Genomic DNA, 72089 nt, shown 5'->3' with positions numbered 1-72089 from the left:
AAGGAAAGGAGTCGATTCAATCGAGGTTTTATTTCGTTATTCGAGTTACGGGTCGACTCGAATAACTCCCCAAGTCGACTCCTATGAAATGGAGTTGACTCCCTCTTGATGGAAGGTCGACTCCTAGCTTGGCTGCGTACGCAGGTGCTCTATGGAATACTTTGAGAGGGTTATGGGGTCGACTCCACATATCATTGAGGTCGACTCAATCGGTGCCGAGGTCGACCCGACAATTTGTGAGGTCGACCCTTTGGTTTCTCTGGTTTCGGGATAGCGTCTAAACTGTATTTCCAGATAAGTTAACTGTGTTCCCCGACAGCGTAACTGTATTCCCAGTTACACTACTTAACTGTGTTCCCCGACTACTTAACTGTGTTCTCAGACAGCAAGTTAACTGTGTTTCCAGACAGCGTAACTGTGTTTCCAGACAGCTATTAACTGTATTCCCAGATAACTTAACTGTGTTCCCAGACTCCTTAACTGTGTTCTCCGACAAGTTAACTGTATTTCCAAACAGCTATTAACTGTGTTCCCAGACTCCTTAACTGTGTTCCCCGACTACTTAACTGTGTTTTTAGACAGCAAGTTAACTGTGTTTCCAGACAAGTTAACTGTGTTTCCAGACAGCGTAACTGTATTCCCAGACTCCTTAACTGTGTTCCCCGACTACTTAACTGTATTCCCAAACAGCAAGTTAACTGTGTTCACAGACTACTTAACTATGTTCCCAGACAGCGTAACTGTGTTCCCAGACAGCTATTAACTATGTTCCCAGACAACTTAACTGTATTTCCCGACGAGTTAACTGTGTTCCCAGACACCTACTTAACTGTGTTCATAGACTACTTAACTATGTTCCCAAACAAGTTAACTGTGTTCCCAGACAAGTTAACTGTGTTCACAGACTACTTAACGGTGTTCCCAAATAAGTTAACTGTGTTTCCAGACAAGTTAATTGTGTTCCCATGGTGAGTTGGGTCGAACTGCCACATTTTGATTCGACCCCATTTAAAGATGAGTCGACCCCTAAAGTGGCAAAGAGCAAAGACAGAGGGTAGCCAAAATCTGCGAAGCCTAAGTGTCATGCTCACGGTGTTTTGAGTCGACCTCTGTGCAGTGGGAGTCGACTCCGGTGAAAGACGAGTCGACTCCTTAGGTGGCATAGAGCAAAGAGAGAGAGCAGCCAAAATAAGTGAAGCCTAAGTATCGACCTCACCGAGTTTTGAGTCGACCTCTGTACAGTGCGAGTTGACCTTGGTGAAATACGAGTCGACCTCTTACGTGGCGCAAAGCGAAGACAGAGAGCACCCGAAATCAGCGAAGCCTAAGTATCGACCTCAGAAACTTTGAGTCAACCTCTGTACAGTGAGAGTCGACCCCGGTGAAAGGCGAGTCGACCCCTTATGTGGCGCAAAGTAAAGACAGAGAGCTACCGAAATCAGCGAAGCCTAAGTGTCGACCTCACGGAGTTCTGAGTCGACCTCTGGGCAGTTCAAGTCGACCCCGGTGAAAGGCGAGTCGCCCCGTTAAGTGGGACAGAACAAAGACAGAGAGAAGCTCTTACCTCAGCCAAGCTTAAGTGTCGACCTCTTTTCCTACCGAGTCGACATCTGGACAGCTCGAGTCAACTCCATTAGTTTCGGAGTCGACTCGTTAAGAGTTTCAGATAATTCCACAGTTAGGTAAAGTCGCAGGGAAGCCAGGAAACGTAATTTTAGGTGTCAATATATATTTTTCCACGCCAAATTCAACTATTGTAATTGTGTGAGCTGCTGTGGAATGCTATGCCAACTGTTGATTAACTGTGTATCATTACATGTTTGTAACAATTTTTTAACTGCATTCCAGTTTGAAGTACAAAAATCAAAATCTAACAAAAAATCAAAATATACAATTCAGTTTGCACTTCATTAACATCAATACAAGAGATTCCCAGTTAATATGCTGTGACTAATATGAAAATACATTGCAGGTATCTCGATACATTCTTCATAATCTCCATATTCTTTAGTTGATGACCTCATTACAAGTCCTTGTATTGTGCCCAACCTTTCCGCATCGTCCACATCTCATTTCACGTATTGACTCCACTTGCGAAGGTCTTCTCTTCTTTTTAGGCCTCCCAGGATGTGTCTTTCTGATAGAGGGTAGAATGTGAATCTCTTCAGAGGCACTTTGGGGCTTCTCCATGTCAGAAATTGGAATGATTGCTTCGGCATATGTTACTCTATACAATTCAGCTTGAAAGCAATTGTCAGTGAATTGGTATAGTGATCTGTCGGCCTTCTCGATGCATGTACAAGCATGCTTACATGGCATGCGGTAGATTCGTCACTCGCCACAAGAGCAGCTGCACATCTGCAGGTCAACTTTGCATGAGTAGTTCGTATCCTTTACGTCATATATCATTATGTTGGACGTAAATACAGCTAATCTCCGACCATCTTCAGCATTTTTATGCAACACTTTCTCAGCATCCGGACAAAGTTGGGATTGAATGTTATGTCCTCGATTACGCCGTTCATGCATCATCTGCATTATTTGGATCCTTATATGGTCAACCATCTGAGGCACAGGAAGATGACGAGCCTCCATGACCCAACTATTAAAAGACTCTGCCACATTCAATGTCATGATGCCCCAGCGTGGACCTGAAAATACAGCATTCGCCCAATGCTCCGGCTTTGCATGTAGGAGAAAGGTGGTAGCACCAGGGGCTTCTAATGTAAGCTTTGCAATTAGCTTTTGGAATACACTAAGCCTTGGTGTATAGGCAGCAACATTTAGTAAATCAATGAGCCTCTTTCTCTCAGCTGCACGATAATGGACAAGGACCTGCATTGATAATTAAAATCAGATATACCACATGCTATATTATTTAGATACTTTATAGTTTAAATTATTCATAATATGACGATGCAAACCTGATTCTTGAAGTTTTCTTTCACATGACGTATACAATATGAGTGGTAAGAATCAGGAAAGTACTTCGGCATGGATTTAATAATTCCCTGATGTCTATCTGTCATAAATGTGAACTGTTGACCCCGATACTTACTACAACTATGAATAGCTTCTTTCAGAAACCGGCAAAACCATTCCTAATTTTCATCACTTTCTGTATCTACAACATCATAAGCTATAGGAAACATATCATCATTTCCATCTTTGGAAGTGGCTCCAAGCAGTACACCTCCATCCTTATGCTTTATAAATATGCCATCCATAAAAATCAGAGGACGACATCCTTTTATGAAACCCATTAGTGAAGCATGAAAATAAATTAATAGACGTCTGAATCGACCTTCAATTGTTTCATACTCTGCAATGTTGTCGGGGTTGATCTGAAGAATGGCATCGCAATACCAGCGAATCCGCTCATAAGATAGCCAGCTATTACCATAAAGATCCATCATAGCCACCTCCTTACCATGCCAAGCTTGATGATACGGCAATTCAACACCATATTGTCGACGAATATCATTTACAATATCACTCGGCTTATATAACGGCATATCTTGAAGTTGATCTTTAACAATTTTCGATATCCAACGTTTTGAAGCCTTTGGATGAGACCGCACTTGCAACCCTCCTCCATATGTGTGGTTATAGTGCATTTTTTTAATTGCAAATTTTTCACCATTCCCAAGGCGAGAAGCATGGATACGCCATTCGCAACCTTCATAAACACAATCTACAGTAACTCGATCACAATTGTTCTTCACGAAGACAAAATTTCTGCAATTTGCAATGCAATAGTTGCGAATGGTGTCATGTAGAGTTTTCACATTCATGAACTCCTGAGCAACGCCCTCTATACTATTTTTCCAATCATCCAATGAATTTTTTTGATTTGCTTCCTCTTCAGTTGCGGCTCTTGTTTCTTCAACAACTTGACCAAAATTACTTGAGCTACCCTTCGAAAATTTTTTCCTTCTCGAACTAATTTCAGCACAATGGGATGAGCTACTGTCCATACAATAGGATAAATATTATTTTAGCAAACTTACTTGTTGCCCAAGGTGACAATCCAAGAGGGGGGGGGGTGAATTGGTTTCTTCTAAATTTTTGGTACTTTTAAAACTTTCTAAATTAAGTGCGATGGATGCTCTCTTAGGTTATTTAAGTGAGTTAATCTAATGCAAGAAGAGAAGATAAAGCAAGAGAAAATGAAAGCACAAACACAATGCAAACACACCAATATATAGTGGTTCGGTGCTCTCCTTAGCACCTACGTCCACTCCCCAAGCGTACCCTTGGGAATTCACTATAATCTTGCGGATTACAGTTGGATTGTTTTTCGGGCTCACAATCCAAAAACCTTGTTGGTTTTACGGGCTCACCAACGAACCTATACACTTGGTTTTCCGGGCTCACCAAGAACCTTGTTGGTTTTGCGGGCTCACCAACGAACCTATACAACTTTGGTTTTCCGGGTTCACCAAAAACCTTTGTTGGTTTTGCGGGCTCACCAACGAACCTATACACTTTGGTTTTCCGGGTTCACCAAAAATCTATATTGGTTTTACGGGCTCACCAACGAACCTATGTTGGTTTTACGGGTTCACCAACAACCTATTACAAGTAGTTTGATAAACAAGAAGAAAGATTCAAACTCCTAAATGAGCAAATGAAACAATATGAACTACAAAGAAGAGTTAGAAAATATTTATCGCTTTGAAGTAGCTTCTCTCTTCTTTGTCAAGGATGCTTCACTCTTCAAGGGAGGATGGAGCTCTTGATGCCTCTTTGAATCTGCTCAACCCCTTTCTTTGATTCTTGAATGAAGCCCTTGGATGAAGCTTGCCTTGCTAGGGTTCTCTCTTGAATGTACTTGATGTATTTTCCCAAAAGCTTGCTTCCTCTGATGAATACTCCCTCTTAAATACTTCTCCAACCTCCAAATAGTCCTTTCTGACCGTTGGATTGAAGAAACTAGCCGTTTATAGCCGTTGGGAGTCCAAAAAGCATTTCTGCACAACTAGCCGTTATGTTCAGCCCGTGTTTGGGTCGGCTCAACCTGTCCTTGGGTCGACCCAACCTTCACTTGGGTCGACTCAACCATTTCTTGGGTCGACCCTCTCAGAAAACACAGAAACTTGAAATTCAGCCTTCTGTTGCCTTGGGTCGACCCAACCTTTCTTTGGGTCGACCCAAGGTCAGCTTCAGAAAATTCAGAGCCTTGAATTTCAGCCTTTCTTCACTTGGGTCGACTCAACCTTTCTTTGGGTCGACTCAAGGTTTACTTTTCTTCTTGGGTCGACCCTCTCAGTAAATCCAGAGAGCATTCTTCCTTTGCATTTTGAGGTTCTTTGGAGGTTGGGTCGACTCTTGCTTACCTTGGGTCGACCCAACTCACTGTTCATTTGTGCTGTTTTTGCAGGAGTGTGCCAGATGATTCCTCGATGTGCCGGGGTCGACCCAATCAACCTATGGGTCGACTCAATCCACACTTTGCTGCATTCTCAAGGTTAGTTTCATCCAAATGAACAAGACCATATATATATTTCCAATTAAGCAAATGTACTGAGAGCAATGAACTTATAAATGAAGTATCAATTTTAACTTATAGCATACTCTAGAGAATTGCTTGTTAATCATCAAAATAACACTATCATCCTCAATCTCCCCCTTTTTGATGATTACAAAATAAAGAGTATAAGCCTATTGATACTTGTCTTTAAAATCAGTTTATAAAAGGGATTGAATTTCAGAATTTCAGCTTTTCATATATATAAGTGAAATCTCCCCCTATATCATTCAAAATTTGCCAATTTGATTTTTTGAATGGCTCCCCCTTTCATTTATAATTCATTAGCAATGAAACTTCAAAAATTTGAGATAAAATAAGAGTTTCAGCTTATGTATCGGGGTGAGAAAGGAGCGTGCCAAATTCTGAATTTATATGTGCCAAATTCTGAATTATGATAGAAATTTTTGATTTGATGATTTTCATTGTTACAAATTGCTCCCCCTTAGATATGTAAGCTTTCTTATATGATTTTCAATTTGTTTGCCCATTTATTTCTCTTTTCTTTTCATAACTTCTTTACTCACTCTTTCTCACAAAAGTAATACTCTTTCTTCTCCCTTTATATACTCTTTCCTTCTCTTCTCTTTTATACACTCTTTCCTTCTCTTCTCTTTTATATACTCTTTCCTTCTCTTCTCCTTTATATACTCTTTCCTTCTCTTCTCCCCCTTTTTGTTATCATCAAAAACATATATATGGGAAAAGATGCAATAAAGAACAAACTTCAGACTTCATTGATCAAAATAGGAACATTTTCATATATTAATGCTCAAAATGATGAAAAGTACAATGTTCCACAATCAAGATTTAAAGATATAAGGGAAAGACAAGATTCATAAGAGAAAAAGCAAGATACATATGAGAAAAGGCAAGATACATACGAGAACTAGATTTCTAGCCTAGGCTCTAAATATAGATGCTAAGATCAGCCTAGGGAGACTCTAATTGAGAGTGGGAAATAGGGTTTTCGGAAGAGGACAAAGGGTAAACAGTGCCCTAGATAGCTCACGGGTCCCCCTTTTAACAGTGGGGTCCCGACGTTGGGTCGACTCAAGAAATTTCTTGGGTCGACTCAACGTTGGGTCGACCCTATTCTGGGTTGGGTTGACCCAAGTGCAGAATTTTTCTTTTCTCTTCCGTTTTGCTTCTAAAATGTTTTTCTTGCTTCCAATCCTTATAAACTCTTTATGGGACAATGATACATGAGTAAGGAATCTATAGATTACAAGTTTGACTCATGTTTCATAGGTTTTTTAGAAATGAGAGGAATGTATCATGAGATTGCTTGCTTCCTTTTATATCTCTTTAATAAGACGGATCACATATGCCTAATTTCCTTCTTAGCGTGCAGAATCTATCTTCACTCAAGGGTTTTGTGAATATGTCGGCTAATTGTTTTTCAGTGCATATATGTTCATATGTTTCCATTTTGCACATGATCCCTAATAAAATGATATCTTATTTCTATGTGTTTGGCTTTAGGAATGAGATATTTAGAATGTAAGCCAGAAGTGATCTCTAAATGTAGATTCCAAAGATAGTTTTGAAATCAAGTGTAGATGGAATCTTTTTCAAGTTATTTCAAGGAGTATCAAGAATAATATTCAAAGAAAGCACGAATGAAAATCCAATATCCTCCTTTTTTTTTAATATATTAAGTATATAGCAACATGAGAGCAATCTAATTAATTTTTAGAGTATAGTATAAGAGCAGATAAAGATCAAAACTTATATACTCAAAAAATATAAGATTATGTTGAATCCTTAATTCTTAATGACTTCAAAGTTCTTTCATGATATAAAAGTATTGGAGCATAGATACCAAGACATGAATTTATGCAATGTAGGATATATAAAATTCAGGGCTTTGAAAGTTCTTTTAAACCTCTCTTAAAGACTTTCTTTTACTCCTTTAAAGATCATAGCATCAAAATCAATTAAAATGAATTGGCTCATGATTGAAACACTAAAGTGCAAGCCAATAAGAGCTCATTAGTAGATTCCAAAGTAAATTTCCAATACTAAGACAAATGGAATCCTTTTCACTTAGTTTTCAAAACAAGTGATTTGCCAATTAAGTACAGATAAAAATCCAACTTTCAAAAGATATTCAATGAAGCACAAAGTTTAATACCACTTTACATTTAGTATTCTTTCTCTTATCTTTAGTTGAATTTCAGATTTTAATGATAAACGTGAATAAAACTGAACCTTTATGATATCAAGAATGTAGAGTGATCTAGAATTATTCAAAATTTATAGCAATCACTCTTTTTAATCTTTTAAGAACAAGTTATGCTTCCTCTTAATCTTTGAGAAAATGTACTGAAATATTAATCAGAAAATGATTCATTTGAAGCTCAAATTCTTTCAAAAGCATTTACATTTTCTTTCTTTTAAGAATCATTTGAGTGAGCTGAAATATTTCTAGACTTGAGATCATTCACTCTTTTAATAATATATATACATATATATTTTGATGAAAGTCTTTAACAATGTAGGAGAGAAAGAAAATATATAGATGATCATTGAAGTATATGTATTTATAGAACTCAATTTCTTAATCAAGGTTTTTCAGCAATGTATATATGAAGCACAATAAATCTTTTCAATATCAAAATAAAATCATATATTAAAAATATTTGTTTGGAATCAAGATCATCAAAAGACACATCATTCAGACCAATATTAGTACACTTTGAAGATAAGAAATGATATGTTTCAGATGCGTATCGGGGCAAGCAATCAAGGCATCAGAATTATTCTATTTTTCTTAAGCTGTAATTTTATCTAGAAATTCATATTGAGTTTAAGCTTTTATATAAAATCAGATTCTGAATTTCATAAAGATTCTCAAGGAGGCTTTCAAAGTTGTAATTTGAGATATGCATCTTCTACATTGTAGCTCATCTTAAATTATTAAGATTGAAGACACATATTTCAAGAACATTAGAGCACATCCAGAATCTTTGTAATTCATATTGAATTTTAGTACAAATTGGAGGATATTATGTACTAATGTTAGGCAAGATAAAAGATATGTCAGAATCAATCCATTTTGCCTAATTTGCAAATTCAAATTAAATTTTTTTTTATTTTTCAAAATATATTCATTAAAACAAAATGATGTTGTTGTTGGTAATAACATGTTTCAATCAAAATTTATAGGCATAAAGCATTACAAGTTATATCTAGGAAAGATCTTTGCTATTTGAATATTGAAAACACATAATTCAAAATATGCAAAACATAACAAGCATGTCATGGATCAAAATCAATTCTTTTCAAATAAAATTTCCTTTATTTAAATACAATTTAGCACTGATTTTATCCTTAAGGTGTGTTTTCAAGTGATTCAAACTTCATTTGATTTTTCACAACCTTCTTATATATTTTTATTTATTTATCATTCATTCCCCAAATTTTTAATTTCTTTCTTTAACCATTCAATGAACATTTTGATTATCTTCATTTATTTTTCGGTTTTACTTTTCTATGCTCTATATTCTATTTGCTCCCTATCCGGTGGAGTTGGAAGGGGCACGAGGTACTACCACTAGCCTCCCTCTTGTGCCGTCCCTAATATGCCCTGCACCGAATAGTTGGGTCAAATAGTGCCGGGTACTACCACTAGCCTCTCCATTGGCACCATCCCTATAATGAGCAATGTAGAAATGTTAAACTATTCTCTTTAGCAACAAGATATTCACTCCAAACTCTTCCTATTTAAATATAATTAATTACGGATTTTATCCCTTCCAAAAGAATGTTCACACAAGTCTCACAAATATGCTGAATATATTATGCTTGTGCTGCTTTTACTTAAGATTGGAGTATTTACTTAGCTTTTACTTCTTCTGAGCAATGTTCATTTTCTTTTTCTTTATCTCTCTCTCTTTTTGTTATTTTCAAGTAGTTACATGAAAGAGCAGAATAAAGAATTAATCTAATATGCTGCATATAAATATATATCATGCAAACAACATTTTCATTATGCCTAATGATTCATAGCTTATCACAAGTTATTTTGAATTAGAGATTTGAGGCATAAACTTGTGTATTTCATGGTTATGCATTATATAGGAAAAAGTAAACTTCAATTTAATCACACCATGAAACAATCATCACTAGCATGAGAATGAAGCATGATATCAAGATGATCAGCAATTAAAGGTTTAATCATGCTACCATATAATTTCAGATTATTGATTTTGCTCAACTAACTCACAAGAGAAGAGTTTAGATTACCAGTGTATTTAGCATTCTTCAAGCCAAATACCTTTTAGATTCTTTACACCCTTGACTGAAGAAAATCTCTCTCCTTTTTTTTGTTTGCAAAGGAATGTTTATTGTATCTTTCATCAAGGTGTCCTTCAAGTTGAAATTTCTTGCTCATAAATCCTGTATCATTAATAAACTCTTTTTCTTTCTTGAAGGAAAGTCATTAGTTTCTTCAAGATACAAAACATTCATACAATATATTTCTTTAGCTAGATGACTCAACATAAGATATGACAATAATTGAATATTAAGTCACTTTACTCAAGAGATTGTCTAAATATAAGCAAGCACAAGTCACTTGAACTAAAGAGATAATTTTATTAAATAATATGGTTCAAGGACACCCATGTGAGGCAATAGGAAGATTTATCAAAGTCAAACCAATTTTTTTTTTATTTTCAGAAGCAATTTAGCTTAGATTCTATTTGCTTAAAATAATTATCAATAAGATATACCAGTTAAGTTTTAATCAAGTTATTTTAAATAGTTATTTCTATCAAAATTCTGGTTATGATTCGGCTTTCAATACAAATAATCTTGTTTTAGAGAGATAGGCAATTTTCTTTTAGATTAATTAAGATTTTATATTTGACTTATGGGAGATGGTTCAAAGGAATTAATATTCATACTTTTAGAATATTTTTATGCTCAGATTAAACATGACGTGTTAACATTAATCAATAGAATTCGAGATAATTTTATGTAAGGATATTAATCATTCAATCAAGGATACAGTGATTATACTAAATGAGACACTTTAAAGATCAGATTTATTAATCTTAGATTTTTTGAATAGTCTTGAGAATTACAAAAAAAATCATTGTTATAAAACTTTTTAGTAGAATTTTCATTATGATCACGACACATTAATCATTTATGATTGAAACATATGATGCATACATGCGACTTATAGAGTAAATCATAATATATTTCAAATAATCACATAAGGAATGAGTGATATTATGATAAATTATACTCATACCTTCACAAATAATGAAATAAGATTTCATAAGTATTATGCTCAATAAAGTTTTAACATGAAGGTATGAAATCAGCATCAAGTGTTTATACTAGAGAGGAAATTTAGATTTTTGTAAACTTGAAGAAGAAGGTTATATATATATCCATTCATTGTTTTCTTATCATGATGCAAGCACTAGAAAGTTTCATGCTAAACTCGTTGAGATAAAATTTAACATATGAGGCATTTAAAAACTTTGATGCAGAGAGTATCGTAATTTCATAAAAAAGATAATTTCAATACACGAAGTAGAATGTTAAACCTTATACTAAATTTAATGAATAAAATGAGACTTATCTTTAATTATGTGTCAATGCACCCATTTGTATGAAAATTTCATTTGTTCCATGGGTAGCTTGGCACACCTACATCTATACCCTCATATTTTTCATTTTGGGTACCCAAGCTTGCTTGGGTCCTTGAGGGTTAGTGCATATGGTTCCTTTTGGAATCCAAATTTGTTTAATCGTAATAACTTTACCATTTGATTTATTCGAATTAGAACCATAAATAAAGTTTTTATGCCCAATCTTTTTATATTTGAAATAAGTTATCTTATTTGATGGTTTGCTTGGCAAATTGATAACCTTTTTCTTTAGGGTTTTATTATTGAGCAAAGGAATCCAGCCAAGTCTTGATTTATCAAAAACAGCATGTTGGCTTTCAAACATCGTTTTTAATTTTTCTGAACTTACAGTGAATTTGTTAATAAAAGATTTTAATTGGTTGATTTCTTCATTTAGGTTTTGATTTTCTTTAATTAAATTCTGATTTTTCTGAATCAATTGTTCTGAATTTAACCTTAAGCTTTCATTTTCAGAATTTAGTTTGTCTTGTATTTCAGCAAAAGAATTTCTTTCTTTTGAAATTTTTAGATTTAGTTTCTTAGAATTTTTATTCTTCATAGCTAGTTTTCTACATTCACAATACAATTCATGAAAAGCATTTAATAATTCATCATAAAAAAATTCTTCTTGAAAATCATTTGATGTAAGAGTAGATTCAGATTGTACCTTATCTTCTTGTGCCATAAAGCACAAGTTAGTTACCCCTTGTACTTCTTTGGAGCTAGTATCATCATTGTTGCTCCTAACTTTTATTTTCTTGCTTGACTCTTCCTTGGTCAAGGCTTTCTTCCTTTTTATCTCTTTCTTACTTTCTTCTTGCTTCCTCTTCTTCTTTGTCTTTATGAAGCTTTTGAATTTTTCGGTGTTTGGGTATGGATCTTTGTTTTCATCACCGAATTCTTCATTTGTTGTTCTTTCTTCCGGATTGGGAGATTCAACATCGTTTTCTGCAGGCTCACTGTTAGTATGTAATTGAAGCATATGTGAGCTAAACAGAATATTGTCATAAATATTTTCTAAAGTATCCCAGATTTCCTTAGCAGATAAACATGCAGAGATTTTATTAAATTCAGTTTCATGGATAGCACAATATAGTATGTTCATAGCATTAGCATTCAATTGTGCTAAGTCTTTTTCATTAATAGTGTGAGAGAGTGAGTGAGGGCCTCTAGTAATGATGTACCATAATTCATAGTTTGAAGCTTGAATGAATATCCTCATTCTAGCTTTCCAATAAGTGTAGTTTGTGCTATTAAATAGAGGTGGTCTATCAATTAATTGTCCCTCTCCTATAGAACATCCCACTTGGATTGTCATGATCTTTAACTCTTGATTGTGAGATCAATGGGTACTATTAGAGAACCTGGCTCTGATACCACTTGTTGCCCAAGGTGACAATCCAAGAGGGGGGGGTGAATTGGTTTCTTCTAAATTTTTGGTACTTTTAAAACTTTCTAAATTAAGTGCGATGGATGCTCTCTTAGGTTATTTAAGTGAGTTAATCTAATGCAAGAAGAGAAGATAAAGCAAGAGAAAATGAAAGCACAAACACAATGCAAACACACCAATATATAGTGGTTCGGTGCTCTCCTTAGCACCTACGTCCACTCCCCAAGCGTACCCTTGGGAATTCACTATAATCTTGCGGATTACAGTTGGATTGTTTTCCGGGCTCACAATCCAAAAACCTTGTTGGTTTTACGGGCTCACCAACGAACCTATACACTTGATTTTCCGGGCTCACCAAGAACCTTGTTGGTTTTGCGGGCTCACCAACGAACCTATACAACTTTGGTTTTCCGGGTTCACCAAAAACCTTTGTTGGTTTTGCGGGCTCACCAACGAACCTATACACTTTGGTTTTCCGGGTTCACCAAAAACCTATATTGGTTTTACGGGCTCACCAACGAACCTATGTTGGTTTTACGGGTTCACCAACAACCTATTACAAGTAGTTTGATAAACAAGAAGAAAGATTCAAACGCCTAAATGAGCAAATGAAACAATATGAACTACAAAGAAGAGTTAGAAAATATTTATCGCTTTGAAGTAGCTTCTCTCTTCTTTGTCAAGGATGCTTCACTCTTCAAGGGAGGATGGAGCTCTTGATGCCTCTTTGAATCTGCTCAACCCCTTTCTTTGATTCTTGAATGAAGCCCTTGGATGAAGCTTGCCTTGCTAGGGTTCTCTCTTGAATGTACTTGATGTATTTTCCTAAAAGCTTGCTTCCTCTGATGAATACTCCCTCTTAAATACTTCTCCAACCTCCAAATAGTCCTTTCTGACCGTTGGATTGAAGAAACTAGCCGTTTATAGCCGTTGGGAGTCCAAAAAGCATTTCTGCACAACTAGCCGTTATGTTCAGCCCGTGTTTGGGTCGGCTCAACCTGTCCTTGGGTCGACCCAACCTTCACTTGGGTCGACTCAACCATTTCTTGGGTCGACCCTCTCAGAAAACACAGAAACTTGAAATTCAGCCTTCTGTTGCCTTGGGTCGACCCAACCTTTCTTTGGGTCGACCCAAGGTCAGCTTCAGAAAATTCAGAGCCTTGAATTTCAGCCTTTCTTCACTTGGGTCGACTCAACCTTTCTTTGGGTCGACTCAAGGTTTACTTGGGTCGACTCAACTTCTTCTTGGGTCGACCCTCTCAGTAAATCCAGAGAGCATTCTTCCTTTGCATTTTGAGGTTCTTTGGAGGTTGGGTCGACTCTTGCTTACCTTGGGTCGACCCAACTCACTGTTCATTTGTGCTGTTTTTGCAGGAGTGTGCCAGATAATTCCTCGATGTGCCGGGGTCGACCCAATCAACCTATGGGTCGACTCAATCCATACTTTGCTGCATTCTCAAGGTTAGTTTCATCCAAATGAACAAGACCATATATATATTTCCAATTAAGCAAATGTACTGAGAGCAATGAACTTATAAATGAAGTATCAATTTTAACTTATAGCATACTCTAGAGAATTGCTTGTTAATCATCAAAATAACACTATCATCCTCATTACTCAAATCCGTTGCACAAACTAAACGTTTAAAAACGGAATACCTCTCAATTACCACAGCAGCACCTTCGATCAAGGTTGGAGAATGAGTAACAACCATCTCGATCACCTTGGCATTTAAGTTGACGTGTATTTGATGCATGTTACGAACATCCTTATCGCTCATGAGCGTAACAAGCATTCTAGACTTGTTTGGAATATAAAACTTAACTTCTATCATTGTAGAAGATAAATGTCTCCATCTTTCAACTATTTTCTTAAAAATTTGATCAAGAATTGTGTCTTTTGAGATGGAAATAATCACAGCTTTGCTACCATAACAACAAATGGCCATAAAAACAGAGCTAGCAGTGTCTTCCGAAGCCATAACAAGGGAAAAAAGAGGAGGCAATGAACAGATAATTCCGAATTGCAAACAAACTTAGGAATATAGTGGAGCAGAGTCTCACTACACAGAGAAAGAGGGACTATCAATGTTCTCTCAAACAGGGAACAGGTAAAAAATAAGAGGGAGTCTCAACGTTTTTAGGTCAACACAAAGGCTCGACATGCTCTCTCCCTATCCGTCTAGCATCCATCCTAATGGGTGCCTGTCTCTTTCCAGACCAAACAATCTCCATTGGCAAAGACAAAATAGAGAAGAACAGAGAAGAACGGAGACAAAATGCGTACCCTATTGCGAGCTATTTTTTCACCTTTTTTTCCGTTTCAAAATCTTCCTCCAAAGCCATTTTCGGTAAACATCTTCCGTGGGATCACCAGGGGCATCTACGCTTAAGGGCTGCAGGTGGGAAGCTTACTTGGGAGCATCTTCGATAGAGAAAAATAGAGTGTCTTCCGGTTAGAAAACAGAACGCAAGATATTTTTTTTCCCGCTTCCGGTAACATGGGGGTACTTACATAACCTGGGGGCACTTTGGGTACTATATTTTAAAGGAAACAGTAACTTAGGGACCGGAAATTAAAAAACCATGAAGCGGTGGACCAGAAGTTTTTTTTTGGGTCAACAGGGACCTCCTGTTACAGTGGGGTCTTTAGAGGGATGGAAAAGTAATTTCCTGTAAAATTTAACCCTTTTTTCCTTGTAAATGATTTGATCTTTTACCTGTGATAACCATGGAGGCTCCCTCTTATGGCACTCTTGTAGTTACACAACTTCGTGTATCTTTTTTTCTCTGAACTTTTCCTGAGTAATATTCCGGGTGGTTAAACCTCCCGCTTCATCCAAAAAAAAAAAAAAAAGTGATGTAAGATCATTCAGTCAGTTTAGAGGGAAATTAATTGACAAATCTTCATCATTATGGAGAGATATCTCTAAAGATTTCGACGCATTCGAGGACCATCCATCCTTCTTGCTTGGCAATGGAGAGAAGCTCTGATTCTAAGAGGATGTTTGGATAGGGACAGTGCCTTTGGCTGAAAGTGAGGAGAAAGGCAACAGTCGAAGAGAATATTTACAAGGAAGAAACCACCACCTTGCAACCTCTCAGGAGCATGCAATCCGGAAAGAATCGGACAATTGATTATATTAGAAATATTACTTTTCCTTATCTTCAATTTTTAGTGATCTTACAGCACAAAATTTCCTAAATGGAAGGACACTTTCCTCCCACTGTTAAATAATTCCTATCAACAACCTTATATCAAAATATTCTAAGAATATTTTATGCTAAAATCTAAATGGCTCCTCAAAAAAATTTCTTGAGCTTTTCAACTAAATTAAGATGAAGCTGATCTAAATAGCTTTGGCTATTTTGGATAGGTCTAAACAGGGTGTTGGAGCAAAATCTGCCGCATTCAAGATTTGATCATAAATCATAACTTCTAAAGACCATAACTTTTTCGTATAATGCCCTATTTTCAGTACGTCAATCACCAAATGAGTCCCTTGCCGAGTAACGAGGATGTGATTATCACTAAGGGATTCATCATGCCCTGATGCTGTGGAGTTTAATGATCCTTGGGGCCCAAACTAGGTTAGTCAAAGTAATTAACGGCCTTTTTGGATCATGCATGTCTCTCAATGGAAGAATTAGACGAGCGTCAAGAAAATATTAGTTCTAAGAGTCAAGATTTTTAACTCTAACATAAATTCCTTATTATTTTGCAATTTCTTTTATCTTTCTGACTAGAAGACAAATTTGTCCCGGCTTTGGTGATGTGCACCTCACTACTATAAATTTAGGCATTGTGTATCTATTTTGTCATCAACTAATGAAAGCAAAAAAAAGTCTGGATAACTTCTTTGAATTTCTATTATTTTCTAGCTGTACAAATTGAATGAATTGCTTCCTTTCCGGTCAGATCGGAAGCAAAAAATCTCTCCATATCTTGGTATTAGTTAGCCACCTGTGTCGTCGTAGAACAAAAGGTGAAAGGAATGAGGTTAAAGACAAGTAGATTTATCAAAGAAGGAAGTTTACTTATTGATCCTTGGGAACTTTGTGATGCACGTATAACCTATCATCAGTCATGCACAAATTAATTTGATGTAAATAACTAGCAAAAGAAGATGGTGTGGATGATGAGCACCATGTTACATTAGCTCTTGCTTCTTTTGTTTCACAGGTGCTATAAGAGGGCATGGCTCAACATTCTTTCGCTACACTTTTATCTTATTTTACCATAAAGCCGGGAAGCACCACGCTCAATGGTTGCACCCGCTCGAGAAACAATTCCATGCTTATTCAGTGGTGAGAAGCTACGCGCGCCCTTTATGATCCTCGAGCCAAATGATCATGGGAGACACAGCAGGAACAAAATTACGATGTACTTTTTTTTAAAGAGAAAAATTAGGTAGTACTAAGTCATCTAGATGATCCTAAAGCTGACGGTGACCTTGTCTGTTGGCAATGGATGTGCCGTGCTGGTCCCCTTTGAGGAGCTAAAAGACAATGATAAGAGGTACAGATCTCTCACCGGACTTATCCATGTTTTAATTCCGATCAGTTTAGAATTATTTTTAGAGCGGGATGGACTTAGATTAATTTAGTAAAATTGAGATTGAAATAGAGCCGATCAATTAAAAGGCTCAAATCAATTCAAAAAATTAGATTCGATTCAGTTTGATTTACCGGATTGATATTCAATAAATTAGGCATATAGGTTGGATTAAGTTTAAATATAAAAAAAAACTGAACCTATAGCATAGCCATGATTTCAGGAACGCCATTATCCCAGGGCTTCTGCACTACTTGATACTCTCGTTCTTTAAACTAAATTAAATTGAAGTACCACACGAGAGCGTCGACAGACTGTCCCTTACGATCCATGGAAAAAATATAGAGATCATGTGAAACACGGTACTGAAAGCTTCCCGCCCACGGGTGGACAAAATGAGGTACTACCAAGCCAATCAGAGGCCCTAGTTGAGAGCGACCTTGTCCGTTGGCAATCAATGGTGCTCCCTCCAATAATGTAAGCAATGGATGTGCTGTTCTGGTCCCCTTTTGGTGGGGAGCTACTGATCATGATAAGAGATGCAGATCCCTTACCCTTTTATATAGGTATGGCAGGAAAGATATCAACCACAAAGGCTAAGATAGATGAAGAATAATATCACAAATTATGGTTTCACTAGCACAGTTACCCTGAGGCTTCCTAATTACTTTGGTATAAGAATGTTGATCACAGGTGAAAACTAGCAGACTAAAAAGAGAACTAGGAACTTGCGAAACGAAATTCTTTGTTCTTTGAATTAGATTGATCGGATGTTGTTATCTGAAACTTAGTTTTGGATCCTTAAAATGTTATGACAAGCTGAGATTCATTCCAGCTGTTTGGTTGGAGGAGTCCCATTTTCGTTCTGATTACAGAATTTTAGAGAGAATGAGAATGTCGTGATATCCTAAAACCCAATTCCAGCTCTTCCTTACTATTTAACTTTCATTTAGATTTCGATTCTGATTCATGTACAAGGATATGGTCGTTACAATCTCATTTCAATCTATTTCGATTTCAATTATGATTTCGATAGCAAACAAAATGTGCCCTTATAGTACATTTCTGAAGCAAACATTGGCCACGACAACAAAAGCAGCTGGACTTATTTCAGGTCGCACCCACTGCATTTCTAAAATTGTATATATAAAAGAAAAACAACAGCTTAATATCTAAAAAATTAAAAACATTCAGATAAATTTAACCCACCAAGATTTTCTTTCTTTCTTTCTTTCTTTTTTGAGAACTGCAGCCTTAACACTTAAGATGCAAGAAGACAAATCAGACACAATCACGGAAACACGTCATATTTTTCTTTGATTATCTTAGGTAACATGACTAATGTTGGCAGATCAAACATCGTCCCGATCCAATGCTTCTTCTAGATAGATATGCAGCAAACATATCAGATTGATAGTAGCTCAACAACCAAAGGTAACATGACTAATGTCGGCAGATCAAACATCGTCCCAATCCAATCTTCTATTAGATTAGGTGTGGATCTAGTATTAGGATCCGAACAAGAAACCATGTTGGATCGGAGTCGCTTATGACCCGATCTGAATCGACCCATTTGCACCCATACTAGTACCGGTACAAAATGTGTTGACATGGGATGCAATCCTGCAACATGTGTCGGTACGTGGTACTGTATTCTCTCGACTGAAAAATAGTACAAGGTCCAATACTGATATTTGAGACCTTGTATACAACTTTACAGGTTAAAACCGTCATTACAATAAGTTAAAACCGTCCTTATAATGTTAGGACGGCACAAAGGTAACAAATCTATGCGATACAAATAAAGTATTCATTAACACAGTGTTTTGATGTTATAGGCTGTCATTGCAGCTACTTATAACCATTATAAGCCGTCAATACACACACATAATAGAATTTGTCTAGCCAAATACCGGTTCACACCTTTCACCGAAACAACAGCTTCACACCTTTTCTATCTGATAAAGTGGACCACAGTTTAACTATTGACAGTCCAAGACCGGAAGTCTTGCATTGCAGTCTCCTTCTCAAAAATAATAACTTTGTTCAATAGAAGAACTTCATTACAACATAGTGAAAAACTTTGACCATTTAAATTCTTGAAAAACTTTAACTAATCAAATTAAAAATCAGATTCAGTGTTTCAACGAGTATTTACTTGAAAAATTAACAAATCAATGGATTCATAACACTCATCGACACTTCATAATCTATGAGAGCGGAAATTTACGCCCTAACCATAAACCAGATAAGAGTTGGTGACAAGGCAATGGGTTACTAAAACTCATCAACACTTCATAATCTATGATCCTATAAATTTATACCCTAAACTTTAGCCAGATAAGGATTGTGCATAAATGATATTTTGAAAATATAAAACATGTAGATGGCCATTATAGCACTAGCGGGACAACAAAACACTTGTTTCCATAAAGGTAAGTTTTTTAGGGGGCTACCTACCATATTGAGGTCGTACAGGCAATAAAAAAAAATTCTACGGAACATTTCCACTCTACTAGTAGTAAATAGGCCAACTCAAGCCGAAAGTGCCGATCAGAAGAAAATGTATTGTTCCCAATTCCAAACCTTTAATCTTTAAAGCACATATGACAAGCCCAAAGCCCCCCTTTTTCCTTTCTTCTTATTTTTAGAGAAAGGAGGAGTGGAGACCCACTCAAAATTTATAAAGGCAAATCCCCTCATCATATTGGCTTTATATATATATATATATATATATATATATATATATATACACACACACACACCGGTGAAGGATGCGTGCAAGATAGCTCCTCTATTGTTTATTTTTTACTCCCATTCTCTTCCTTCGTTACCATCCATCTTCTTCTTATTCACCTACTACTATATTTTCTTCACTTTATAATGATCTTTAAATAAAAGTCTAGATTTCCGCTTCAAAAATCAATCATGCCTAGGTTGTAACTTGATGCCTATTGCCAGTTTGATGGAGCGAAACAATTTTGTATATGCTTGTGATGGGGGGCGAAATGGATCATCCAACCCACAGCTAAAAGGCCACTCAGTCTTAGCCCAATAAACGCCAACACCGACCGGTTGAATCCTCGGTCTGGCCCAGAATCAGCTCGGCGTCAAACTTCGGCAAAAGCTCCATCGGCCTCGAATATTCGCCAACTCGCACGACCAAGTTTGGGGCGTCTCCAATATTCGCCGATCCGTCCCAACCGAGCTCGGGGCGCCCACTCCAATAGTGCGCCCCGACCCTCGATCTCGGGGCGCTCCACCGAGCATACTTCGGGATATAGGAAGCTGAGCTACCCTCAGCGCCCGTCTAGCCAACCTCGCCAAACGCATGATGCGACCTCTCAACGGGCTCGGCCTCGCCAACAACCGCACCCATGTGCACGCCTACGCCCTCTTACGTGGCAGTACATTACAACACCACCGCGCCACGCTTCGATAGCTGGTCCTCGACAGTCAAAGGACGGCACCATGACTACTCCGATCATACTCTGCTGTGACTGTCAACACCATACTGTTCTTGAAAACGGACAGCACCACATGCCACCAACCAGCCTTAACTGCGCGACATTCGGTTCAGAGCCATGCTCCCTCTCATAATGAGGGCGGACAGTACCTCCATCACCTAGGCCTCTTTTTGGCTGGACCAAATTTATCCCACTCTACTTGATCGTCGGAGGGCCCTCACCGGAAATACCCGTGAGGCTTTGTGCAGGTCCGCCGCCGCTATCGCGTAGGAGGTGGCCCCCGTCTTCTTCCTCCCATCACCGGCGGCTCCTCCAACTCCTCCGGCATGGTCACCCTCAGGCCAAATTTGAACCACAACATTTCTGGCGCTAGAGGAAGGGCCTGAGCCATAACCACGAGGATAATGAGCTAGGGAGCTCCAAACGTATTGAGCAGCCAGAAATCAGTGCTCGACTGCTCCCTCCAAAGTCTACCCTCTGCACCGCATATACCGGCAGACCAAATTTCTTAGATCCAGCCAGAACAGTTTTATCTACTCGCCCAGCAAGTCCAAGCCCTAGCCGTAGTTATTCAAGCCCTTCATCCAGCCAGAGCAATTGAAGTCCCCCCCCCCCCCCCCCCCCCCCCCACCACCATCACTGAAAGCCCTAGTTGGAGCAGCCTTGTGGCCTCATCCCACAGCATCCTTCTACTCCCGTAGTCCGTGCTCGCATAGGCCGCCAGGAATACCCAACGAGGTTCATTCTCCCCTGGTAACACCATCACCACCTGCTGGTGGTGGGCCCCTCTAGACCCTCCGGCCTCGACATCCCTGCTGCTTCACTTGGGCCTGCATCCGGCGACCTAGCCCCCTACAGAACCCTCTGGAGTAGGAGGGTCATCTCCCCATGCGACCCCCCATTTGGGCCATTCACCCCCTTCTCGGCTTTTAACAGACCCAGGCCAATCTCCCCCTCCTGCATGGTAGGGACTTCGGTCTCCTTCCTCCCAAGTGTGGGGGAGTCTCGATTCACCGGTGCATCCCCCACGACCGAGGCCACCCTCTCATCCGGGCACCCCACGCGGCCCAGGGCACTCCTTGCCCGCGGCTGTCTCGCGCCACCACCCATGGCAGCAGGTTCCCGCCGCCGGTGAGGGCCACTGCCGGCCGTCGAGTCCCGGTTATCGTCGTCTCATGCCTTGCCAGCCATGGGCGAACGAACATCACCCTCCATCACCACCGGAGAGAGGCTTCGGAAGCGACGCGTCTCTCCCTCCCGAGTCGCGCGCCCCGTGCCCGGCACGCTTGGCACGGGCTTCTGGCAAGGCCCGTGCCCTGCAAGCCCGCCCGAGTCTTTCTTCCTGGGCGGGCATCTGGCCCGTTTCACAGCTGCAGGCCCGCGGATGGGGCCCTCCGAAACTGGGTCGTCTGCTTCTGCATGGGCCCGGTCCGCCTGCGCCTCAACCGGATTCTGGCTCAGCCCACTAGCTCGAGTTGCCCGATCCAGACTTGGAGGCTCGACGGGTCGGAGCGGGCTCCCATCACCTGCTTGACTCGGTTTCTCCATGGGCTCCACGGAACCACCAGCGCCTGGCCACTTCTCCGTAGATCCTTGCCGCGCCACCTTCTTTGGCTTCTGCCAAGCATGGGTTTCAGGCGGTGAGAATGGCGAGGATGGCGCGGATGGCAGAGCTGACCCGTCTCGTGGAGGAGCCGGACTCTGTGCCGAACCGAGCTGGAGATTGGTCACTGTTGCTGGAAATTGGAACCGGAGGTGGCTACTTGGCTGAGAAGGAGAAGCTCCGGTGCGGGCGGTACGTCGGCGGGCTGCATCCTCCGGAGGACCTACAAAAAGCCAGTGGCCGGGGCTTCCGGCGCCGGCCTTCCGATGCTTAAGTCAAAGGGGGGCTTGATTTGGATAAGGAGACGAGTTGTATATCGGAGTCTAAAAGTCAGAATCCAGAAGAAGAATTCCCCTTTAAAGAGGAAGAAGTTCCCCTTTTATAGGAGGGATACAGGGTTACCTGTGATGTGACCGGACGAATTAAATAAGTTACCGTCATGATTGAGTGTGGTCATCTGAATTAATGCGTTGCCGTGGAGGACGGGACTGAAGCCAATGAGTTGTTGTGGGTGACCGGACATAGTTGAGTGAACCGATGAGTTGCCGTGGATGGCCTGAGATTTTGAGTAAGCCGAAGATCTGTGGAGACCACGCGCATTAATTGTTGACAGTCGTAGCAGGGTATGATCCCTGGTTGATGTGTCGTGGCATGGCCGGCAAGCAAAGCATGGTACGGTGAGACTGCTGCAGGGCGTGGCCGCAGCATGTGGACGACGAGCTCGATCTTCTGAGCTCGACCTTCTGAGCTCGGCCTGCATGAGCTCGGTCTTCTGGCTCGGCCTGCATTAGCTCGGCCTGCATGAGCTCGGCCTGCATGAGCTCGGTCTGCATGAGCTCGGCCTGCATGAGCTCGGTCTTCTGAGCTCGACTGCAAGAGCTCGGTCTTCTAGGCTCGGCCTGCATGAGCTCGGTCTGCATGAGCTCGGCCTGCGTGAGCTCGGTTTGCATTAGCTGGGTCTGCATGAGTTCGGTCTGTATGAGCTCGGCCTGTATGAGCTCCGTCTATATGAACTTGGCCTACATGAGCTCGGCCTGCATGAGCTCGGTCTTCTGAGCTCGGTTTTCAGAGCTCGGCCTGCGTGAGCTCGGCTGCATGAGCTCGGCCTGCATGAGCTCGATCTTCTGAGCTCGGCCTGCATGAGCTCGGCCTTCTGGGGTCACGCTTGCTGTCAGATTTGGATGCTTTAATTGTATTTGTGGGATGGTCCATTTTTTCCCCCAACACTACCCTCCGACTTTCGAGTTCGAGCTGCTTTTTGGCTCGGGCGAAGGAAGTAGTCCAATCGTTGATTGTCCTGTAATATAGCCAAATGTCTATGAAGATATATATGCTAAGTAGGGTGTACCTCTCATGCAGTCGGAGCTAACGGCCTTAAGCCGAGCTGTCCAAGCCGAGCTAAGCGACTTTGCTGCGAGGTCGACTTCAGCGGCCTTCTTTGGCTTGTGGTCGACTCAGCAGGGTGCCCCCACTCAGATCGGGGTGTGTTGTCGTAGGAGGCGTCGAATGTCGTCGAAATGGCGTCGAAACGTCGTCGAATGGTGACGAAACGTCATCGAAGTGGTGTCGAAATGGCGTCGAATGTCGTCGAGTGGCGTCGAATGTCGTCGAAGGGCGTCGAATGTCGTCGAAGAGCGTCGAGATGGCATCCCAAGCTTGGTCGGGGCATCATTGGAGACACATACAGGAGACGGACTTCATCCGTTGGCGATCGTGCGCCCTTATTCGGAGCGGGACGATGTTGGAGATAGAGATACCCATAAGTCATCTTTTAGATTCTTCGATCTGGAAATAGGTAAAATATTGAAATTATTTGAAGCCAAAGTGGCGTCATGTACCTTTTGGAGATATTTTGATGGCTCTCGAGCTTCGAAGTCCCTCAGGACTTGACTCAGCAACGGCCTTCTGAGTTCCGTCTGCATGAGCTCAGCCTGCGTGAGCTCGGCCTGCATGAGCTCGGCTTTCTGAGCTCGGTTTACGTGAGCTCGGCCTGCATGAGCTCGGTCTGCATGAGCTCGGCCTGCATGAGTTTAGTCTGCATGAGCTCGATCTTCTGGACCATGAGAGGATTTAACTTAATAGTACTTTCTTGGGGTGGAATCTCCTGTGAATCTAGCCAGAGAAGCGCTCATCCTTTGGAAGGCATTACAAAATAAGGCATCAGCCAAGCTTTCATTATGTACTAAAATCCTTTTTTAAAACCTTGCAATGATGAAGGAAATAGCTACAGCGTCGTCATAAAGAGGGCTTAACACCCTTTTGGTCTTCATCGGAAAAGGAGATGACTTTCGCAGTGCACGGATGTTTTGAGAAAGCTCCTTCTTTCGAGCTCGATGCTTCAGGTGCCTCTACTCGCCTACCTTCTGATGATATTGTTGATGCCCGGGAGAGGTCAGTTGTCGTCCCACTCCTCACGCGGCACTGAGTTTTGTTCCTCAAGCTCTCTCCTGTAGGTATGATCACGGACAAAACAACTCAACCGACCTCGGCAGACAAGTGCCTCGATCTCATCACGGAGCTCGTAGATATCCTCTGTATCATGGCCGCGATCTCGATGGAAGTGGCAATACTTTTTTGAGTGCTTCCGCGACTCTGTCGGTCGCATCCTCAATGGAGGTCGGAGGTAGCCCTGACCCTCAATCTCCATGAGGATCTCTGCTCGGGTGGATGTGAGGGGAGTGTATGTCTGAAACTTTTGGAGGGAAGACCTCGAGTGAGCTAGGCTCTTGGGCCAAGGAGGCTCTTTCTCATGCCAGGAGAATCTGCTACTTGGTTGGGAGTGCTCCTCGTGGCGCGTCTTCTGCATCTTGGCAGGTCGTTCGGCTGCCTCCCGCCGAGAGGCCATGGCTTCCTCAGTCTTGGCGTACTTACAAGCTTGGGCCAACATTTCAACAAAGTCGGCAGGGAAACTCTTCTCGATGGAGAAGAGAAATTTATAGGACCGAGCTCCAGTCTTCAATGCCTACATGGCGATTGACTGGTCGAGATCGCGAACCTCCAATATGGCCGAGGTAAAGCGACTGATGAAGTCTTTTAAGGATTCTCCCTCCTTCTGCTTGATGGCGAAGAGGGAGTCTGAGGTCCGACGCTGACGCCGGCTAGCGGCAAAATGGGTGGCGAGTTGCCTGCCCAGCTGTTCAAAGGAGAGAATCGAGCTGGGCTTTAGTCCGGAGAACCAAAAACGAGCTGCCTTGCGGAGAGTCGCTGGGAAGGCTTTGCAGAGTAGAGCGTTTGTGGCTCCTTGGAGTGTCATAAGGGCCTTGTAGCTCTCCAAATGATCTAAAGGATCGGATGAGCCATCATATGGCTCAATCTGTGGCATCTTGAACCTCTGGAGGATTGACTCATCCATGATCCATTGAGGGAATTGAGACTATGTTGTAAAGTCAAGGTCGGCGTCTCGCTTTGGGCCTCGGTCTTGAAGCATCTGTATCTGCCGCTCCAAGTCCTCGACTTTTCTGCCGAGCTCGGGTGGGGCTCCTGTTGCAGCTTGGCATGAGGCAGACCCCACCTTAGATGGGTGCTCCCGTACTCGAGGCGTCAGGCTTCGGCGCGAGCTCTCAGGATAATGGATGCGCAACAAGCCCTCCCGGCTTGGAGGTCGAGCTCGATGGGAGCTTCGGTAGTGGCGATGCTCTACAAAGAAATGACGTCGCGAGTGGCGTCCTGAGGACTCATGCTCGTGAGGAGGGAGTAGAGGTTGGTCTTCTACTTGCTGTAGGCCTTGAACGGCCGCAGTGAGTGCTTGAACTTGTTGAACAAGCAGGTTGAACTGCTCTGGTTGAACTTGAGGGACTGGATCTGCCGGAGGCCTTAGTGGTGGGCTCTAGACTGAGTGTCCAGGACTTGGGACGTGATGTCGGGAGGCGTTAGAAGCTCCCTTGCTCCTTAACTTCATGGCCACAACTCGGTCCCTTCCTCCTTAGCTTCATGGCCACAACTCGGTCCCTTCCTCTAGCGCCAACTGTTGCTGGAAATTGGACTCAGGGGGTGGCCACTTGGCTGACAAGGAGAAGCTCCGGTGCGGACGGTACGTCGGCGGGCTGCGTCCTCCGGGGGACCTGCAAAAAGCCGGGGCCTGCATGAGCTCGACCTGCATGAGCTCGGCCTGCGTGAGCTTGGCCTGCATTAGCAGGGTTTGCATGAGCTCGACCTGCATGAGCTCGGCCTGCGTGAGCTTGGCCTGCATTAGCTGGGTCTGCATGAGCTCTGTCTGCATGAGCTCGGCCTACATGAGCTCGGCTGCATGAGCTCGGCCTTCTGAGCTCGGCCTGCTTGAGCTCGGCCTGCATAGCTCGGTCTTCTGAGCTCGGCTATAAGAGCTCGGCCTGCATGAACTCGACCTTCTGGGTTAGGCTTGCTATCGGATTTGGGTGCTTTAATTGTATTCCCAGGAATGGTCCATTTTTTCCCCCCAACAGTCACCATCCGTGGCTTGCCACCGGCGCTGGCAACTCGTGGCTGACGAACCCGATTCGTCACCAGCCACGGGACGAAGACCCACCGCCTGGTGCGCCCCTCAGCCGTCCATCCAGTCGCCTCCAAGGGGGCCGGCGAAGACTTCTCACCCGGCGTGTCCATCTTCTCCAACCTCGCCGTCGGACTGGGATGTTGGCAGTCACCCTCGAGGTGCCCAGTTCGGCCGCACATGAAACAAACTACCGGCAGGTCTTCGTAAATGAAGGCCTGCCACACCGGCGACGAAACCCCCTTTAAGAACACCCCCGGCATGAGTGGCCGGAGGGCATCGATCTCAACTTTCACTCTCGCGTACCCTCCCCGTCAGAGGTGGTCGGAGAAGCTGTCTAATTCCAGAGGTCGGCCGGCCACCGCGGCAATATCTAGCAGGGACTCTTTGTCCCAGAATTCTAATGGAAGACAGGGGAGACGGAGACAAACGGTAGTTCGACTTACCGAACTGACTCCCCGGGCGAAATCCGGCTTCCACGCCTCCATTGCCATCACCTGGCCGGCTATCCTCCACCGCCCGCCCGCCATTGCCGCTGCCCGATCTTCTCCGTTCCGAAAACGGAAGGTGGTGACTCCCTCCGCCATTGGAAAGAACTCCACGTCGTACCCCAGCTTTCCCCAACGCCGCAGGTCACGGGCCATCCACTCCGCCGGAACACGACGACCTAGGCTTCGGGCAACCATTGCCGTCGACGCCCAGGCCGAGCGCGCCCTTCCCACGCGGTCAGCCGGTAGTTCCAGGACGTTAGTGAAGATACGCTGGAGCTCGATCAATTCCTCCATCGGGATTTTGTGGCTGGACCAGATCTGTCGTCGGGACCCCTGGGCCACCTCCGACCACGAGGGAGAGGTCGTGTCCGCCCGTCGGCCCTCCAGGGCCCCCTTCTCCTCCGCCGCGCTAGACGGCTGGGTCGCGATCCGCACCGCCCACCCGGTGTTCGCCCGAAGTCCTCACTCAGTTGCACGAAGATTGATGTAATCCGCTTGCACCCACTCACGCCCGCATCGCCCACCCAGTGTTCTTCCGAAATCCAGGGTGCGCCTTTGGGTGATATAAATCTGCAACCCCAAGTTTTCCACGTGTCAAGCATTCAAAGGTCCCCATATCTATCGCTCTCGCCCTCTCTCTTTCTCCGTTGCTGACCTGACCCGCAAGCAGGCTCCCAACCACATCCTTCTTCCCCTCTGCCCCATCCCTCTTCAATCCTCTCCATCAGCTTTCTCTCTCTTGTCCACCATGGCTCAGCTCTTCTCCTCCCTCCAGGAAAAAATCCAAGGTAAAGATCATATTAAATTGGAATCCCTTCTCCTCTTGTGTCAAGTAGTGTAACCCAGTGCTGGTTCTGATCTCGGGGGCAGGGAGGCAATGGAAGGAGAGGCGTATAAGAAGGATAACGGACAAGACCTTCGACCGCATCAGAGCCGACTCCGACCGAGACTACCTGACCTTCGAGGACCTATACATCGCGGTCCTCTATGTTTACAAGTGTTTCTTCTCCTCTTTCTTTATTTCTTTTTCTTCCAATCTCCCCTCTCTCTCTCTTGGAGGTGGTAGATAGAAAGGGGCCGAGAGTTTCTTAGATGACTCTGTCTTTCTCTATGACTTGTTGTAGTGATATCAACAAGTTCTTGCCCGGGCGTCACAACGATCCCCCGTCCAAGGAAAAACTGAAAGCTATGATGGAGGTATGCAAGTTTGTGTGAATTACTAAATTGAACAAATTTTATTAACTAGTAATTCTTGTATACTGTAGTAACCAAAGAAATGATTCTGATACTTCTAAACGCGATGATGCTTTGGACGAGCATGGTACTGAGGTGGGAAGGGCCGTAATATAGCATACCTTAAATTCTCTCTATTCAAATTCAATTTTTTGAATTCAAATTATTGGTGTCATATTCTCCTTATTTTTCTCCTACTTTCGCTCTGCTCAAATTCAAATTTTGGATTTGAATTGTTGCTGTAATCTTCTCCTTATTTTCCTTCTGTAATCACTCTTATGCATGATATATATGTATTCAATGCACACTCAAACAAATCCCAACCGATTAAGTGCGACATTATCCATCACATTTTATCTCTTTCAGGCTGCTACAGAATTATAAATTTGTACTTTATGATGTGAAGGGTGTAAGAGATAGTTAGTAATAACAAAGCACACCATGGCTAACAAATGGGTAGAGCAAAGCATAGATGCAGTGGTTAATTTGTAAGCTTCATTGTTTTGCAGTTATCTGCATAGTAATAGTATTATCTGTTCTAGAAATTGACCCTGCATTTGGATGTCCGTACACTTAAATGCTGTTATGAACTGCGTAAATAAGTTGTAGCACGAGTCATGATGTAGTTCGGATTTGTCCAAAGTGTCGCCTGTTAGGTGAAAGGCTCTTATTTGATTCTGCTGTTATTACTGCTTCTATATGACAGTACCTGATTGAAATAAATGTGTAGATGAGACTCATCAAGCCAATCAAAATGGAGTGTTTAATTTTTTTCATAGCTGATGCCATCGCCCAATTTTATATAGTCGGTGGAAACAGGTACTTTGCAAGTAATTCATACCAAGTTGTTTATAAATATCTTGCTCAAGAAAGGGATCCTTCAATTACTATTTGATACATAAAAGAAGAAACGATACATCTAGATTTCTGCTGAGAATTGCATCGATATTCTTAGAGGGTGAGCCTTGATGCAACAATAAGGCTGCTCCACTGATCTGGAGGTCATGATTTTGAAATACAGAAATAGTCTCTCTGCACATGAAGGTAGGGCTGCATACCTTTGACCCTTGAGGGCCTCGTGCACCAGCCTACCTTTATGTGCATTAGTATTATTATATAGCCTGCCTTTGCTGATATTTCTTATTGTTGGAAAGCAGACTGGCTCACACAGTTTCAAATAGAAATGAGGAGCCTTATTAATGAAATTTTAAGAAGCAACAAGATCTTAGTAGCAAGCTAAATTTGATTCAATGAAACCATTTCACATCGGATACTTTTTTCATCTTCATCACAGGAGTATGATGTCAACCTTGATGGGCTGCTTGACCGTGAAGAGTTTGCAAACTTTATTCAGAAATTGACAGCAGATACTGTAATATCTGTTGGTCAAAATCTACTAATTGCATTGGTTGTGGCTCCAACTGTGGCACTGCTCACAAAGAGGGCAACAGAGGGGGTGCCTGGTGTTGGCAAAGTGGTGCAGAGGATTCCTAATTCTGTCTATGCTTCCATTGTTGCTCTTGGGGTTGTGTTGGTCCAAAAATCAAGTGAAGGTCATGAATAAATAAGCTGATAATCATGTATATTTGTATGCTGAAACAAAATACTCATCTGTGTTCTGTTAAGTAGCATATTGGAAAACCTCGCAGTGGTTATTTCTTCAGTATATGAGCAAACCAAAGCTGCTATTTTATTATGAGTGCTTTCCGTTGGAGGTTTTTGCGTGCCTGGTGCTGGCAAAGTGGTGCAGAGGATTCCTAATGCTGTCTATGCTTCCATTGTTGCTCTTGGGGTTGTGTAGGTCCAAAAATCAGGTGAAGGTCATGAATAAATGAGCTGACAATCATGTATATTTGTATGCTGAAACAAAATACTCATCTGTGTTCTGTTAAGTAGCATATTGGAAAACCTCGCAGTGGTTATTTCTTCAGTATATGAGCAAAACAGAGCTGTTATTTTATTATGAGTGAATCTGTTGGAGGTTTTTGCTGGTTTCTGATTCTTTGATTGGATTTTGAGCACCATCACATTCATTAATGAATTCCATGTTCTGTTCCCCTTTTTTTCCTTCCTCTTTTTTTTCTTTTTTTTCTTTTTGAAGAGAAGGGCTTTTTGTGGGACTGGGGATGGGGAGTCGGAGGGGTCGCAATGGAGTAGCTAGGTTATGACTGAGACCTTGTTTGTAGCTAGATTCTGGTTTTCTCTTTTATTATCAGCGAGACGACTATTTAGATGATGACCCGAAGAGCTCTCCATTTCTCTTGCTCTTTACCCCATTTTGATTGCATTTGGGAACTGCCTTGATATGACACCGCAACTCCCTTACTTCATGTTGGAAACATCAATGATAGAAACATCTGAGTATATCCAACTGATGTTGATGCAAAAAGAGCTTCACTACTGGAATGCATCCCTCTCCTTCTAGGGAAACATTCTTCATTGAACTTTTGGAGGTGTTTTACCGTGGGTCTAACATGGGCAGTTATTCCATGTGACATGTTATGAAAGGTCTCAATAATTCCCATGAAAAATAGATCGCCATAAATTTATTAGAAAGGAAGAATGAAGAAAACAATTGCATGCATATTGCTGCTATCTGTTTCTCCTAAAGAAAAAAAAATAAAGATTCGATTCAGTCAAAAAAATAAAATAAAAATCAAAGACAAGGGTTTTGCCTTTCAGAAAGGTTCTTTTAGATAATGATTTTGAGAGTATATGATGCAAGGTTTCACGATCTATGTGCTGGCCAGCTTTGCTTCCTTCCAAAGATTAAAGGCCATTTCTCTACCATGTGAGTAGGTATTCATTAGTGGTTCTTAAAAGGTGAAAAAATAAAAAAATATTGACCGTTTTAGCTGGAGTGTTTCTTCTTCTTTTTTTTTTACCTAGGTTCTGCCATTCTTTGCTAGTCCTTTTTTAAGAGAAAGTAAATCTATAAAGTTTCATACTAGAGTTTCGTTGCTTGCATTTATCAGTCGAGGTATAAATTCTCTTGATATGGAGATTTAGTATAATTTGATAAGCTACAGTGCAAAATTGAGAAATAAAAGGAATCAATTCATGGGAGGGGGCGATAGAGAGAGAGAGAGAGAGAGAGAGTATGGAATCAACCACAGTGGACTATTTTAGCACAATGAAACTTTTGCTCTCTTCATGAACCAGAAGCTCTTGGAAAGAAACCCGGCTTCAAAAACTGAACCATAAACCTTTCAGACAGGTAACAGTCAAATCCTACAAGAACCTCAGATATTTCAAGAAAATCCTGAAGCTTTTTTCACGACTTGAAAAGCGTGATAGAATCAAAGTTTCAGAGGTATCTATTGTTGTATAAGCAAACATGCTGATTGCCAATGCGGGAGTATCAACTATCAGTTACTATATCATCTTAGATGCAAGCCAATGGCCTGCCAGTTTCTTGGTTCATTGATGAGAAACAATGCCAATATTATAAAGCTTTGTAATTTCCTGGAAAGTTGAATAAGGGAATGTAAATAACCATTACTGTTTCAATCTATGATACAGTAAACATGATCAACATTCTTAAGTGAGTGAAAAGCTGAAGTAATGACAAACTATTTTTATATTGTTGCTTTGGTGAGTTTAATTGACTTCCAAAAGCAAAGAAAATATATGCTTCTTTTATTGTTGCTTTTATAGGTATAAAGTTCTGAGCTGAAGCTATCAGAAATTGGTTTGGTTGATGCAGATGACAAATTGCTCAGCAATGAGTGGAGATCTGGTAACAGTGGTCAATAATAGGCATCCAACCGTTCCACCTAGCCCCTGCTGAGCCTTCTCAGAAGGTTAACGGTGCCTATAATTCTCAGATCCTTACAACATTAATTCTAGGTGTTGCACTGTTACAACAAAATGCTATATCTTCTTCTGCTGATTTGCAGCTGTTGTTATGGCATTAGCCATGTTAGAGTCAAGTTATGTGATAGAAGACATGCTGCTATCAACCACATGAATCAGTTACAGCATAATGAGATTCAAAGTTTGTTTTGTAATTTTGCTCTCTATTTCTGGTGCATAATTGATCCAATCAAGATGAAGGAAAAAAATTTATTCAACCTTCTCAACTCAATTGTTAAAAAAAAAATTCAGAAAATAGAAAATTTGATGACATTAGGGTTTAAGTGTGCTTTTCTTCCATTAATCAATAACAAAACTGAGTTACAAAGCCTTTACTTATACTAGTAAAGTCCATCCTTACATGATTCGGGTTGGATTCCTCTTTTAGTTAAAAGATGACACATTTTTTCCGAAATAGAGATAACTAGTAAAAATAATTATGAAAAGGTTAAAATCAAATCTAAATTTCTACATCGATTTTGTCTTCAACCGTTGTGCCTAATTTTTTCCATATTAAGAGATATGTTCAGTCAAAGTCTTTCTTGGAAAAAAAAATTGCATAGGCTGGTTCATTTGAGTGCCCAAATGATAGGATTTGGTCTTGATTACTCGGTCCATTATATCCTTAAAAGATGGTGCCATCTTTTAAAGCTCGAAAAGTTACCCGATTTCAAAAAAGAGAATATCTCAATCGGATGTTGTATGGGCACGTTAGGGCCTCTAAAATGTTTGGTGCACAATTATGAAAAGGTTAAAATCAAATCTAAATTTCTACATCGATTTTGTCTTCAACCGTTGTGCCTAATTTTTTCCATATTGAGAGATATGCTCAGTCAAAGTCTTTCTTGAAAAAAATAAATTGCATAGGCTGGTTCATTTGAGTGCCCAAATGATAGGATTTGGTCTTGATTGCTCGGTCTATTATATCTTTAAAAGATGGTGCCATCTTTTAAAGCTCGAAAAGTTACCCGATTTCAAAAAAGAGAATACCTCAATCGGATGTTGTATGGGCACGTTAGGGCCTCTAAAATGTTTGATGCACAATTATGAAAAGGTTAAAATCAAATCTAAATTTCTACATCGATTTTGTCTTCAACCGTTGTGCCTAATTTTTTCCATATTGAGAGATATGCCCAGTCAAAGTCTTTCTTGAAAAAAAAATTGCATAGGCTGGTTCATTTGAGTGCCCAAATGATAGGATTTGGTCTTGATTGCTCAGTTCATTATATCTTTAAAAGATGGTGCCATCTTTTAAAGCTCGAAAAGTTACCCGATTTCAAAAAAGAGAATACCTCAATCGGATGTTGTATGGGCACGTTAGGGCCTCTAAAATGTTTGATGCACAATTAGCTTTCTGATATAGTAGATCTCACTTCTGGACTCTATCAAGTTCTCATAGTGGTTAGAATGATCTATATCGAGTCTGGTAATCCTCCTTTATCAAGGCTCTTCTAGTTTAGAGAATTTAGCTCTTACTAAGTCAAAATTGAAGATGGAAAAATATTTACTTTCTTATTTCATGGTTAAACCACCTAGCTTTGCTAGAAAACTTATCTTTCCGGTTGATCTAAAAAGACTCAATCCTCCCACCTCTTATTTCTGAGACCTTCCTCTAGTTAATACAGTCTTAATCTAGCGGTCTTTCCTATTCCATCCATTGGTCATCCATATCTAGTAAAACTACTTCCTAGCTTTGGCCCTCATCTACCATAGATGGCTCAAATAGCTTTAAATTCTCAACATTAATTATCGAGTACATCTCCATTTATAGTGGCAAACTAGAAGGAATTCTCTCCCATTTTCTGCAGAATGTTGAAAAGACCATATCGAATTGTCTTTAGTTCTTTCCTTCGCTCTTTATCATTTCTTTACCCAAGTGAAGCTATGATAGCTCTCGTTTTTGGAAGTTGCACTTCATGTAATACTTATCATATGAATCCTTATACTATTGTTGTGATATATAGTTACATTACACCTCAGCATCCTAATGCACCTCTTTGATATTCTTAAGGAATTTTTGAGCTCATGCTTGGTCTCCCTCCTCCCTGTTCTTTGGCACAGAACCAACTGCGAACTCTAGGTCTAGAGAACTTTATGGTAGATAGTCCAGCATACTTCAAACGGTGCCTTTTGTGTGGAACCATAGATAGATCATTGTAGGTGAACTAAGGTGGGCCAAGTTGTCAACCCAATTTTTCATATGCTTAGAATTGTAACCCTGAAGGAGTGCGCCATTGAGTGGTTCACGAACTTTATCTATCTATCTGTTTGCAAATAGAAGGTAGTGCTTCACTTCAATTTGGTGCCTATCATCTCCTACAAAATTCTCCCAGAATTTCTTAGAAAATGACCAATCTCGATCTAAAATTATGGAAGAAGGCAGCCCAAAATTTTTTCGTAGATGCTGGAAGAATAAATAGCCTGCTTCTTCTCCCATTACCATCTTCTTGTAGGGAATCAAGCATACCCTCTTGCTAAATCGATCAACTACCTGTTGGCCATTTTTTCATTCCATTCGAGCAAGTACCAAAAAATTTGGGGCACTAAGAAACTCTGTTGGCAGGCGGAGAAAGGAATCGAGTCTCAACGACAACAAGGTTGGTATGCACATGTGCCACTGGAGTTTAATCAGCCAAAAAGATGATGAGGATCGAAGGGAGGATACAGAGTAACATGGGTCCATGTGCCTTAACCGAACTTTTGCCATTATCATATCGTGATTTGAAGAAGATGGATTAGATAGGAATGTAGCGTTGGGCTATAGTAGAGGTGTAGTGCTGGGCTACGGCAAAGGTGTAGTGCTGGGCTACAATAAAAATCTAAGTTACAGCTACTCCTACAATAGAACTACTAGTAGAGTAAAACTAAGATAAGATAAAAAGATGCATTGGATTGATTGTTGAAGGATCTATATAAAGTACAATTCTACTTATTTATACTAAAACATAATAATTGTCCTAAAATATGATAATTGCCTAATCTGATGGTTGTTCCCTATGTCTGGCCTTTATTCCTAGTGGTTTTGATATATGATACCAGTTATCTTCTGCTACGCACATTCGATTGCATGGTTGCCCCACATTAACTGTCAGATGGATACTCATACCTTATCGATCTCAGCTTATCGTGGCTCATATTGGCTATCTTTTTTACTTCGGCCTTGATACAATCTTCTACACTTGGAAATCTTTGAGACCGATTCAGTTCTCTCAGTCTTCCACCAGTCATCTTGACATGCTTTGTAGTTAATCACGGTCAAGACTCAATTATTTGGCCCTCTTATCCACATCATAGCCGAACTCTCCTCCTTCGTCTTGTGCCTCCTCCACACGTGGTAGAATTTAGCACGGCCATACCTTGTCAAACCTAACAAGAAACATGTGACTTCTATCTATTTTGACTTGATCCAAATTGGTCCATGTGGTGCCTGTTTATGGTTGTTTTCTAGGTTATTGAGCTATGTAAACAATATGTTAGATAACCTATATTCCTGCATTGCCCTCAAGCACTGAAAGAGGGCATGTTCCACCTCATCATCTATAATCAAATAGCAATCAAAATAAGGGGAGATGTTTAGCCCCCTTCTAACCAGCACCTCACAGCATGGGATCCAGCCCTAGACAATCTTTTGTAGAAAAAACGCTACTCTAAGATGAACCCCCTAGCCTCAAAAGCCATCCGCTATCTATCATATTCACTAGCCCTTGCTTGTAGAGCATGTAGAGATTCTTAGATTTTATCTTAAAGCTGTAAGTAAGTCTCCACAACATCCTATCGACCATATCATGGCTAGGAATAACTATGGATAAGATCTTGCATGCCAACCTATCTCTAAATTGTTGGATAAGGAAAGGAGTATTCCACCTCTTTTCTCCCATTAGAAATAGGTCCCAAACCCTCAAACCCACATTAGCCTCTTGATTGATAGTGGTTGGCCATTGGACCAAAGGAATATGAGACACCCAAGCATCATTCAACACCTCCATCAACGTGCTATCACCAATAGACCATCTAATATTTTGTAACACAATCTAAGCATGGGCACATACCTCCTTCCAAATGAATGAACTGTTATGAGCTAGCTGAGAAATATGAGGAGCAGTCCAAGTCCCATACTTGGCTCTCATCAGAATGCTCCACAAAATGCCAGTCTCAAGGATAACCTAGCAGCATGTTTGGCCAACATCACCTTCGTCCTGGTCATTAGCGACTCAATCCCTAAGCCTCCTTCCCAAAGTGGCTAACGCACACTATCCTAAGCAACAAGATGAACCTTCTTTACCTCTCCCATGGCTCTCTAGAGTAAGTTCTTGGATATTTATTCCAACTTTAGTAAGAAGTACTTTGGCAATATAGTGTTAGTCATGAGGTAGATAGGGATAGATATGAGCACTAATTGCACTAGGGTCACCCTACCCATCATTGAGAGGAGCCTTGCTTTCCATCCATCCAACCTCTTTCTGATACTCTACTTCATGGTCTCACATTCAGCCTTCCTAAGTCTTCGACCTATAATTGGCACCCCTAAGTATCTCCACAAGCCATCCAACTCGCCAACTCCAAGCGCCTCTTTAATTGCATTCTTCAATTATGGTTTAATTTTAGGGCTAAAACAAACAGCAATTTGATTTGGTTCACTTTCTAACCAGACACCATACAACAGCCCACCATAATCTTAGCTTGAGTAAGTAGGAGGCAATTATCAATAAAGAAGAGGGTTGCTTGAGCCCCTAGAAAAGGCCAATATACCTCTAGCATTTGGTCCAAAGTGGCTACTCTAGATCTAGACAGAACATCAAAATAAATAGCAAAAAAGATAAGGAGAAAGAGGACAATCTTGGCGAAGCACAACTTACAAGTAGAAAAATTTTGCCAATATGCCATAACCAACGAAGTCAAATAAAACATAAATATTATCTGATCTGAGCCAAGAAATAATTTTTTTTTCTTTTTTCTTTATTAATGAAATCATGCCGCTGGAACCATGTAATTTCTTGGCAATTGCAAATTGAAGCTGTCGTTACCCAATCATATTGATTGGGCAAGATTAATTCTGGAAGGCATTCAACATCACGACAGCCTTCGTCCTAACCCTAACCATTTGCAGCCTCAATTCTACTATTTTAAATTGGCGGAAGTAGAAAATAGCCATGGTTGACTAATCATCGGAGAAATGCGATTAAAAAAGGTCTATAAAATGTGGTCAACGTGGAACAAACTTCATCATCTTGACATCAGTAGTGACCACAAAATGATACTTTTAAATAGAGAGGACGAGGTATAGAGATGAAATAGTACATTATTCCTAAAGCATATTTCAGTACCAAAATTGAACACCCCTCTCTAAATCTAACATTTTTTTTGGTACATAATCTAACATTTTGAATAAGCTCAAATGGAAACAATTGTAGTTCGAAGGCACCCAAAAGTAAATGGAGTGTTTTTTTCTCCTCAAATATGGTGGGAATGCCACTTCGCAAAATTGAACTCAAAACCTCTACCCAGCATGCACTGCCACCGAAATGGGTGCAAACCACCTGGAACAAGTCATGTTAGCATACCCTCGTCAATATTATGGCACGGATTTAATATAAAACAAGCCTTCTGAGATCTATTTTGACATCTCGCCTGCCATATTGTGATTTTTCTTCCACATTTTAACTTTCTTACAAGACAAACCAGCATGCTGCAACAGCTGCGAATCCATAAAATGCACACAGAAACCCCAAACTCCAACTATTTCCAATCCTTCACATTAGCTATTTTCCGCTCAAACAAAAATTCAAAGAGCAAAACTATCTAGAAACAATCTTCTGCCATTCATTGCGGTCTGTTTACATCTGTCTCCAAAGGACAAAAAAAAAAAAAAAGCAAACAATGAATCATTTAATTTCACACGATGACTATTGTTGCGGTTACCTGCGTCCTTGACAGCATTCAAACCAAGTTTCAACCTTCAGTAAATGGTAACAGAGAGGCAGGAAAGAAACATTATCAAATAAACATCATTCAGCACATAGAAGATAAAGATATACCAGGAACTAGCATATTATTTAAAAGAAATTCTTGATACGATCCAAACTACCATCATAGCAAGCCAGCGCGTCCTGAAATTATATCAGGAAAATTATAGACACCACCTTGTTTTCATGGCCGTGAGCAAGATTGGTGGAGGCATTACGAACGTCTCCAGATATACAGTCAGTTTTAATAGGGAACGATTATAGATTCTATGAGCTCCTGAAGTGGAGCAAGCTCCTTCTTGTCAATCAAGCCAAACTCCTGCATCAAATACATACAAATGTCAGCAAACTAGAACTTTCTTGAATCGACTGTATCGGGTACATGACACCACAAATATAGAACTAGCTCAAATGAAATAACATATTATGCACCTTGCAGTAATAAAAGTTTGCAACCACCAACCAGTAACATAAATTCATGAAATTAATGAAAATAGAATGACATGCAATATGCTGTCCTCTGCAGAATTCATGGTTCCAATGGTTGGCAAGGAACTACAGCTTAAAGGAAGCTTCTGATTCTATGCACGTCTCCTATGCAAAGTACAGATCTGACCTCAAAATGAGCCAATTCAGCTAGAAACTTGGACTCAGACAGGGTCAGGTTCCCCAGAACTGTTCCAATTTGTAGAAGAAATAAAGATCAGTTAATAGAGGATCTACTGAAAATAAAACTTGACAGGACCAAATGAGTTAGTTGGGTAGGCAAACCTTCAAGGGTCGAATGCCGGTAGAGGCCACATGGAAATATTTTCAAAAGGATGTTTAATAAAAACACAAGATTTAGTATCTATAGGAACATTCCCACATGCAAAAGGGCAAACCCCTTTTGATTTAGAGCAATCCACCTGTGTTAGTAGCTCCAGTAGATTTAACTACTCTTTCACTAACTAATTCTATTCAAGGAAAGAAATTCATGAGGCTGAAAGAAGACACTTCGAGACCATGGTATAGCTGTACTTTAAACCTTGAATTTAATTTTTGAGGCATCCCAGAAGGTAAAATGATTTCATTACAATTAGCTGCTTTGCTCATAATGTGTGCCTCTGCAACAAATGCAGTACCTGTATCAAACCTTGCTTCTTTACTCTTTTTGTACACAGAAAAACTTTCGAGGGTCATTCCTGAGTTCACAAGTTTACACCATGTCACTATTAAGTTAGGTCCCCTATTAGCTAGCAAGACTTTTAGGTTCATAAAAAGACCCCTATTTTCTCATTACTGCCAGGCCAGGAAGTTGGTAGTTCCTCATCGAGGACTGTTGTTGAGAGTCAGTAGGAAAATTTTCCAAAGCTTGACATATCACAACTTAATCCAATGCACTACATGAATTCAAGTTTCTTATAACAAAGTGTATATTGTGCAATCCTGTTCATGTTAACTTCCTCATTGTCATTAGGGCTGAGCCTGGTGGGAAACTGTATTAGAGTTCCTATGGATTGAACTTCATTTAGCAAGAAAAAAAAAGAAAGCTTTTTACATCTTTCATTCATTACAGTTTGCACTATTTGCATAATTGTCCATAAGATAAAAAGCCTAGACAATTGTAGGTGAAACAATAATAGAGATGCTTCAGTAAAAAATATTGAAGAACAGTAATGTAAACAGTGGGAAATAATATTTTGAGGAAAAACAAAGACAACGCTACCATGCAAAAGGTACTCCTTCACACACCAAAACAAGCACACACGCGCACACAGAGACCCCATCAGTTGACATAAACTTGCTATAAACTATGCAAGCATGGAGATACATTAAGAGTGGATCTTCGGAAAATCTAAAAGGTAAAGAAAGTTACAAGATATATAACAGTCAAATACAGCACAAGTTTTGATATTGATACTTGGTCAATAACTACCTAATTATTGTATAATGAATTTATATATAGGTCATTTAACAGAGTTTAATATGCAATAGCTTAAATTACTATAATCCATAAAATAATACTAACTACTACACTATATTGTGGATCACATATCACACTGAGGAACCTACCAGGTGGCTAATTAGCAAGCCTCATTGTTACCTATATAGCAAGTCTACATTAAATGTAATAAGTAAATTCTCTATCATTAAATTCAAATCATTCAGTTAGAGTAACTTGCATGGATTAATGAATATGACAAATCAAGCATATTCACTTGAATAAGTGGAGCATATGGGACATAAAAGTCTAATCCCAACTCATGATTCAAGGTTATAGCGCACATTATAATTCATCCATGATAATGTGAATTTTCGTAGTTTTGTGAATTTTTCTAGAGTTGGCAAGTGCCCATGTCCATGTACCGCATGTGCATTTAAAAGCTAGTGTCTGTGTGATTATGCTGAAATATCTAAGGATGGTACGCAACACATCAAGCATAATAAGTTACCAAAAAGTGGTGAATGATACTTTTTTCTACTATTTTTGAGATTAGGAGTGGATAATCCCGGATAATCCCCACCTTTTCTATCCCATACCCACCTACCCCCGAGGGGCTGACTAACTGCAATAAAATCCCCAGCCCCTGCTGAAGTGGTAAGGGGTGATACCATCCAAGCAAGAGTGCTCAAGCACTGGGTGGTCGAAAGGTGTTGAATGTTACGAATGGCAAACATGTGATTTTGTGATTTAGTAGGCAAAGGAGCATACTTTAACTTAAATAATGTAACTAGAAAGGATTTCTATCAGCAGTTAAGTGCTCTAACCAATAGGGTGGTCTTATACGACCCTGATAGTGTAGGTCTTGATATGCTCCCAACTTATGGATGCTTGAACAAATTAAATAATCATTTTATGAACTTTTAGATGAATTTCAAATCTTGGTTTCAGTTTCAGCCAGGTTTATGGAGTTCACATTTTGGCAGTATTGCAAGTTCCACTACAAGTTTCAATTTTCAGTCGAGAAAATCAAGAAAAAAAAGTAAAAGGCTTTGAGATAATAGGAGAAAATACAAGAAGACAATAAAAGATATCAGATAATATTTTAAGAGTATATTTTGTTGATGTAGATACTGTATTTGTATAGTTTCGACAGTACCAGACTTAACATTGGCACTTGTTTCTATGAATATATATTCTTTATTTCTCAATTCCTTTGAATTCATCACAGTTAGCAAGTTGAAGCTTTATACAACTGACTGCATTAAATTCATTTTCTTTATTTTCTAGTAGAAATTCCAAATATATTAAATTATTGTATTTTTGAAGGCTAAGTGATTATTAATCAACTGCATGTAATTATAGAATGTTATATTTATTTTATGTAGAAAATAAGTTATTTATTTGAATTGCCTTATATTTAGTTCGCCTTAGTATTCATAATGTGTTGTAATAAAGGCCATTTTTGAGGCCTCGAACCATCGAAGTTCACATTCATTTATTATCTCAGCCTTTAACTCAAGAAAAAGAACACAAAATTAACAAAAATTAACATTTGTAGCCTCTCCTAATACTGTACAAAAGCAGCAATAGTTCTCAACATTTCAATTCCGGTAATAACTGTAATTAGATGCCTACTTTAAAGACTTAAACCATGCTAAAACTTATATAGGAAAGAGATTCGGGCATTGCTGGACTCCAAGGGGTCAAAAGGAAAACTTTCCTCAAGTTGGAATTCCTATGATGAATTCTATGCAAGATAAGAGTTCCATGTGTTCCAGAAGGCAAATTCATAGTGATTTGTTGGTACCAGCAAAACTTGAGAACTTATCTAACATAATACAGCAAATAAATCTCAAACAATTTCATGAAGAAGGTAATATTAGAATCTAATATGCATCTAATCCTAAGCAGTCTAATTTCTTTAATCTTTTAAAAACATATTCTACATCCGAAATCTTTAGCTGGCATGTGCATTTACATATGCATTATAACTAGTGCAATCATAACCATAACCATTCAGCCTTTTCCCAATGATTTAAGATCGGCTTTATGGATCATCATTCACCTTCAAATTCAGATCAATTTCATAGTTTTTGACATATTATTCACAACCAAATGTCAATCTGACATCAAGTCCTCTACCCTTCACATCCCAGCTTGGGACAGGCCAATGTACTAGTATACTTCAATTAATAAAGGAATAACCACAATATGATTGTAAACACCAAAATAGTGCTTAAAAAACATCTATAGCTTTCTTCAATTAGTTTCGGTCAAAACTGGCTGAAACCAATGAAATTGGATCCAAATGGGCCAATATTGTTGAAACTAGTGCTTTAGAAGGCAGATGCAGTATGCAGGCGGTCAAGGGATTACATAAAGCATAGCCATATGCAGGCCGCATCTGTGGATATATATATATACACACACACATGTACATATACATATACATATATATACACACAAAAAAAATACAAATATGCAATTCGGGTTTAGGGTGTGTATGTGGTTAGTATTTTTAATTATTTAAAAATAAATAAAACAAAACAAAAAAGAACAAGAATGATTGTAATATTCAGTAGCAACATTAATAACAATAAGTAACAATTAAAGCTTACTATCAGGTACTTAATACATAATAGCAATAGTTATAACATAATTAACAAATTGATATTCTTATACCCATATCAGGCCTGTCTAAAACCAATATCCAACCTTTCCATCAGTATGAACCACTCCACCTGTGCTGAACCATATAAGGATGTGTAGTACATGTGGCCTAATAAGCTAAGTTGGCATATAGCAGCTGCACAATGCTAGGTTACTACCTTGTAGGTCCATATGCAATGACCGCAAATTGTAACTGCATGTTGGCAATACAGTGCAGTTAGGAGGCACCATGTCACATACCATATATGCAGCCTTATGAAAACTAGCTGAATCATTTCAGCCTCAGCTGAAACAGATTGGTTCCTTCCAAAACATTTATCTTTGATTTATACATAGATATTTCTCTTAGCACAAATGAATTAGGCAAAGCAGCCCCTAAGATGTATCAAGAATAATGGTTGATTTTAAGAGGTTGGGCTCCTCGAGGACTCCTTGTCCAGTTAAGGCATATGAACCTTAAATACAAATTCAGGTGCAAGTAATTAATATTCTCATGAGTCTCAATACAACATAAATTTGTATTCAGTACTAGCTGAATAGTTGGCCCCTTTATAAATCTAAATCGGGCTTTTTCGCCAATTCTTTCTCCCTAAAAAGAAAATAAGAAAATAAGGTCTTATCATGTGGACCAGGATTGGTTGACAAAGAAGGGCTACAAGCTAACTATCAAATACTATTCCTGTAATTGCTTCAACAATGTCTAGATCCTATTTTAGTTAGGAACTGAATGAAGTGATTGGATTGCAGATGTGAGCTATCAGTATGTTCAATTGATCCATCTCCTATAGTGAAATAAATTTTTAGCAAGATAGTGTACATCCTTTTATCCATGTGTTTTTCCCCTCATACCACATTGCATCAACATACATATGTTTGACTCCCCTATCTTCATATCTGAATTTTAGGAATCTCGTTGTGTCTAGCATATGTAATTTTAAATCACTATTGCATGATTTCCATACTAAGTATGATATGTACTACAATAATCATTTACTCATGTATATGACTAAATTCTACAACATTGAGAAAAAATAGAAATAAATATCTAGCTGTTAATTTCATAATAGTTTTCAAATGAACTCATTATGCCTACAATATTGACCAAAAGAGAAATGCAGAAGCCCAATAATTTCAGGCTGTCAATGAGATTTATAGCACCCTGATGTAAGGCTGAAATCACTAGAAGAATCCTTATGAAATTTATCAAAGTACTTGCATGGAATAAATAATATTGGATTAAACAACTGGCAGAGACATGACAACCTATGAGGTCCTATGTTGTTCATCAACACATTTAGCCAGTTCAAAGCCACCACATTGTCCTTCTGAACAAGGCATAGTTGTTTAGTTTACTATTTCAGAATCTTTACAAGATCAATTGTCATCTTAAAGCAAGCTAGGCCGAATTAATTTTCAAGTATTGAATTGGTTTGGCTCCCAAAATGTATAAAGACTCGGCTTGTGGCTGCACTTGCCTAGTCAAGTTGAAAATTGATTGAGTATTTGCTTCAGTGTATTTATTATCCAAGGATACAAGTGCTAGTCCATGCCAGCAGTGATCCACTGCACGTTGCAGCAGGGTATAGACCTGTCTAGACATGTGCCTACTAAGTCTTTTTCTCGTGATATGGCCCATGTCAGCAATGCAAGTGTATCGGCAGAGCACATACCTTGTCAGCCACTAGCAAGCACATAAACCAGCATGGTCAATTGAATCTTTGATATTACCCTTATCTCCTAATGTTCATAATTCAATGGTTCTTGAATCAAAGACTCACCAGCAATGGTTTAAATCTCGGTAACAGGCCATGTCTCCATTTAATCCTGGAGGGCCGGGGAGCTGCTGCGCGGAGGAGGCGGAGGCCGGAGAGCTGTTGCGCGGAGTCGAAATAGGAGATCGGAGGCGGAGTCCCTCCTCCGCTTCCTCTGCGCGGCGGCTCTCCAACCTCCGCCGCCTCTGCGTGGAGGCGGTTGCTATGCGGAGGTGGCGGAGAACGGAGATTGCCGCGCGGAGTCGAAATAGGAGAGTAGAGGCGGAGCCCCTCCGCCTCGGTGCGGCGGCTCCCCGGCCTCCGCCGCCTCGGCGCAACGGCTCCTCGATAGAGGTGGCAATCGGGTCGGGTCGGACATAAACGGATCGGGTCAGATGCAGGTCGGGTCAAAAAATCATAAACCTGAACCCAACATGTTTATTTAAATAGGTCAGAAATTACAACCTGAACCTGACCTATTTAATAAACAGGTAACCCGACCCGACCCATTTAACCTGTTTAATAAATAGGTACTGTTTGCCCAACTCAATCCGACCTGTTTAACCTGTTTACCCGACCCGTAAAGATAAATCTCTCCTCCCCTCTTTTCCTCTTAACTATATATTATAATCTTGCTGGCGTTTACCATTCCATGTCTAATAAATATTAAATAATAACATGACTTCTCCCATCCCCATTTGCCTCCTCCCACCCTGCGTCTCCCACCAACCTCTGGCACCCTGCTCCCTCTATGAAGTCTCCCTCGCTCTAGTGATTGAAGCAATAGTGGAAGTCATCGATGAAGAACTAGCAGCAAAAACAACCTGCACATCCTTCCATGCTCTCTTCTTCCAGCTCCCAACTCTTTCGATGTCTCTCAAACTTCCTTGTCTTTGGCCTCGATCTGGCTTCTCGTCACTTTCTTCGGCCGAGTGCCGAGTCTGCCGACGGGGAGGAGTGAGAAGTGAGAACCTAAGCCCAAAGATGGCGTTGCGGCAAATGGGCGAAGGATGGAACTCGAAAGAACTAAGAAACAGGAAGCCGGAAGGAAGAACCGAAATCCGAAGAAGAAGAGGAACGCTGCTCTCGCTCTGGTCCTCACTCCTCCATCCTCTAGACGATTAGACCCATGGACAGCTGGACTCTAGTTACTACGGCGGAATGGCGGATGGAGAAGACGCACTATGTTTATGGTCCTATGGGCTATCCAGCTATGGACGGCAGGACAGTCACAGGCTATGGACGGCAGGAGGATGGTCATAGACTCACAGTCTCATAGAGGCTATGGACTTCCTCAAGCTTTACCTTTTCAAACACGCAAATGGGTGTCATTAATATTTAATCAAAACTCTTGCAGATAGGGAATTGCGGAAAGACGTGTCAGAGGATGAGAATTGACAGCAATCAATGTTGAGTTCGGGAAGTCCTTAGACATGCTGAGCTGCTCTGTTTTAAAGAGTATTTACTCATGTCAAATCGATAAACAGTCTGGTACGATAAGTCATCTTATCGTTGGAGCATTGGCGAGCGTGTTTAGAGCTCCGAGTAGACAGTAGGAGGAGGCTTTTTTTTTGGATTTGGGCTGGCTCTAAACGGGTTAGGCAGGTTAGATATCTAAAATATGCATCCGACCCAATTAATAAACAGGTTAAACGGGTCAACCTGTTTATGACCCGAACCTGTTTAGGCCAAACCCGAACCTGTTTATGGCAGGTCGAATACGAGTCGGGTTAGCGGGTCGGGTCATATTTTGCCACCCCTACTCCTCGGCCCTCCGCTGGCCCTCCGCCGGCCTCACACAGCCTCTCTCTTCTCTCTCTCTTTTCCTTTCTTCCGTTTTTCCTCTTTCCCACCTTTTCTACTGTGCGGTACAGGCCCAGCACGAAACGACATGGGGCCATATCGACCTGTGCCATAGGGCAACTAGTCCGGAGCCTCGTACCGGTACAACAGTTCTTGCTCAATACCATATTGTTTTGATAGAAAATAGGATTGGGACGGTGTAGACACCGATTCTCTCTTGAACCAGGATGTATCGACTGTCCTGGTTGCTTCCAGCACTCAGGATGGGTAGGATGGACTGGAACGACTATTTTTTTATTTTTTTTTCTTTTTATTCTTGTTGTTTTGGCAGTTTTGAACTATCTTGGCCATAGAGTACCATCGGTTGGCCTCCACCTCCCCTTTCTTTCTTCCTCTTCCTCTCCCTCCCTCCTCCGCTCTCTCTCTTTTCCTCTTTTCCTTTCTCCTTCTCCCCCTCCGTCGCTGGTTCTCATTTTCATTGCCAGAACTGTCCCGATCCGCCACCGATACAGCTCGATATGCCCCAAACTAGACAGTTCAAGATGGCTCCACCGACCATGGTATTGAGGATACTATCTCGTTCCAACGGATCTAATCCTGGTATTGAGGATACCTTGTTATATCATGTCAATCAAATGCTTAGCTATGTCATCGGTCACATGCTAAGGCAAATAATAATAAAATCAAATTCATATCAGTCCATACTGGTCTATGTCAGTGTCTTGACTAGCAACACTAGCATAGACTGATATGCACAATATTGGGGGACTCGCCGCCCTAACCATGCCTGCATCTTGACAGCAAGATATGTGACATAGAGCACAGACTAGCATGACAATGTAATTACAATCCATGGTTTCCAGCAGGGTCTAGAAACTAGTCCAAATTTGATAAGTGAGGACTTGTCCTGTAGCACTGGCATAGTATGTACCATGCATGCTAGTTCTTGGCACACAATGGCACCGTGGTGTACCGAACATTTGCATACAGCTAGCATTCAACACACAGTTTATAACTTTATATCATTTAGGTTCCATGTGACATAAAGGCATTAGAACAGAAAGTATTTCCAAAACAGCTATGCTGACAGACAATTTAATCCATAAGACATTCCCAATTATCTTCTAAAGTTACATTGTAGAATTTTACTACCTTTCATCTCCTTGGATTTTCTTGTTCAGAAGGTAAGGATTTTAAGCTGACTTACCAATGACCACGAGTGATTAAAATTTTTTGGCCTCATAACTACATAGTTAACAGGGGAAGTTGTCTTTATGAAAGGCTGCTAAACAGATTAGGTTGATGCCATCTCAAACCAGAACCAATCAAAAAACTACAACTTGGAGCCATTGAGATAGTTCTAGAAAAAACGCTACAGTTTCATTTCGATATAGAAGACAACCATACCAAAATATCTGACTAATTAGTATGTTGATCTAACTTAATCATTGATACGAGCTTGAAATTGAAGAAGATTTTATCTAGATCAAGTTATATAGTCACCAACCTATTGGTGCCATACATTTGAATTTAGAAATATATACATATGGCAGATGGCTTAGATGAAATCCAGAAATAAGATCAAACTTCAAGAAACAGGTAACCAATAGTTCCACTGAAGCGGGGAAATTGCTGAATCAGCATGAATCTTCATTTAAAATCATAACATCCCAGCATGCTTGACCACATAAATGATATAGTTCAATCACATAGTGAGTATTTGCAAGATAATATGCTGAGAAAGTAAGCGCAACATTTTATTCTTTTTAGGTGACAGACAGCATATGCTAGTTTACAAACCAAACCAGTAACAATACGTCGCTTCCCTGAACAATATGAAATACGTAACTTGTAAAGTACATGTGCATGTAAACATGAGTCTAGACCTTATCTAGTGCTATCAGAAACTTCAAATAGATAACACTTATAAAATATTCATAAAAGAAAAGTACTAGCACGTAAGAAATCTTACATATGTAAACAGAATGAAATGCTTGAAGCAGGTGTTAAGATGAGCCTCTTCCTTGAGACTGACTATCTTCTGAAAATGAGAGTGGTATATGTGCGCGTAAACGCGGAATAAACGCTTGAATATAGTCCTTACAACTTCTTTAAAATTTGGAGGAAAAGGTGTTCCTAAAAAAAAAAGACTGAGTAAGTAAACATGAGGAAGAGCATAATTATAACCATGTCCACTAAGCCTTATCCCAATTATCTGGAGTAAATGCCACTGCAAGAGATATAAAATTCTTTGCATCCATATTATTTCCAAAATACTACCAAGCCTTTGAGGAAATATGGATTCGTTATCAAGCTGAGCTTCAATCCAGTCCATCAGATACTCAACATATTTTGGTGCAGAAACTTCTATGGGCTTCTTTATTTGCACACCATCAGCCCACCTATACTCGTACCTGCATAATTTCCCTCTCATATGTATGAATTGATTATGCATCCATGCAATTGAAATTATATATAGGGAACAGCTTCTGTTATTTAATTTTGATTACAGTGAAGAACAAAAATCATCCTACATTTTGCATTTAATATATAACAATGAAACCAATAAGATACTTAAACATGGTCATACAATCATCTGCTATTTCAGTTGCATTACATCTTATAGGACAGTCTATGACATAAAATTTACGAAGTTTCACCACAGAAGAAAAATTCTAGATGTTGATACACAACCTTCGAGTTGAGAAAGCTGTGACTCGAAGGAAAGACATGAAAAAGGATGCATAAAAATTGAAGTATATGAATAATGTTACTGCATGAAAGAGCAAACCGGTTCGTATAAATCTAGTTCAAAATTATAGGTCATAAAGTTTGCTGCTTTGTCTAAGGGCCATCCACATCAATACGAAGCATGCACTGTTTAGAGATGATGTGGTCCTGGGAGTCTTAACAGGGAAGCATTTACAGATAATGGTAGAAGAGATCATATTAGGAAGTTACTTTTGGAAATAACTAAATAAGGCATGATTTATGTTTTAGTTTCTATCTGTAAAAGATTAATTGAGTGGGATGGAAATGTTAACTGTCATAACTCATAAGAATATAATCCAGATAACTAGAAGTCATAAGTCACACAAGGAGGACAAACTACAGCCAGTTGGCCAATCTTGAGGTCAAAAATCCATAAAGAACGTACCAATGGAATCAGTTCCCTGACATTGTAAGGCTTATTCAAGAAGATAATGTGGCATTTTACAGGATGTAAGCAAAAAAGAAAAAGTGAAAAAGAAGCTGATGAAAAATGTATTAACAAAATATGGACAGAAGAAAGAAGCTCAAGTAATTCATGACATAGGCAAGGAAGTTTATATCTAATATATGATTTTGTTGAATTAATAGATATGATGTAAAATGTAAAGGTGTAGAAAAATGTAAATTAATTGATAAACATCAATTCACATGAATGCCAGATGGTTATGTTAGAGAAGTCTTAATTTCAACATGTTCCAACTTGAAATAATATACTCAATTTCCATAGTCTAATTATAAGAAATATACGAGCATTTTGGTAGTGACTTAAACTATGAATAACTTGTAGAGCAAGCATGAGAGAACAAAACAAATAGAGAGGAAGTAGCAGTTTTATTTCTTGGAAGCAGATTTTAAAAATGCAAAACATGGAATTAACCTTTACTTAATCAAAGCATCAACCATATAAATCAAGTTTCCTGATTCCTGTGGTGCAAGTTATGGTACTAACTCCACTCAGAGATATATGATATTCCACCATGATAAGAATACAAAGAAACTGCTTTGAAATGTCGAAGCATCGAGATTAAAGGCATAACATATAGCATCAATCATGACTACAAGTAACACAATAATCATTCAAACATCAAAGTTGTCAAACAAGGCAATAAAAAGTAAAAAACATTAGGAGGTGACAATCCTCACTAATTTTTTATAATTTCAATATCAACTTAAAATAAGTTCCCAGTAAAGTGATAAAACATACTTTGGCCCTGCAGTCATCATTGGACAGCTCTCAGGTGTGCAAAATTCTGTGAGCGTGCCATAGAGCAGATTCACCTGGTTGAAGAAATCCACAGCTGAATAACAAACATCCCAAAAACAAGGATTTAGCCTCTAGACCAGCATCAAAATCTTGAAAAGTCTGACGGAATGGAACCAAAACAACTTATCTTTAAACATTTAATTAAGCTGCATCCATTCACTTATTCAGTGAGCTAACTTAAAGGCAGTACTTCTATCAATTGAAACAAATCCCCAAAGGAAAAAAAAAAAGAAAATAAAAGAGGACATTTAAAGAAAGGGAGCATATGCTGAGAAAAGCCAAATTCAACAAGAGAAAGAATATTACTATTGACGGCAAGCCACTCGTTGAAATCCTCCCCAGGAGGAAGCCTTACTGCTTCCCTAAGGTTTCCACTACCCAAAGTGGCATCTATATGTTTTCTGAGTTGTGCACCCTGCATATGGAAAAAAAGGCAAAAAGTTATGAAATCATCATAAAATTCCCTACATAGACTTATAATAATTTTTGCTGCACGCTGTGATATACTTTTGAAATTAAAACAAATGTTAAGTGAGCTTAAAGGATTTTACCTCTGCATGAAGTTGTCATTAGTAAGAATTGTCTTTAAAGTTCAGATTAGCATTTTTCACAAAAAATGAATAGTTAAATGAGATGCAAAACCAATATATCACTCTACTGCCCCATTATTTCTTGAAGGGTATGGTAAGCAAAGTGATATAAGCCCAAGCAATTGTTTATTATATTTGGTAATAACTTCTGTAAACAATTGAAAAAATATAAAGGATTTTAGAAATTCAGTCCTTTTCTATTCACAAATTTTTCACCCAGTTCACGGAATAAGAGATGAGTAGGCAAAAATACAGAGAAAGAAGTCGAAAATGCATTACTGGCAGAAGTTTAAGAAGTATAGTTATCCAAAACTTAAAACTAAATTAATAAAGTGAGAATAATTTTGCAATAATACAAGAAATCGTTCTCAAAGTAGCAAGTCCTTGAATCAGAAATGAAACAAAAAAATAATAACAGAAGATATAAATTGACATTTTAAATCTAGTTTAAGTCATGTAATCCTTAATTGAAGAACAAAATGATCATATGTCGTTAGAGAGCCAACCTTGCTACCAGATGGCGCACTCTTTTTTGGTCGGAATGTCCTTTGGTTCCTGAAATGGAGGAAAGTGATATAAGAAGAATTGTACAAGGAAAGAGCTAAAAGCCAAAAATTTTCAGTCATACATTTTAAAACCTTCGCTGATCCAGCAGTATCACTGCCAGACTTTCAATCCAAATTCTTTTACATGTATCCAACAGAAAGAAAGGAGATAAAATCAGAATGTCTATTAACCAGCTGCATCCTAAGATATTATTTAGAAAAAACTTATGTTATCAAAATTAATCAAAAAATAAAAAAGAAAAGAAAATCCAGCATGGATATCCAATGTAATTCAACTAAATGTAGGTAGAGAAGAGCACCATAAAATCATAAAATGAGACTTTTCTCCCTTGGTTTTTCTAAATAATGCACCAAACAAGTAGTATTCAAAAAAAAATACAGAAAGAATCCTTTTGTAAGTAAATATGATATATTAAAACCACATTCAAAATTTCCAAGTTTTCATGCCACTTTTATGAAGATCCACTGCAACTCCTGTCATTTCTATCTAGAGACTCCAATTCCATAATCTTATACAAGAGACAGAATTAGTAAAACACTTTTGATGAGGATAGACTTTCTCTTTTATATGACTTCTCTTGGAAACTGTTGACCTGATGGGTAACTGAAAATGTCATAACGCTACAACCAATTTCTTCACAAATATAAGGTCACTATGATATATAAATCAAATATATGAAATACAAGATCTTAAATGCTATAAATAGGGGCACATCTCCATGCCTATTTTGCTCATAGTTAAACTATCACAAATGGTAGTTGATTACACTATCCATTTAGGCTACTCGTGCATTTCCTTTGACTGATTCATTTTTACTCTATCTTCCTAATCTTATCAAACAATTGAATTAATGCCTTCATTTAGCCATTTTTCCTACATAATCTCATGCTCATGTGTGCATTTAACTGCTCATTTTCTCAGTTCACGCAGCAAAGGTTGTCAGTTTTATGGAGTAGAGGTGAGTGAGAGTGTGAGACCATTAAAATTTTTGTAATTTAAGTAAGAGAGAGAGAGAGAGAGAGAGAGAGAGAGGGAACATGAATGTCCTCAGCAAATAAAAAAAGAAGGAACGCTAAATAGAAATGGATCATTAAAAAAATTAACCTTTGCATTTAAACAGAGAACAATGCAATTACCAATAAGGGATTACTTCTGCCAAATGCCCTAGCCAAAAGATGGCGCAGCGATTGATATTATATATTGCTTTCTTGTTGGTTAAATGTTTCAAATATCATCAAGGAACCAACCATTAGGTTCCAACAATAATAATCTGTTGGTAGCACATTCCTGATGTCCCAGAACTCAAATGTTTCTTGCATCTACATCTTAAAATCCCATTATTAAAGCCAAAGAAATGTTTGCTATAGCATAAAGAGATTCTTCCCATCTCCATTTTCTGTCATTAACCTTGCAGGCAAATGGACCACAAATAACTGGATGAGCTAAAAATAAAATAAAATAAAACAATCTAGACATCTGAGTATTAATTAAAATTGGATAACCTGCCATAATCACATATGCACTTCATTCATCATGCTTTGATCACACATCAAGATGTCTCAAGTATCCAAGAAGCATAGTACTTCAAAAGTGCATCTCAAACACATTGATCCTCCTTTGCCTCAATAAAAGGAGATGCAAATTCTACAATGGCTTGGGAGCAAATTCTCCCTCACTGATCTCTGCACTTTGAATGAAAATCCTACCCGTAGAGGGCCTGCAACCCAGGCAAATGACCCTTTATTCAAGAAGTAGATTATTGCGGAAATAATCTGATTCTATACAGCAGTCCCAGATTAATATCCCAGTGTTATTATTCAAAAATCTATTCCAATCTAGTTTTTTTTTGTTTTTTTTTTCTTAAACATCTGCTGCAACCGAAATGAGCACACTTGACAATATGTTGCTTGATTACCTTCTTAATCGTTTCAGTACGTTGTTGCCCCTCATACTATCAAAACATCAATTTGAAACTGCCATGCAATCTCCCTGAGTTCCACTTTCCAGGTTCCAAAGCCAAATTTTTAAAAGAGACCTAACATATTATTCATCCAACTACTTTGTTTTATAATTCCTGCGTAAGATACTCATTAACTAACCATCCAGTTCCAAGGCCAAGATTCGATGTGCTTCATCAATTGCATTCAATACAGCAAAGAACCTCGACATATGTATTATACTTCATCGCAAAACATTTCATTACGGAGTAAGCCCCCAAAACAAAATAAACAAGAAGAAGTAATCAACTACTCACCAAATCAGCACAACCATCAGCAGCACTTCCGCTGTTTTAAGTTTTAACTTCTAATTGAGATCAAGGAATCAAAATCACCCCTTTAAAAATTTAGCAAACCATCAAATAAGGTTGTCAATGGCACAAATGTGAAAGTGAAGCAAGAAGATTGGGACTATTATTCCATTCTCTGCACCAATTTCTTCCCTAAATTTGAAGCTTGTGAACTTTCAAAGAGATCAAAATATAAGAGTATTGAAAGAATTAGCAGCAGAAACGGATCAAACCCCAGGAAAAAACAAACAAAAGAACTCTCGAACCCAGCATCAGATCGAGAAACAATAGATGGAGATCGAGACGAGATGGAGAAAGGGATCGGATGGTACCTTCCGAGACCAAAGAGGCTCATCGCCGATTGGGTTTGGTCGACGAGATCGAGATCGAGATCGAGATAGAAATCGGGATCGAGAAAGCGCGCTCTTGGTTCCCTCTATCGCCCTTGTTTCGCTACTCGCTCGCTGTCTCGCTCAATTTCGATCCCTCCCGGCCCAAACTCCTACGACATAAAGGAGTGAAGCCGGGAGGCATTCCCGACCTCCGGCAGGGCGAGGCTAGGCAGAACTACGCCCGCATAAGAGTTTCCACGCGGGACCAGGATTACCGCCCACGTTCTGCGATGACGCTATCTCATTCGTCTATTAATGCGCGTGTCGGGAGGACAGCAAGTGTCCGCACGAAAACTTACGTTGTAGAGACCAGAAGATGGAGCTGGGTGAGTGCGAGCAGCTTCCCGACTTGTCCCTAGCATAGCCTGAGCCCAAAAGGCACCAAATTGGAGCCCTTTTTTTAATAATTTTTTTAAAATTTTTCAAAAATTTATAAAATTATTTTAATTTTTTATCAAATATCTTAATATTTAAAAAATCTTCTAACCTTTGCTCTGATACCACTTCTGTCACGACCCCCGCCCCGTTACCGGCAGGCCGCCGCGACAGTCCTAGAGTGCGGGTAGGCATAAGGCCACCAGCCACCACGTAGAATCCTACTACCTATCAATCATCAATAAATTCTGAAAATTTTGGCATGATGCATGCACAAATGATCACTTTTCCTATGGTGACCTGTCAGGATTATCTCATTACATACAACAACGCTACCTGTCAGAGCAGCAATCACATAACCTGTCACATAACAAACCTGGACAATATATATCAATACATCATCACATGCATATAACTCAACTGTATAAAAATCTGGTTCCCATTCCATCCATGGTCAAACCCATATCCACAACAGGATCTATGACTGTAACTATACACTAAATACAACAGAAGGTTTATAATACACCAAAAGGGGATTAACCTCTATCTACATTATACTATACTATGGAGCGGCACAGCTAGCAGGCAATCTCTAACCCAGCTCCTCTCTATACAATACCTGCCCTGCAATCAAAAACACCAAACTGGGGAGTGAGTATATGAATACTCAGTGAGTGGAGTAGAGAGTACTATGCACATGAGACCAGATATAATCATGGCTCGAGATGAAATCTCAAGATCAATAACAAGATGAACATGATCTCAATATAGAGAATATGAAGTAAATCATCAATATCACCATAATCAATATCAACTCATCTGAAGCATATATGGATTAATCAAGTAAACATATATGCTACTCATTAATATGCTCAACAGATCATAATGCTGGAACATACAAATCAAGTATCAATATGCTGAAATCATCACTAGACAGCTGTCGGAAGGTGGGTTTTACGCCCCAGGCGAACCAGCAACAACTCCCTACTGTCACATGCATATGCAGGATACGATACCATATCGATAATGTAAATGCTACAGCTGTCGGGAGGTGGGTTTTACGCCCCAGGCGAACCAGCAACAACTCCCCACTATCACATGCATATGCAGGATAAGACACCACACTGATCATGTAAATACTGGCAAGTATCCAGAACAGAAATCCATCTCACATCTACATACTAAACGGCACATCTCGGAAATTCTACATCCGCGGAAAGCCATACTGCACCTCGCGGGGTCTTACTATGCCCGGCGGCAAGCAGAATATAAGTCGTAGGACCGGCCGATCCTACGCCTAGGGCCGTGTCCCCCCTAGGAAGGGACTGGGCTCCGCCCACCCAGAAGGCTACTATGTGCACAAAGGCCGATGTTCAACCCCATCGACTATAGGTGTCCTGCAGATACTGCCAAGCTATGCATGAATGCCATAATGCATCCTCCCAATACTCTACTAAAAAGGAGCATAATCAAGACTACCACTCACTCGGCCACGACCCAATCATAACTAACATCAGGGTTAGGAGTGAGGGTCAAGAAAGTGCAATGCAACTCAATATACCACTAAAAAGGGCTCTACAAATCTTTGAAATAGAGGAAATGAAATCAATTTACAAAAGAAATCATTTCACAATTAAGAATCAATTTGATTACTCATCAACTCCTCGTAATTCCTCTCAATGTTCCCTCAAATGCATGTACAGAATAATCAAGCAGGAAGAATCAAGACTATAGAGGAATCTACTACAATAATTAATCAATAAGCTCAGGTGGAATCAAGTCACACTTGGCAACATTCATGAAAATGAATAAGGAATGTGCTCATGGTGCAAAGTACAAACTCCCACTCACCTGTCAATCTGGCACAGCCCTGATACGCCTCCAAAAATCTACAGCTGGCAGTGGGGAACTTCTTCCTCTTGTTCCCTAGCTTCTTGCCCAACTGATACATGCATTTACAATACATTTAGTTTTGTATCAAGGGCTGTTGCTGGTGGTCCAAACCGAGAACGATTGGCACAGCGGTGTGAACGGGATTCCGTCTGAGTTGCCTTGGTTGGTGTTGATTGTGCTCCACCTTCCACCGGGAAACCTGCAAGCAAGCCTCGCACCACCACTGGGGTAGTGGGGGCCCTCCGACGATCAAGTCAGAGGAGATTGGAGGAGAAGGAGAGATAATAGTAGCAAGTAGGAGAATGCTCTGGAAGTTCTTGCTTACCCCCCCTTCTCCCCCCAGCCGCATATATGCCAGGCTGGGGGGTTTTTCAGGAGGGTTCGTCATCGTGGGGCACGATGGAGCTGCCACTGACACGGCCGTTACAGGGCGTCGTGGGGCAGCGCTGGGTACGGACATGATAGGGCGTAGTGGAGCTCCGCCTTGTACGGCCGTTACAGGGGATCGTGGAGCAGCGCCAGATACAACCATTGCAGGGAGTAGTGGAGCAGGAGGCTGCGGCGTGCCTCTGGGGAGTGGTGGTGCTTTGCGGCGCGGCGAGGGTGCGGCCTCGTCAAGGAGGCTCCTACCTCCATTCACGGCTGGAAGGGGCGCTTCTTTTTCGTTGACGCAGATCCCTCTTGGGGAATCAGGGCTACCTGGGAGACGCCGATGAAGTCCCCGATTGGCCTATCGAGGTTGTCGAGGGAGGAATCCGATGGCGTCGCCGTCTTGAAGGGGTTGGTTGCCGAGGGCCGGCTCCCCCCGGTGGCTCGCCTTATTTCCGAGGATACCTTGGTGAACGTCGGTCTGAGCTCGGTCCCCGCTGACCGTGAGCCCGCCACCATTTCTTTTTTAGCTCTTTTCTCCTATTTCGTTTCTTCTTTCCTTCAGTTTCTCAGCCTCCGACCATCTTGTCCTTTTTGCAGAGATCGACGACATCATGCGGTCGGACAAGGCAACGGCTGTCGGTAGGACGTCCCTACTGGAAGCGGTCCGGAGGAAGAGACGAGCTCCTCCGAGCGGGGCCCCTCCGGCGAAGAAGTCCCGCCGGCAGGCGACTCCGACACCGACAGACGGGTCCGGACCCACCGATCAGGGGGACGCCGCGGGCGCGGACCGGCAGTTGACGCTGTATCAGCCCTCCGATGCCGAGACTACCGTTTCTCCGGAGGCATCACCCGGGCGCGCCCGAGATGGACGGGTCGGACGTGATCGGTCCCCAGCCCAGCCTTCGACTCGGTCGGCTCCGGATGATACGAGGAGGGACGCGCCGAGGCCCCGGCCGAGCGGGACCCTGTCAATTCCAGGGGCGGTCCCCGCCCCGAGCATGGTCAGCATGACTCTTCCCCAAGCGATGGGTAAGGGTAAGGCTGCAGAACCACCGTCCGACTCCGAGGAGAAGTCGAGGTCGGCCTTCACTTTCGCCGGCGCCCGAAACCTCATCGAGACGGTGCTGCTGGAGAAGGACCGCAGGCGGGTCCGGGAGATGAGGGTCCCTGACGTTGGGGCTGCCAGCTGCGTCTGTCTCATGTCGGTGAGTGTTCTTTTGGTCGCTTTCATCATTTATAGGCTCTGTTGATCCCCGCCTGACGCCCTCGTTTTTCCTATCTCTTAGCTCGCCAGTACATGATCCGCCTGGAGGAGTGCTACGAGGAACAGGCGAGGCTTCTGGCGAGGGCCGAGAGCCAACTGAAGGCAGTAGAGGAGGAGGTCAGGCTGCGGCGGGGAGGACGACCAGGGACCTCGAGATGAGGCTCCAGGTGGCCGAAGAGCGGGCACTCGGCTTCGTCACCCTCGAGAAGCAACTGTTGGAGGCTCAGGAGCAACTCAAGGTCGCCTCGGGTCTCGAGGGCGAGATTAAGAAGGCGGAGGAGCGGGCCGAGAAGCAGTCCCGAAAAGCTGCCGACTACGGGAGAGGTGGGAGAAGGCCCAGCGGTCAGCCGACAACGCCCGCAACCGAACCCGGTCTCTTGAAGCCAAGCTGGGCGAATTGGAGTCGGCCTTGGAGAAGTCCCGCGCGAGCGACCAGGAGCTTCATTCGCGCCTGGAGGAGGCTGAGGCTGCTCGCATTGCTGCCGAGGTGAAGCACAAGGAGGCTCAGGCTGATCTGCTGAGGGTCTCCTCCGAGGCGGATGACCGGATTGTGGCGAAGGTCTTGGAGGCGAAAGCTCAGATTTATGGAGTGGGCAGAGGCGGCGCTGGCCGAGAAGAGTGCGGAGATCGGGCGTCAGGCGGTACAGGCTTATCGTCAGTCCGCCGAGTTCACTCGTGATATGGTCGGAGGCGGTACAGGCCTATCGTTCAGTCTGACGGAGTTCGTCCGTGAACAGGTTGACGCGCGGGTCCGACTCCTTTGTCTTAGGCTCGAGGAAAGGCCTGGCAAGGGTGTCGCTAAAGTACCCCGAAATTGACCTGAGTGGGAATCTCCCTTCTACGACTCCCCTTCGGCGCCATTGCCCTGCTGATTCTCCAACCGCTCCCTACCCCTTGCGGACGTGCCGGGGCGTTCCGACGTCGGGGGTTCCCTCCAAGCTGACCCTCTGTAACTTTTCCTTTGTGCGTGGCATTATGGCCAACTTGTATGGGTCTCGGCCCTGAAACAATGAAAGTTAATGCAATAGAGTTTCTTCATTCACTTTTCGTCCCTTCTTCTTTTTAACTCTTGGTAGCGTCTCGCTGACTCCCGACTCCTGAAATTCTTCTGGCGCTAGGCCAGGTATCTGAGGGTTAGGCCTCAGGGAATTCTTCCGGCGCTAAGCCAGGCATCCGAGGGTTAGGCCTCAGGAACTTCTTCCGGCGCTAAGCCGGGCATCCGAGGGTTAGGCCTCAGGAAATTCTTCCGGCACTAAGCCGGGCATCCGAGGGTTATGCCTCAGGAAATTCTTCCGGCACTAAGCCAGGCATCCGAGGGTTAGGCCTCAGGAAATTCTTCCGGCACTAAGCCAGGCATCGAGGGTTATGCCTCAGGAAATTCTTCCGGCACTAGGCCAGGCATCCGAGGGTTATGCCTCAGGAAATTCTTCCGGCACTAGCCAGGCATCCGAGGTTAGGCCTCAGGAAATTCTTCCGGCACTAAGCCAGGCATCCGAGGGTTAGGCCTCAGGAAATTCTTCCGGCGCTAGGCCAGGCATCCGAGGGTTAGGCCTCAGGAACTTCTTCCGGCGCTAAGCCAGGCATCCGAGGGTTAGGCCTCAGGAAATTCTTCCGGCACTAAGCCAGGCATCCGAGGGTTAGGCCTCAGGAACTTCTTCCGGCGCTAAGCCAGGCATCCGAGGGTTAGGCCTCAGGAAATTCTTCCGGCACTAGGCCAGGCATCCGAGGGTTAGGCCTCAGAAATTCTTCCGGCGCTAAGCCAGGCATCCGAGGGGTTAGGCCCTCAGGAAATTCTTCCGGCACTAGGCCAGGCATCCGAGGGTTAGGCCTCAGGAAATTCTTCCGGCACTAGGCCAGGCATCCGAGGGTTAGGCCTCAGGAACTTCTTCCGGCGCTAAGCCAGGCATCCGAGGGTTAGGCCTCAGAAAATTCTTCCGGCGCTAGGCCAGGCATCCGAGGGTTAGGCCTCAGAAACTTCTTCCGGCGCTAGCCAGGCATCCGAGGGTTAGGCCTCGGGAACTTTTCCGGCGCTAGGCCAGGCATCGAGGGTTAGGCCCTCAGGAAATTCGTCGTGGTCGGCCAAGGCTGGCGCAAGCCGAGGCGACCGGTCGGGGCTTCAGGCTAGTCTGCTCCCGGGGATGATCATCGGGTTAGCCTGCATCCGAGGGCCAAGCCTCAGGAGATTCCGCTCGTTGGTCGGCCAATGCTGCGCAAGCCGAGGCGACCGGTCGGGGCTTCAGGCTAGTCTGCTCCGGGATGATCATCGGGTTAGCCTGGCATCGAGGGCCGAGCCTCGGAAATTCCGCTCATTGGTCGGCCAGGCTGGCGCAAGCCGAGCGACCGGTCGGCTTCAGGCTAGTCGCTCCCGGATGATCATCGGTTAGCTGGCATCCGAGGGCCGAGCCTCGGGAAATTCCGCTCGTTGGTCGGCCAAGGCTGGCGCAAGCCGAGGCGACCGGTCGGGGCTTCAGGCTAGTCTGCTTCCCGGGATGATCATCGGGTTAGCCTGGCATCCGAGGGCCGAGCCTCGGGAAATTCCGCTCGTTGGTCGGCCAAGGCTGGCGCAAGCCGAGGCGACCCGGTCGGGGCTTCAGGCTAGTCTGCTCCCGGGATGATCATCGGGTTAGCCTGGGCATCCGAGGGCCGAGCCTCGGGAAATTCCGCTCGTTTGGTCGGCCAAGGCTGGCGGCAAGCCGAGGCGGACCGGTCGGGGGCTTCAGGGCTAGTCTGCTCCCGGGATGATCATCGGGTTAGCCTGGCATCCGAGGGCCGAGCCTCGGAAAATTCCGCTCGTTGGTCGGCCAAGGCTGGCGCAAAGCCGAGGCGACCGGTCGGGGCTTCAGGCTAGTCTGCTCCCGGGGATGATCATTGGGTTAGCCTGGCATCCGAGGGGCCGAGCCTCGGGAAAATTCCGCTCGCTGGTCGTGCGCCTGTCGCTTGCCGCTCCGACGGGATTTCTCCGTGGCCAGCTGCGATCGTGTTTCTCCTCCTCTCCAAGCGTTGCCTGGGGGAACACCAGATGGGCATTAAATGCTAATTGACGGGGTTTACCTGGGGAATCGGATCGCCAGTTGCTGCTTGCGAGGTGGTGTCAGTTAAGCAGCCGCGATACGCGCGTTCTTCGAGACGGATGGCGGCCTGGGCGCGAGCGGAGATACGGTGGACCTAGGGGGTACAGGCCACCCGGGAGGGTCCTGCACAAAGGAATTGCGATTAAGGAAGTAATGACGCTTAGGAAATCGCGGGAAGATACGCCTCGAGAGCCGGGATCGGCTCCGGATTCAATGCGCCCGCATTTATTGGAGCCACCCGCATCGGAACGACCGGGGGGCCGCAGTTTGGCTATTTAATATAGGTGCAGGGTGCAGTGGAGGGCCTGCCAAGCCGGAGCTGTTCAGGATTGCCATGGCATCGTGGGCCTCCTCGTTCCGGTGCATGGTTGAGAGACCCCTATCGAAGGAACGGGAGGGCGCGCCCTTTCGCGACTTCCGGCCAACTAGCCGTTCATCTGGGGATCAACAAGGAGGTTCTCCCCGGCGGAACTCCGCTCTAGGCGTATTCATCCGGGGATCACGTCTCCCCTCCTTGAAGTTCGACCTCCCGATTGAGCTCCGCACCAGACGCTTGATCCGGAACCGCGCCTCCATATGCTCTTCTCCTTGTATTCCTTCTCTCCCCTAACACTGGGAGGACCGGATATCCCTTGGAGGAGGCGTTCCCCTGGAGGCAGCGGGAGCTTCTTCTGCGGCGGCTCCTCGTCTTTTTCGTGAGGCGTGGATGGCGCCTCTGGGTAGGAGCAGTGTGGACTTCTCCTTCGTCCACTTCTTCTTCATCCGCGCCGGCTCTTCGTCTTTTACGTGAGACGCCGATGGCGCCTCCGGTTGGAAGCACCCACTTCCGGCGGGATTGCAGCCGCTTCGGATGGAGGTTTCGGGATCCAGATCTTCAGCTCCTCGGAGTCTCCACCTCTTCTTTACTTTCTTTACACCCTAATTCCCCTCTGGGAATTCCTTGTAATCACACGAGCACGCCATTGTAACCAGAAATTATTGAAATGAAAAGTGTTATACATTTTTGAACTGTCTTCCTGGCATTGTCGTTCTACTGGTAATACATCCGCAGGTTAGCGGAATTCCAGCTCCTTGGAATTTCTCGACCATCTAGGGCCTCCAACTGGTAGCAGCCAGGTCGGTTTACCCAGCGAACCCTATACGGGCCTTCCCAATTTGGCGCTAGCTTCCCACCTTCCGCAGGTTGAGATGCTTTTAGCTCGCCTTAGCACCAGATCTCCGATTCTGAAAAGCTTCGGTCGGACCTTGGAGTTGTAATATCGGGCCACCCTCCGCTGATACATCGCCATCCGAACCTGCGCCATTTCCCTCGCTTCTTCCAGGAGATCCAGGTTCCCTCGGAGTTGCTCCGAATTGGCCTCGGGTCGGTGCGCGGCCACCCGAGGTGAGGGGAGTCCGAGCTCCACGGGGACAACGGCTTCCGTGCCATAGGTTAGGCTGAAAGGCGTCTCCCCGGTAGGGGTCCGATGCGTGGTCCGATACGCCCAAAGGACATTCTCGAGTTCTTCGACCCAAGCTTGCCCCGTCCGACCGATTCGCGCTTTGATTCCTTGGAGGATTGGTCCGATTTGTGACCTCGCCTCGCCGTTGGTTTGGGGATGCGACACAGATGTGAACCGATGCTCGATCGGCAACTCCTCGCAGAAGTCACGAAATGCTTGTTGTCGAACTGTCGACCATTATCCGAGATGAGGACCCGAGGTACCCCAAATCGGACAATGATGTTCTTCTTCACGAACTTCCGACCTTCGCGCCTCCGTCCGATAGTGGGCCAGCGGCTCTGCCTCCACCCACTTGGTGAAGTAGTCGATTTGCAACAATCAAAGATTTCCGCCTGAGCTGAAGCGACGGAGAATGGTCCGAGGATATCCATTCCCCACTGGGCGAAGGGCCAGGGGCAGTTCTGATTGTGTGCCAAGGGACAGAAGGGACTCTCTGGACGTTGGCGTGGCGGCTGGCAGGCGTCGCATCTTCCGTACATGATCCTTTGAGTCCTCCAACAAGGGTAGGCCAATAATAGCCTTGCCTCATGATCTTGTGCGCCAAGGACCTAGCCCCCAAGTGTGATCCGCAAACGCCTTCGTGGACTTCGCCGAGGACGTAGGCCGCTTCCGAGGGGCGGAGGCACTTTAAGAGGGGGGCGGTGAACGAGGTCCGATACAGCCTCCCTTCATAGAGTACGTAGTGGGCGGACTTCATAACAAGTCGCCGAGCTTGATCTTCGTCTTCAGGGAGGATCCCTTCGGCGAGGTAGGCGACAAGCGGGTCCATCCAAGACGGCTCCGGATCAATCGCCATCACCGCTCCAGCCTCGCCGATGCTCGGGGCATCCAGGGTCTCCAGGTAGATCGCCCTCGACAAGTTGTGCGCGTCTGCGCCACTAAGCGGGACAACTGTCGGCCCTGGCATTTTCACTTCTTGGGACCTGCTGGATGTCGACACTGCCGAGGTCGGGAATGAGTGCTTGCACTTCGGACGTAATTCTGCATGGTCGGGTTCCGGGCCTCGAACTCCCCACGGACCTGCCCGACCACCAGCTGGGAGTCGGTGAAGAACCTTCAGGCGCCGGATGCCGAGCCCTTGGTGAGTTTGAGTCCCGGTGATAGGGCCTCGTACTCCGCCTCGTTGTTGGTCACTGGAAAGATCCGAACCTCAAGGCATACTCGGCTATCACTCCAACAGGACTGGTAGGACCAGCCGGCCCCCTCCACGCTTCGGGGTTTGACGGACCATCGATCTTGAAGCGTCCAAATCGGAAGAGGTCGAGGCTGGGTGTTTCCGGCACCTAGGTTCCGCCTCCTGCCACCGTGCACGCAGCGAGGAAATCCGCGGAGCACCTGGGCCTTGATGGCGGGTCGGAGCTGGTAGGCGGATGTCGAACTCACCAATTCTACTGCCCACTTCGGACCAGCCGTCCCGCATTCTCAGGATTGCTGAGATCTGCCGCAACGAGTTGACGGTCAAGAGTGGTACAGAATGGGCCTGGGAAATAGGGGCGAAGCCTCCTGGTCGCGGTCGAGCAGCACGAAGGCATCTTTTCAGCCTTCGTATACCGCGTCTCGGCATCCCGTAGGACCCGGCTGATGTAGTACACCAGGCTTCTGGAGCTTTGCCTCTTCCCGACACCGAAGGGCCTACCGGCATCTGACTGCTGGATTTGGGGCCTGGTCTGAGACCGCCAGATAGAGGATAGAGCATCTCCCCTTCTTGCGGCTTGGACAGCAGGGGAGGAGACGCCAAATATTTCTTGAGGTCTGGGTCGAATGCTGCTTGACATTGCGGCCGTCCAGAGGAAGTCTTATTGGGCGTTTCCAACACCGTTGAAGAAAAGGTTGGCAAAGCGTTGCGGGTCCGATTTTGCCACAAATCGTCCGCAGAGCGCGGGACCCGGGACCCTCCCACGAAGCTCCTGAACCCCCTTCACATTTGGGCGGAGGGGACATTATCTTGGATGGCCTTGATTTTGTCCGGGTTGGCTTCGATCCCCCCGCTGAGTTGTGAACAATGAAACCGAGAACCTTCCCGGCCGAAGCGCCAAAGGCGACTTCGCTGGGTCAGCTGTGCATGCGAAACTTCCGCAAGGTGGCGAAAGTCTCCTCCAGATCGGCGATGTGCTGGTCTGCAGGCGGCTCTTCACCAGCATATCGTCCACGTACACCTCCATGTTCCGGCCGATTTGCTCTTTGAAGATTTTGTTGACGAGGCGCTGGTAAGTGGCGCCAGCATTCTTCAGACCGAAGGGCATTACCTTGTATACAGTACAGCCCCCGTCTGTTATAAGGCAGTTTTCTCCTCGTCCTGTGGAGCCATCATTATCTGGTTGTAGCCGGAGAAGGCGTCCGATGAAAGACAACAGCTGATACCCGGAAGTCCGGCTCGACCAGTTGGTCTATCTGCGGAAGCGGAAAGCTATCCTTGGGACACGCCTTGTTCAGGTCGGTGTAGTCGACGCACATCCTCACTTCCGCTCGCCTTCCGGACAAGTACGACATTTGCCAGCCATTCGGGGTAGCTTGACCTCCCTTATGAAATCCTGCTCCAGAAGCTTGTCTACCTCCTGTCGACCACTCGGATCCGATCCGGGGCACAGTGTTCTTCTTCTGTTTAACGGTCGGTGGGTTGGGTCGACGTTGAGGCGTGAGAAATGACCTCCGGGTCGATCCTAGGGTACATCGGCCGCCGACCAGGCAAACACATCGGGCATTGGCTCGGAGGAATTCCACCAACCGGCCCGAGCTCCCAGGTCGAGATTGGCGCCGACCCGGATCGTCTGTCCGGGCGACCTTCCTCGAGGGGAACTTCGATCACACCCTCGGCCGGCTCCCCGTGCCGCAAGGCACTCGTCTCTGGGCGTCGAGGACTCGACGCTTAAGGCTTCTACGGGCTCCTTCCCTTTGAGAGTTGCTAGGAAACATTGCCTTGCGGTCGGTTGGTCACCTCGGACCTCTCCAATCCCGGCGTCGTGGGGGAACCGCATGAGCTAAGTGGTCGTAGAGACCACCGCGCGAAGGGCGTTCAGTCCGGGTCGTCCGAGGATAGCGTTGTAGGCCGAGGAACACGGACGACCAAGAACCCGAGCCGCACCGTGGCTTCTGCGGGTGCAACGCCCGCAGTCACAGGCAGCTCAACGACACCTTCGGCCGAGATAGCGTCACCAGTGAATCCTATGAGGGGGGTGGATGTTTTGTGCAACAATTGTCTGGACAAGCTCATCTTTTGGAAGCCTCGTAAAACAAAATATCAGCTGAGCTTCCACTATCCACAAGAACACCCTTACATCATAATTTGCCATAGCGAGGGAGATCACCATGGCGTCATCATGGGGGGTCTGAACCCCCTTTACATCTTCATCACAAAAAGTGATTACATTACCGACCCTCTGCCTCTTTGCGACGGCTGCCCCTGACGCTTCAGTCGAGCCCCTGCGTTCCTCTCGGGCCGGGGGCAGCCCCCAGTGATAGTGTGGATCACGCCCGCGACGGGTCGATTCTGCTCCCGAGGCTCCTGAGGGGCCGGGTCGGCCGGACGCGGTCTGCGGGGGGACGTCGGTCGTTCACATATCGACCGAGACGCCCTCGGCGGATGAGAGCCTCGATCTCGTCCCGAAGCTGAAGCAGTCTTCGGTGTCGTGGCCGTAGTCCCGGTGGTACTCACAGTACGCCCGAGAGGGCCTCCTCCCAGAAATCTTCTTCATCTGTCTCGGGACCGGGAGGTCCTCCCGCCCCTTGATTTCCATGAGGATCTGGCCCGGGAGTCAGGAGAGGAGTGTAACCGGTTGAAACGTCGGGCGGAGAACGAGGGTGTAGGGCGCCGTGGTTCCTCGCCGGCGACAGGCTTCCTGCGTCCGACGTTGAGGCGTCGGGCTCCTCCTCTGGCGTGCCTCTTTTCGTCTTTTCTTCCCGAGCTTTGGAGGGATCTCGGCGGCCTCCTGCTCCAGTGGGCGGCCGCCTCCTCGCGTCCGCATACTGGTTCGCCCGGGACAACAGCTCCGGAAGCTCCGCGGCAGGCGTTTGTCTAGGAGAAGGTGAGTCTGCCCTTTCGGAAGCCACGCTTCAGGGCTGAAAGAGCCACCTCCTGGCTCAGGTTCCGGACTTCCAGCGTAGCCTTGTTGAAGCGGGTAAGATAATCCCGCAAGCTTTCTCCCTCGTTTTGCCCGGACATTCAAAGAGGGAGTCCGGAGACCAGTCGCCGCCGGCTACTGACGGCGAAATGGTGATGAAGAGGCGAGTAAACTGGTCGAAGGACTGGATTGAGTTAGCCTCCAAGCCGGCGAACCACGCCCTTGCCGGCCACGGAGGGTCGCCGGGAAGGCCTTGCAGAGGAGAGGATCTGGATGCTCCGTGGAGGAGCATAAGGGTCCTGAAACTCTCGACGTGATCCCGCTGGTCCGCCGCCCCGTCATAGGGCTCGATCGCCGGCATTTTGAACCCCGGCGGATTCGGAGTCCGCAGGATCCTCGAGGCAAGCGCCGGCTGGGAGGAGATCTCTAAGTCGGCGAAGGGATCTTTGGAATGGCCCTTCAGACCTGGAGTTGTCGGTGGAGATCGTCCACCTGCCGGTCCAGGGAGCGCGACCGGTGGGTGGGAGGACAAGGAGCGGCGAGAGGGGGACCGACTGGAGCGCGGGTTCCTCGAGGACTGGGGGGTCTGGGAACGCGCCCGGGGCCCGCCTTTCGTACCCCGCGCAGCTCCGATGGGAAGGTCCCGGCAGAATGGACCGTGCTCGAGAATCTTCCTCGCGTCGGCACTCCTCCCCATGGGAGAGGAAGGAGCGCGGGTTGAGGAGGACAGGTGAGCGCTCAGGGAGGCAGCGGCTCCTGGGCCCGCTGCGGCGCCCGAGACATCCACACCCTGCAGGTTCTGGCACTGCCTCCGCGAGGTGCGAACCTGCTGGGCTAACTGGTCGAACTGAGCGGCTTCGACCATCTGAATGGGAGGTGGAGCGGTGGAGTGTTGCTGAGAATGTGTTGGAGACGCAGCGGCCTCCCGGAGAGGGCCCCGCGACCGGAGGCATTGGAAGCTCCACGACCACCTCGCCGTGCCATTACGATCGCTCTGAGATTCGGGCCCTTCCTCTAGCGCCAACTGTTGCTGGTGGTCCAAACCGAGAACGATTGGCACAGCGGTGTGAACGGGATTCCGTCTGAGTTGCCTTGGTTGGTGTTGATTGTGCTCCACCTTCCACCGGAAAACCTGCAAGCAAGCCTCGCACCACCACTGGGGTAGTGGGGGGCCCTCCGACGATCAAGTCAGAGGAGATTGGAGGAGAAGGAGAGATAATAGTAGCAAGTAGGAGAATGCTCTGGAAGTTCTTGCTTACCCCCACTTCTCCCCCCAGCCGCATATTATACCAGGCTGGGGGTTTTTCAGGGGGGTTCGTCATCGTGGGGCACGATGGAGCTGCCACTGACACGGCCGTTACAGGGCGTCGTGGGGCAGCGCTGGGTACGGACATGACAGGGCGTAGTGGAGCTCCGCCTTATACGGCCGTTATAGGGATCGTGGAGCAGCGCCAGATACAACCGTTGCAGGGAGTAGTGGAGCAGGAGGCTGCGGCGTGCCTCTGGGGAATAGCCTGTCGTTGTCGATAGATGTCCGACTCGGGGTCGGGCTGCGGAGACGAAGATGTCCGACTCGGGGTCGGATTGCTGGATCAAGGGGCTGCCGACTCGGGGTCGGGCTGCGGAACCGAAGATATCCGACTCGGGGTCGGATTGCTGGATCAAGGGGCAGCCGACTCGGGGTCGGGCTGCGGAGCCGAAGATATCCGACTCGGGGTCGGATTGCTGGATCAAGGGGCAGCCGACTCGGGGTCGGGCTGCGGAGCCGAAGATGTCCGACTCGGGGTCGGATTGCTGGATCAAGGGGCTGCCGTAGTCTTCCTGGGCGCGCGTGCCGGTCACGTGGGGCATGGTGGTTAAGTTCCCCCGTAACAAGGGCCATAATCTACGTGCCAATTATAACATAGGGAACTTTAATTGATTCAACTCCCCCGTTCCCTAAATCTTTTCTTTTCTTTCTTCTTTTTTTTTTAATTAATTAACTCACCATTTATGTGTATTAGGGACTCCTTTGCATGAGTACAAGGTTCCTTTTAGCTTGATCTAGGCTTAATACTCTATTATAGCATGAAATCCCTTATTTTCCACCCGGATGAACAGTAACCCGGACCGACAGCCGGTTACTTCATCTCGGGTTTGATCCACTTTCTAGACTCCAAATTTGATGAAATTTTTACCTAACATTCTACACTTATAGGGAATTCCAAAAAGATAACATGCATCACCATCGGAGGCCGATTGACCTCCTAAATAATTTACCGAAATTAGAACTTCGACACAGTTTTTCCGTAATGCCTGAAAAAATTGTCGAAATCCGATTCTTCCTCTTTTAACCACCTCTACAACCCTTATCTGACCCCTCTATACTACATCCACCCTTTGTATAGCCTAATATCATCAAAAGACTAGATAGGGATGGATATTTATCTTTTTCTTTTTAGAAATCGAGGTCCTTGCGTAGAGGAGAAGGAGATCTACGTTTTTCCTTTCAGCTGGCAACGCAACCGGGATCTCCTTCTTTTTTTCCTCTCTGTTGCCGTCTGAGAACCCCCTCCCTCTTTCTTTCTCTGCTTCATTCCGCGAGCCAGCTCAAGCCCAATTTAAGTCCCATCAGAATACTATTCACCTTTTTTTATATTATTAATTTCTCATTTTTGCCCCTAACACTTCAACATATCTACTGTTATGCCATTAACTTTTGATTCCTTTCCAATTTTACCCTTACCACTTCAACGCATCTACAACTATGCCATTATCTTTTGATTCCTTCCAATTTTATCCCTTTATCAATTTTAAAGGATTATTCTATCCTTTTTTATATATATAAAAAAAATTAAAATTTTGGGGTTATTACAGAACCTATTATCAACTTCAGTATTACTCTCACCTATGGCTAAAATCAATCCTAATGTGGTGAGCTAGAACCACATTTGGTTCTGTCACCTCCTAAAGTTATAACCATCAAATTTTTCAAGCTTGGCACTAAGGTGCTCACTAGTGTTAGAGGCCATAGGTTCAAGATAATAGAAAAAAGACAGAAACTTGAATGAAGAAAAAAATTTATGTCAAAAGATTGTACTAAAATTTATATTAAACTTTGGATGTCTAGTTGATATATCCAAAAAATAATATCCAGATCAGCTCCAGATCGGCGGTGGAGCACTAGGCTCACTTGAGTACCAGCATTTCTTAGGCCTTTTTGACTAGTTTTTCTTTAACACTATTAATTAGTGGATACAAACACTAGAAATCACATAAGTACAATTTTTAGAAAAGCCCAAGTGCAAACTTAAATTAGTTATTATTGCTTAACCAATTTTCGAATTTTTCGTCTAAATGGAATCTGAAAATTACTCCTTAAGGAGTCCAAATGGAGGTATGATAAACCTCTTGGAGGTTAAGCAAATTATTACCTTTTTAGAATAATTGATTATCTTATTAAAATAATTGATTACTAATTTTGTGTTAGCAAAACAATTATTGTAATTGAGATCTAATTTATCAATTCAATGAATTATGTATTAGAATAATTTATTATCTTATTAGACTAATTGATTACTAATTTTGTACTAGCAAAATATTATTGTAATTGAGATCTAATATATCAATTCAATAAATTATATATTAGAATAATTTATTACCTTATTAGAATAATTGATTACTAATTTTGTGCTAGCAAAATACTTATTGTAATTGAGATCTAATATGTCAATTCAATGAATTATATATTAGAATGATTTATTACCTTATTAGAATAATTGGTTATTAATTTTATGCTAGCAAAATAATTATTGTAATTGAGATCTAATATGTCAATTCAATGAATTATATATTAAAATAATTTATTAACTTATTAGAATAATTGATTACTAATTTTGTGCTACCAAAATAATTATTGTAATTGAGATCTAATTTGTCACTTCAATGAATTAGTTATTATCCATTAACCAATTTTCAAATTTTTTATTTGAATTGCATATGAAAATTACTCCTTGAAGAGTCCAAATGGTGGTATAATAAACTTCTTGGAGGTTAAGCAAATTATTACCTTTTTAGAATAATTGGTTACTAATTTTGTACTAGCAAAACAATTATTGTAATTAAAGTCTAATATGTCACAATTATAATAAAGGATTCAATAAATTATATATTACTAACAAAAAAAAAATAAACAGACACTTCTTTGGATTGTTAGCAATATATCACCTTGTTGCTGGGGTCCAAACCGAGAACGATTGGCACAGCGGTGTGAATGGGGTTCCCTTGGAATTACTTCGGTTGCGCTCCGCCTTCCGCCGGGGAGACCTGCAAGCAAGCCTCGCACCACCACCGGGGTAGTGGGGGCCCTCCGACGATCAAGTTAGGGGAGATCGAAGGAGAAGAAGAGGTAGCAGGTAAGATAATACTCTGGAAAATCTTGCTTACCCTCCCCTTCCCCCCCCCAGCCGCATATATATCAGGCTGGGGGGGTTTTTTGGGGATTGGTCATCGTGTGGCACGATGGGGTTGCCACTGACATGGTCGTTACAGGGCGTCGTGGGGCAGCGCTGGGTACGGCCATGGCAGGGCGTAGTGGAGCTCCGCTTTGTACGGCTGTTACAGGGGATCGTGGGGCAGCGCCGGATACGGCCGTTGCAGGGAGTAGTGGAGCAGGGGGCCGCGGCGTGCCTCAGGGGAACAGTCTGTTGTTGTCAAGAGATTGCCGACTTGGGGTCCGATTGCTGGATCAAGGGGCACCCGACTCGGGGTCGGGCTGCGGAGCCGAAGATATCCGACCCGAGGTCGGATTGCTGGATCAAGGGGCACCCGACTCGGGGTCGGCCTGCGGAGCCGAAGATATCCGACCCGAGGTCGGATTGCTGGATCAAGGGGCAGCCGACCCGGGGTCGGGCTGCGGAGCCGAAGATATCCGACCCGGGGTCGGATTGCTGGACCAAGGGGCAGCCGACTCGGGGTCGGGCTGCGGAGCCGAAGATATCCGACCCGAGGTCGGATTGCTGGATCAAGGGGCAGCCGTAGTCTTCCTGGGCGCGCGTGCCGGTCACGTGGGGCATGGTGGCTAAGTTCCCCCGTAACAGTAGCCCCCCACTTCCGAGCCTGGAACCAGGAGGGGAACGGGTGAAGGGAGTGATGCTTCGAGATTGCCGCCATCCCTCGGAAAGGCGCGCGCGCTCCGAGCTCCCCGCCTTCTTTATGGCGTATGGCGGTTGTCGCTGATCTGGCGGTCTGCGGATTTCGGCGGACATCCTTCCTTAATGGCGTCGATTCGCCTTTGGGGCGCGAACGATCCTTCGGTAGCCAGGCGTCCTCTGGCGTCACCGAGGC

General features: G+C 43.4%; 3 protein-coding genes across 3 annotated transcripts; 1 reads left to right on the top strand and 2 right to left on the bottom strand.

The window, feature by feature from the left end:
* Positions 1-3101: 3101 nt before the first annotated feature.
* LOC103700072 lies at positions 3102-14352 on the bottom strand. Its single transcript, XM_039115258.1, has 2 exons — positions 14231-14352; positions 3102-3738 (listed from the first exon to the last, which is right to left on the bottom strand). Exons 1-2 carry the CDS (start codon positions 14350-14352, stop codon positions 3102-3104), a joined length of 759 nt encoding a protein of 252 aa, XP_038971186.1.
* A 13301-nt stretch (positions 14353-27653) lies between these two features.
* LOC103724093 lies at positions 27654-30352 on the top strand. The gene is made up of 4 exons (XM_008815245.4): positions 27654-27943; positions 28026-28152; positions 28280-28352; positions 29683-30352. Exons 1-4 carry the CDS (start codon positions 27904-27906, stop codon positions 29950-29952), a joined length of 510 nt encoding a protein of 169 aa, XP_008813467.2. The 5' UTR covers positions 27654-27903; the 3' UTR covers positions 29953-30352.
* A 7677-nt stretch (positions 30353-38029) lies between these two features.
* Positions 38030-54413, bottom strand: LOC103724094 (MOB kinase activator-like 1A). Its single transcript, XM_008815246.4, has 7 exons — positions 54170-54413; positions 51490-51538; positions 50700-50808; positions 50334-50427; positions 48638-48771; positions 48330-48493; positions 38030-38525 (listed from the first exon to the last, which is right to left on the bottom strand). The coding sequence occupies exons 1-7, from the start codon at positions 54190-54192 to the stop codon at positions 38451-38453; spliced, it is 648 nt and encodes a 215-aa protein (XP_008813468.1). The 5' UTR covers positions 54193-54413; the 3' UTR covers positions 38030-38450.
* Positions 54414-72089: the final 17676 nt, after the last annotated feature.

Source organism: Phoenix dactylifera, chromosome 17 (genome assembly GCF_009389715.1).
Source record: "Phoenix dactylifera cultivar Barhee BC4 chromosome 17, palm_55x_up_171113_PBpolish2nd_filt_p, whole genome shotgun sequence".
Taxonomy (NCBI): Eukaryota; Viridiplantae; Streptophyta; class Magnoliopsida; order Arecales; family Arecaceae; genus Phoenix; species Phoenix dactylifera.
This window is presented reverse-complemented; position numbering and strand designations above follow the sequence as displayed.

Bases quoted from the DNA above. Each gene is read 5' to 3' on its own strand.
- LOC103700072 (XM_039115258.1), bottom strand. From the start codon at position 14,352: ATGAGCGATAAGGATGTTCGTAACATGCATCAAATACACGTCAACTTA. The intron at 3,739-14,230 runs GTATTCCGTTTT...TGCAAATTGCAG, and splicing joins GCTGCTGTGGTAATTGAGAG to AAATTTTGTCTTCGTGAAGA.
- LOC103724093 (XM_008815245.4), top strand. From the start codon at position 27,904: ATGGCTCAGCTCTTCTCCTCCCTCCAGGAAAAAATCCAAG. The intron at 27,944-28,025 runs GTAAAGATCATA...TCTCGGGGGCAG, and splicing joins CCTCCAGGAAAAAATCCAAG to GGAGGCAATGGAAGGAGAGG. The intron at 28,153-28,279 runs GTGTTTCTTCTC...GACTTGTTGTAG, and splicing joins GCGGTCCTCTATGTTTACAA to TGATATCAACAAGTTCTTGC.
- LOC103724094 (XM_008815246.4), bottom strand. From the start codon at position 54,192: ATGAGCCTCTTTGGTCTCGGAAG. The intron at 51,539-54,169 runs GTACCATCCGAT...CCTCCATTTCAG, and splicing joins AGCCTCTTTGGTCTCGGAAG to GAACCAAAGGACATTCCGAC. The intron at 50,428-50,699 runs GTAATATTCTTT...TTTGTTATTCAG, and splicing joins CGAGTGGCTTGCCGTCAATA to CTGTGGATTTCTTCAACCAG.